The 70,665-nt window shown below is 45.4% G+C and overlaps 4 protein-coding genes across 4 annotated transcripts in view; all 4 read right to left on the reverse strand.

Moving 5' to 3' along the window:
* Positions 1-2,256: 2,256 nt before the first annotated feature.
* On the reverse strand, positions 2,257-8,183 carry LOC108640764 (phospholipase A2 inhibitor subunit gamma B-like). Its single transcript, XM_018078822.2, has 6 exons — positions 8,017-8,183; positions 7,239-7,362; positions 6,052-6,168; positions 4,668-4,817; positions 4,388-4,528; positions 2,257-2,631 (listed from the first exon to the last, which is right to left on the reverse strand). The coding sequence occupies exons 2-6, from the start codon at positions 7,285-7,287 to the stop codon at positions 2,408-2,410; spliced, it is 681 nt and encodes a 226-aa protein (XP_017934311.1). The 5' UTR covers positions 7,288-7,362; positions 8,017-8,183; the 3' UTR covers positions 2,257-2,407.
* A 5,779-nt stretch (positions 8,184-13,962) lies between these two features.
* On the reverse strand, positions 13,963-30,964 carry LOC108640765 (phospholipase A2 inhibitor subunit gamma B-like). Its single transcript, XM_029962158.1, has 6 exons — positions 30,771-30,964; positions 18,957-19,080; positions 17,770-17,886; positions 16,386-16,535; positions 16,082-16,246; positions 13,963-14,319 (listed from the first exon to the last, which is right to left on the reverse strand). The coding sequence occupies exons 2-6, from the start codon at positions 19,003-19,005 to the stop codon at positions 14,114-14,116; spliced, it is 687 nt and encodes a 228-aa protein (XP_029818018.1). The 5' UTR covers positions 19,006-19,080; positions 30,771-30,964; the 3' UTR covers positions 13,963-14,113.
* Positions 25,653-30,779, reverse strand: LOC108640757 (phospholipase A2 inhibitor subunit gamma B-like). The gene is made up of 5 exons (XM_029962157.1): positions 30,647-30,779; positions 29,460-29,576; positions 28,076-28,225; positions 27,772-27,936; positions 25,653-26,009 (listed from the first exon to the last, which is right to left on the reverse strand). Exons 1-5 carry the CDS (start codon positions 30,693-30,695, stop codon positions 25,804-25,806), a joined length of 687 nt encoding a protein of 228 aa, XP_029818017.1. The 5' UTR covers positions 30,696-30,779; the 3' UTR covers positions 25,653-25,803.
* Positions 30,965-65,063: 34,099 nt separating the features above from the next.
* LOC103767436 (aquaporin-3) overlaps positions 65,064-70,665 on the reverse strand; it is a 12,974-nt gene continuing 7,372 nt past the window's right edge. The window contains exons 2-6 of the mRNA XM_008934575.3: positions 69,272-69,398; positions 68,968-69,105; positions 68,341-68,459; positions 67,399-67,616; positions 65,064-66,690 (exon numbers count right to left, since the gene is read on the reverse strand). Coding sequence (XP_008932823.1) covers positions 66,522-66,690; positions 67,399-67,616; positions 68,341-68,459; positions 68,968-69,105; positions 69,272-69,398 — 771 coding nt within the window. The 3' untranslated portion in view covers positions 65,064-66,521. The remainder of the gene's footprint in view (positions 66,691-67,398; positions 67,617-68,340; positions 68,460-68,967; positions 69,106-69,271; positions 69,399-70,665) is intronic.

A 70,665-nucleotide genomic window follows, 5' to 3' on the forward strand; every position in this document is an offset into this window, starting at 1 on the left:
ACTGGTCACTCCTTTGCTCTAATGGTTGCAGTCTGTGCACATCGATGGTGTGGGGTTTTTCCTTTAGTTTTGCCAGGTTACTGCTGCACTCCCATGTATAAAAGAGCCTTTTAAGATTTTATCATTTCTATACAAGTGTGTTTATAGACTGTAAACAAGTCACACCTCTGTCTTCAGTAAAATCACAGGCTTTTTATTTCATGTTTTCCGTTCGTAACAGCATTTAAAAACGTGGATACTGGAACAGGACCAAGCACTAGTGTATCCATCACAAAGATGCAGGGTTGTTTCCACTTGTCATTCCATCATTTATGCAGCCACAGATTGCAACAGCTTTGTTTGCCACAACATTGAGTTAGAGGTCAAAACTGAGCTGGTTATCCTCTCTGCACCACAAACCCTTGCCACAAATATTGCTGTCTGCTCTCCTCCTTGTCCTCTCCTAAACACCTCACCAGCACCACAGCTCCCTGAATGTGTCTCACCCAAGCCTTGAACAGGCTGAACAGACCCACTCAGCTTTTCCATCCCGATAACATCACAGGTCGGAGTGGAAGGAACAGAAAGCAAAGGGTTGAGCCATCGAAGCGGATCAAGATCTGCTGTGGGGGTGCCATGGACAGTAATGTAATGTTCTGCATGAATGTACATGAGATATGTTCAGGGATAATGTACTTACATAGATAGAGAATTTTTTTAATTCCAGGGTTTTATCAGATCTGGAAAAACGCTGAATGTGTGGGTCCCTGCACTATCAGTCTACAGCTACACCAAGAAGAGGGAGCTGTATTCCTTTTCTAACATCCATGCTGAAGTCGTACAGCCTCTGCAAATAATTAACTAAGTCTAACCAGACTCTTTTCCCCACATTAAATCTGCATTATCAGTTCAATCACCACCCCAAAATTAATTTTCGCTCTTGGACCCACTCCCCTTTATTATAATAGATAATGGGAAATTCTATCCCAAATAATTTTGTGGGAATACTAGGAAGAAAGGAGTTTCAACCTGTTTGGGAAGAAAAGAAAGTCTGGGGGAGACAGAAATTACAAAAACACTCAGTCCCAATGCTGCAAGTTAGAAGCTGATCACATATATATTCATGCATACAAATATATGCATAGTCATCTCACTGCTGCCACACATTATGGTCTGGTTCCAGCAGCCAAGGCTTTCTGTAGTGCTTTTGGCCACAGCATTGAACTGGGACATAAAACTGCATTGCTTAATCCTTGTAACTCCATGCCTAAAGCACTGCACTCTTGTACTGTGAACCAAGGCTAGTAAGGACAGACACAATCATGAACTTTGCTTAATAGTCCTGTAGTCTGCTCCAAAAGAGGATCGCTCATCTGGGATCAGATGTATAGGGAAACATTAAAGTTTGCTTACACTCCTCCTTCACTCTACACCCCAGCATCTCCTAGAGCTCCTACTGCTGTATCTTTTAGCCCACAGCCCATAATCCCTCCTGGGTAAGGCCATGCTGTCTGACAAGCTGGGCTTTTTTGGAGCCTTTGTGTGAGACCAACCTGAGGGATTAGGTTGGCAGGTGTGGCTGGAGCAGAATAGCCAGGTGGTGGTGATAGAAGAGAGGAGGCTGTGCCAGCTATGGGTGTAGTTTAGCCAACAGAAGGGGAAGTGGTATTGAGCTAAAATTTGCCATTGATTGGACTCACAGCGCTCTGTCATCACATAAAACTACCTATTTTATGAAACTAAATCTTCCTGAGGTAAGCATTTATTCCAGACAAGCATGGAACTTAAGATTGAATGGGAGAGTGTCTGCTAAGGCAAGAACAACCATGAGGAGAAAACTCTCGCCAGGAGCAGTTTGCTTGTAGCAAAGGGTCACTGACTCACGTCTGAAGCAAAGATTTTTTCAGGGCTGCCCAGAGCCACAAACAGCCCTCTGTGCTGAGGGACTCCTCCTACCATGGACAAACAGGGTACAAGGGAAGGAAAAAGTGCAAGTCACCTCTCTAACCAGAGTCAACCTCTCAGGAACTCACCTCCAGTCCTTTTCAGAGCCTGGAAAAGTGGCTTTGAAAGTTGCCACTTATCCTGAGATAGTGGCTGTAAACTCTAGGGCTATCTTGAGAGTTCCCATTGCCTGTGCAGTGTTTGAGCACCTCATGCAGTCTCCCACAGTCCCAAGGTAGACAAAGCACTGAGAGAATGCAACACAAAACCAACCACAATTGAACCTATGAAGAAGCTTTACATTAGATTCAATCAATGAGGAAACAGAAGAAGTGCAAGTACTGCCTTTATTCTTTGAAAATATGAAAGCAGAGCTAATCTGAAAACAAACTCACTACACAGAGAAGCTACAGCGAACAGGACTCAGACAGAAACCACTGATGGAGTTTGTCATGGGTTTTGCTCAACCCAGCACTAGCGAGAGTCAGAAAAGCACCTTCTCCAGGATGAATCCTGATAGGAGAGGGAGGAAGACGGTGTGTTGAGGGGCAAGAGCAAAAACCACTCTGTCCATAGAAAAAGCTGGTCTGCATTGGAACCGCTTCAGCTTTATGTCCATCATCCCCAGGCTGTTTTTTCCATCTCCTGCCATATTGCATTCAGAAATGGTGGTACAACCCTTCATGGCAGCTTTCACAGTCTGTCCAGCTACACAGGAGGAAAAGTACATGCCATGTGTCAGTGGACCCAGTCCCCATAGTCATTCCCTCCCTGGCCACTGCAGTCCCCATTTCCAACCCAAGAACTGCCCATTCCTTACACCCAGTTGGCTCTAAACCCACCAACCCATTCCTGTCTCTTCCCATCCTCTGAACAAATTTGAAGAAACAGCAAGGTCACCTTGGTTGACTTGAAATACAAAGGGTTTAGGGTTTGTCTTCTTTCTTTCCCCTGAATAAAGATGATTTTTAAAACTTCTAGTAATTTAAATTTAAAAATTAAAAAGGTCTTACATAGTTATCTTTCTTACGTTTAAAGATTCTTCTGGTCAAAGTTTGTCTGGCTTCCTAAAGAAACCAGGGCTGTGTGACATACTCCAGGAATTCATTGCCTCCTTCTCTCTCGGAACCTCTCATGGCATTCAAACTGGATGACAATGTCTCAGCCATATTTGACATGGGGTTGAGAAGTCTCAAAGACAATACAGCCTGAGCCATTTATTAAGATTAATCCATCCTTGAAGGCTTTACAGGATTTTAGCCAAACCAAGAGAGAAACATGGTGACATGCCCACTGAAACCTACCCCTGTCCTTTACCACCCCTGGAGCACCTACCTGAGAAGGAGACCTGAGCAGGTGCTGGGTGCCTAACTCTCCAAACAGACATTTTTGTTCCTGTTGCTTGCTTTTGCTAACACTGCTCACATTTCTCTGCTGTGCAGGTTATGGAGGGCTGGAATACTGTGTTGGGCATTTTTGTCTTAGATACAAATAACTTGTAAAGGCACCTCACTAGTTCCTCACCTTCCTGTGCTTCCTCTGCATAGCTAATCACACCACACAGGTCTTCTCTATCTACAGTGACTGATCAATCAAGTTAAGACAAATTAGGAGCATTTTTATTTCAGTGATACACTGAAATATTTCCATTGCTGTGACTAGGAAAAGTCTTGTTTTCCTTCATGTTGTTTCTGTGAAACATGATCTAATTCAGGGTTTGGACAACACATTTTCAAAAGTCTATAGCAAAGACCTTCAGGCATCACAGGAGCACAGGTAGCATTGCCACAAAAGGTGCAAGTCCTTTACCTGCAGCATGGGAGGAAAGGAGAGTGACCAGGAAACATGCTGTCAAGTTTCCTCTCTCTAATTACACGTGTAATTACAGGTGGAAAAAAGATTTCTGAAGGAGCCATTATAAGACTGGAGTTCCTTCTCAAGGAAGATCTTTGGGTACCCCAAAGGCTCAGCTGCAGTGTTTATGTCCCTGGCTCTGTACACACAGAAGCACCACTACAACAGTGTCTTGTCCCCAGCATCACCTCATGGAAAAGCCAATGGCTCTGTGTAGTTCCACCTAAACCTCCACTGAGCTGGCAACTAGCTTAGATCCAGATTCACCCTCATACATCTTAACTAGGGCCAGCAGGTCCAGGGCCTTGGTCAGATTTGTTACATCCTGATTGCCTCAGGAACCCAGTTCTCCTCTTGACCTCAGTTGTGCTGTGCTATGAGGAACTCCAACAGTTATTCATGCATAATGGGGAAGAAAGAAGAAAAAAACACCCCTGCCCTTTGATCAGCTTTAAACTTTCAGTTTTCACTTTTCAGTTCCTTGCTTCTTCCTCTTTTTTTTTTCCCCACACTTTTTACATGTTTTTATTTCTCAGTGATGCTTCCTCTTAGGCTAGTTTCACCCATTTTACCAAAAAGATGAAAGACAGCCCAAATAAAAGGCAGTTACCAGAATTCATTAACCCAGCAAAGTCAACACATTGGGTTTCAGATCCAGTGCAGTTTACAATTTCTTGACTGCACTGGAAGGAGTCCACGCTGTAGCAGGCAGGACACTGGTACCCGTTGGGCACGTTGTCATCTGGTGGCACTGGAATGAAAGAGATGGGCTGTAACTGGTGTTAATGAGGGTATGAGAGGAACAACCAAGGTCATGGTTTAGCCTGGAAGGCCACACCTTGGGATGGGCCAGAGAGGGGATGGGCTATAAGGATAAAAAAGGAGCTTACATGAAACAGAGGTGGTTCGACACTCATCACCCGTGCAGCAAGCTATGTGGCCCTTTGCTTTTACCTTCCCATAGTTCATGGTGACAGGGCCATGGTTGCACATGTTGGATGGCACGCAGGATTTGATGGATGAAGGGATTGCCATCCCCCCTGTAACAAAGCAGAAGGCAGTGCCAAGTTGTTAAACACAAGGTAACTCCCTTCCCATTCCAATAGCTCCTGCACCAATTCCTAACCAGCTGCATATTTCCTTCTGCTTGTACAAAGTCACCCTTCATCCTTGAAGCACCTCAAGGCTCAATTTAACTGTTCTGCTCCCCTTTACACCTTTTGAGCTTGGCTGATGGTGTAGACCAGACTTGCCCATGTCAGGATGCTCGTGGCTGCGATGGACCATGTGCTCAGCAGAATGTGCATAAAGAAGCATGAGCTTCTTAGAGGCATGTGGGTTAGAGGATCGTCTGGGATGGGAAAAGCTCTCTGTTCCTCTATCTTGAGAAGCAGTTTCTTACTGGGAGGTTTTGGTTCTTAGTTGCGGAGAGGAGAACCATGAGCTACACTAGACTCACTTCTACTGTGAGGACAAGCTCAGACAATTGAAGTTGTTCAGCCTGGAGAACAGAAATCTCCTGGGTGACCTTATAGCAACATTCCAGTACCTAAAGGGGCTAAAAGAGAGCTGGAGAGGGACGTTTGACAAGTGCATGGAATGACAGGACAAGAGGGAATGGCTTCAGACTCAAAGAGGGTAAATTTAGATTAGATATTAAGAAGAAATTCTTGGCTGTGAGGGTCATTAGGCACTGTACAGGTTGCAGAGAAGCTGTGGATGGCCCATCCTGGAAGTGTTCAAGGCCAGGCTGGATGGGGGCTCTGAGCAACCTGTTCTAGTGAAAGGTGTCCCTGGCCAGGGCAGGACATTGGAACAAGATGATCTTTAAGGTCTCTTCCAACCCAAACTATTCTGTGATGTCGATTACAATGATACAGTGATAGCTCAGCCCCGGTGGTACTGCCTGGTTGCCTGGTGTCCCCTTCCCTGCTCAAGGAAGGAGGTTAGATGCAGGCCACCTTCTCTCTCCACATGTCACCACTGCACCCTCAGAGCTAGATGTCAGCAGCCTAGTGTAGCTCATGGGTCTCCCCTCCACAACTAAGAACCAAAACCTCCCAGTAAGAAACTGCTTCTCAAGATAGAGGAATAGAGAGCTTTTCCCATCCCAGACTATCCTGATCTCTGGCTCCTCTGCCAGCAAAAGAAAAATGAACAGTTTAACCAAGGGTGGATCATAAGACCAGTGACAGAAGTGGGGAGAGAGACACCTGCCCCAGTCCCACTCTGAAAGCTACAATGGCACACAGATATAGGGGATGTCTCACCTACCTATTAGGACCTCATGCAGAATGATGCCACAGGTATCTTCACCACCAGTGCAGGTTTTCATGGGGCCAGAGCAGCCTCTTCCTATGCTGTGACAAACCTCACACTGAAGACATGTCCCTGGGGAAAGAAGGACATATTCCTGAGTAAGAATCATAAGGGATCTCACTTCCCCTTTCATTACCATTTGACTTCAGTGTTTGATCAGAACTTTTCACATTCCTCTTCTCTTATTTTTCCTGTTTCATTGTGCAATTTGTGGTGGGGTTTTCCTGGAGCTGCTGATGAAAGCAATCCTACAAACCCCTTAGTCCTGGCAGGCGTTCAACTGTCCCTTGATCCACAACTCCCAAATTCTCTCTTTGCAGTAAGCAGGGGCACCCGAGTGGCTGGAGAACAAGAACTGTCAGTGGGTATTGACTGTGCTCTGTAAAAATTGGAGAATCCCTTTGTAGACATTATCTCTTTGTAAGCATTATCTCTTTGTGTATCTCTCTGTAAGCATTAGGGGAAACCACTTTACCAACTACCTGCTGGAACACCTTAAGCAGACCAGAATATCAGACTGTCAGCAGGAAACACTTAGAAAGTAATAAAGTGCTTATCAACAGAGGACAAATACGATGTCTTCCATGGCACACACCTGCAAGGGTCCAGAGCATAGATTAATAGGTCCCAGGCACGTAACAGCTCCCAAAACCCAGGTGCCAACTGAGGCACCTTGCAGTGGCTGTGACGTCTTCATGGTGTGTCAGGTATGACCCAAGACCTCCAAGACATGTGTGCTTCTCTGTAGCAGAGCTGAAGGACAGCCGAGATGACATAGAACGTCCAAAATGTCACACAACCCCGGACACGAGCAAAATAAATGGGCCCCTAAGCTTGTGATAAACAACTCCAGAGATCCACTCAGCTGACCAAAGATCTGTCTGCCTCAGAGTAACCTGGGTCACACCAACAGCTTTCCTGGTCAGACCAGCGGTGTCATGTTGTAAATGCCGACACCCTCATCTGCACTTTGGCCCACAGCACCAAAGACCCCCTGAGACTGGTCACCCCTCTGCAGCACAAATCCCCCCAGATGAGGTGTTTCTATGGCTCAGATGGCAGGAACAGCCTGTCACATGAAGCACCCATTCCCAGAACTCTTCTGTGTCCCACAGCTCAGCAGGTCCTAGCAAAAAACTCACCTGTGTCCAGGAAAGCCAGGAGGAAGCTGAGTCCAAGGGATACTTTCATGTTGATGGGATGTAAGCACAAGGAGCTGCCAAATCTTCGTGAACACAGCACCGTGTGCCACAAGGGCTTTATAAACTGGAGGAAAAGGGTGTGTTCTTAAGGAAGTGGAGATTGGGGAAGTGTTCTGAAGAATATAGATATTTCTGAGTGCTAACACCAGCATTTGTTTCTTTTTCTTTTAAAGCACAAGTTTTGCCTTCTTCTCCAGATGAATAATGCTGTTTGCCTTTCTCCTGTTTAGAGGATGCAGCCTATGAGGAAAGACTGGCTTTCTTGGTGATATCAGGTGCAGTCTCTGGTGCAGACTTTGAACACCATTTAGCCTCTGCCATCCATATGAATGATGGAGAAGAAATCACTTAGACAGCCCCGTTAGGCCCAAAGAGGCTGATATGATTTGAAGCTGGCTCCCTGCTAAGTCTCCAAACCTTACCACAGGAAGTCCACCCCCCCTCCCCCAAACCTCAGGGAGAAGAGGGAAAAAAACAACCGAGAAAACCGAAATGAGAGAGAGGTAGCTAAAGCAATATATATGAATATATTTACGCTTATATTACAGTTATATACAATTGAAATATATATATACAATTTCACAAGGAAAAGGGAAAGGGAAGGGGGAAGGGAAAAAAGGAACAAAACCAAAATAAAATATATATGTCTATATATATATGTATCCTGATCAATAGCACAAGATCTAGCAACTAAAAGAATTAGCAAAGAATATCTTACTACTCTCCTTGGGACAACAGAGAGTCACCGCTGGAGCGACTGCCGGCAACCTCCACCTCCCAAGGTCGACAAGGTCTTACCAGGCCTCGCTCTCCAACCCGACAGACTCAACAGCAGGGAAACCCGCACCTCAAAGCTGCCGGAAGGAAAGAGAGGGCGAAGGCCTCTCCTCCTTTCTTCTTATACCCTGGCTTACGTAGAAATCGTAGGGAACACTGGGTAAATCTGAGCCCTTCCTTGGTTACAAACCGGTCCCCAAGGAAGGCCTAGACTAAACTGCGACAGAGCCAAAGTATAGCAAGGACTAGCCAGAAATGCTCCTTGTGGCTGGGTTTTTGCTGGCTTGTTTCCCATCTCCTCACTCCCATCACTCAGGAGCTCTCATGCCCTGATTACAGAGGCAAAGCAGGTAGGGTCAAAGCAGTGAGCTTCCTCTCTGAGGCAGTGTACAGCTTCAGTTTGAAAACTGACTGCCCATGCACACCTTGGAGCAGGCTCAAGGAAGGGTTTCTGGAGTTGAAAACTGGTCCTCCAGCGTTTGGGGTTTGATATAAAACACTTGGAAGTTGATAAGGAAGTCTTCTGTTGTAGTTCTGGGCTTTAAATTAAACCAAGTCAGCAGGGAGAAAGCACAGGTTGTCTGTGAGGCAACCTGGTCACAACTGAGGTGATGTTACAGCAGGTTTTCATGCCCTGACATCTCATGATGGGCCAATGACAAGCAGCAATGACCAATTTGTGATTGGCCCACATGCACAGGCTTTATGTTCTGCCTCACTGAAACCATTCCCCACACTGAAGATATCCTCTTGTCCTGCACCAGATTGAGCCAGTTTATGATCCTCCAGGACTTTTTGCATTGACGTCCAGGAAGAACTGAAATGTCTCTGTGCCCGTTCTCAACTGCAGTGTCAGTCCTTGAGTGAGATATTGCTCCAGAGGGACTTTTTGGTGTGTTGCACAGGAGAATGCTGGTCTCATCTGGGCTTCAGACACAAGGGCAAACCAAACGACAAGTCCTGCACAGCAGGAGCACACAGACATACAGAGAGGAATCACAAATACAAAGTGCAAGGACATTCCAAGGCTACCTAGTCCATCCCGCTGCCCAGGACAGCTCTAGGCCAGCACAAGTGTTGCTTCTGGGGACGTAACAGGGAAATCCAGATTACTGGGAAGGTAGTCTCACCCTGAACCTGGCAGGGATGGGTGTTTGGTGAAAAGCGGGGAGAGCTTCACTACTGAAGATTCCTACTGATGTGTAAATGAGCTGAGTGCTGTTCCCAGATCTAGCAAAGTCTTCCCATAAATCCATCGAGAAAAATCACAGATCTCACTGATGTTTCCACTCACTCTTTTGCTTTCATATTCTGCCAGCAGCAGAGCTCTTCTCTGCCTCTCTCTCTCCCACCTTACTATGTGCTTTTCCATTTGAGACTAACCTCTTCAAAGGACAGTGGCCTTGTTACATCTTGCTATACATTGAGTAGTCCAGCAGGACCTCTACTTAGATAAGTCCACAGCGTTGTGATACTGAAAATCAGTGCAACCACACTGTACAAGAGCCTTGGACCCCCATTTTCCATTAAGCTGATATCTCAAGGAGGCAAGAGAAAATTATATCTTCACCTTGAAATTCTTTTTCAGCTCAGAAATTATCATAGACACGTTGAAATGAAATCAAACTTCTGACTGCAGCCTGTTCAGGACTAAAATTCACTCCTCAGTGGTCTTAAAACTCAAACTGAATAAAACCCTGTCCCCAGACAGGCTGGGGTACTCAGATTGGGGTGATCCTGCTGTTTAACTACATGTGGGACTGCAGATACAGATATGAAGATGAGAGGTTGTGACTGTCTCTGGTGATATTAATTTCATGCCCTTTCATTTAAGATGATTACTGAAGTGCCTGGGGGATTTTCCCAGAAATAGCTGCAGGGCTCCAGTAAGTCCCAAAGACCATCAGGCAGACACCACTTTCCAGAAAGTCTTAGAAAGGGGAGGGCTAAGCAGTTCTTCCTGTGCTGCAGATGGGCTGCAGGGAGAGGAACTGCCACAACCAGGGTGCCAGCATGGATGGAGGCATGGCAGAGGGCAGATATGTGTTGGGAATGAGCCTCACAGAGTCCAGTAACTTCTGATCCCGCACCAGTTCTTCCCTTTCTCCTGCTCAGGACTATCCTAAACAGGATAAGGGTCTCCCTCTGGCACAGTCTGAATCAAAATATTTGTTGTTTAACCAACCATGAAACACCAAAATAATTCTTCATGAAAAATGAGTGAGAAAGGCATATGGAAATTACACAGTTCAGGTCTGGTCTGAGCTGTTTGAGTTTTCTACAGGGACTGAGTTTCAGTCATCTAGATGCAAAACAGGAATTTCCACATCTGTCTGTCACAGCTCACCCCCCAACCTTCCCCAACAGCCAATGGGAACAGAACGCACAGGCAGGAATTTCTACTCAATACTAGAGGGAAGAGAAGCTGGAAATGGCTAATGATACTGGTTAATTACTTACTAACACTTGAATGATGTTGGTTGATGTCCAGGTCTACTTGCCATGTACAGTAGAAGTAGACATGGCATCCTGTGATATGTTTTAGTGGACATGGAGACGCTCAGTCAAAGATTGAACCTGACGGTCTTGAAGGTCTTTTCCAACCTTAACAAATCTGTGATTCTGTGATTCTGTGGCTTTTCTGTTTCCCACAGGTCGTGTCCTAAGCACCATGTACACTCAGTCTGGAGACATTCGTGACTGATGGTACTTGTTAGCAGCTTTGGCAGCTTACAGCATTAGGATCATCAGTTCTTGTAATCTGATGAATCTCTTAACATCATAATGAATTTCTTACAGCACCCCTCTTTCCATCATGCAGATATTGATGACTGCAGTTGCCTTTCTAGGAAAAAAGAGTTTCCCTTGCTTGTGTCTGCAAATTTCTTGAGTGAACAGTAGAGGTTTGAGACCGTGACGCAGATAAATAAAGTTAAAACTACAGTCTTAGACCAAGGAGACTGAGTCATATTTCTCAAAAACATCTGGCCAGCAAAATTGTGTTTCAGCCTACTGTCACGGCATGTGGGTACTCAGTCATGGACTCAGCAACACAACAAAGAAAAAAGGAGGGGGGAATTTAACCAATTAAAACATTTTAACTCATCTTTTTACTGACACATTGTATGGGAACTTAATCAGATATTAAAAGCCTGACTTCTTAAGCATACCCTGAACCTTACACTGATAGATTATCATCCTGCAACAGTTCTCAAAACAGTTCTCTAGAAGGGAATCAGCTCCTACAGCTTGAATAAGCTCCTCCACTGAATCCAACTTTCCAACCAGACTTTTTGCCTAGGCTGTGACAAGCTACTTCCCAAACTCCACCAACTTCTTTGAATCCAACAAGCCCTATGAGATGGGTCCTCATCTGAAGGCCACAAGGGGCTTTGTAGTTTCCTAGAGTAGTAACATCACAGGCCCCTTTAGCCTGCACAGGGCCCAGTGCCCACAACCAGCTCTTCCTTTGGCTATCATCTGCCAATAGTTTTCATGTTTTCTCTAGCAGGCCACACCATCCCAGGAGGTTTCCAGCAGAAACGTGCTTGGAAATCTTTTACTAGGATCTGATATTCCCTACCAGATTCTTCTGGAGCATAAAGTCGGAATCTGTCACTGCACAACAGAGTTTTCTGAGCAGGAGGCTCAGGAGTTTATTCCCTCGACATGAAATTCGACATGAGGTGTGACCATGGGAGGCAGTGAACTGCGGAAAGAAACTTTCCCTTCCTGTGTTCTGTGACATCCAAAAACCAAACAAGTGTGTCTCCAGTGGCAGAAACCAAGTATTGGATACTGACCTGCACATAAGCTCCTGTTCTAATAAGTGGTAAGTCTTAAAAGTATGGTCATTTGGAGTAATTTATTAGGTAGTTCCAGTTAGGTGCAGGGGTGAATTTTAGTTTTATTCACTCATGTACATGAGAGGACTCCATGATCCTACAGGTCTTTTCCAACTTAAATGATTCTATGATCCTGAGAGGTTCTGCCATAGTTCGGATATGTATAGGAAGAGAGATGTTCTTCTTCCATGTTGTCAGTAAGAGAGATGGGTACCAAATGCTGTTCTTCACAAATGCAATCCAGAGAAGGGACTATATGTGTGAAAATTTGTGAACAGCAGGTTTTCATCCAGTAGGGGTGTCCAAGGAGTTAGGAGATGAGACCATGCAGGCTTTGACACAAGATCAGCCTATTCCTGAATGCAGTGACCCGTGGAGCATTTGTTCTCTGTGCCCCACAGCTCTAAGGTAAAACATGTTCTCTAAGGAAAGGACAGCACCCTGGGGTTGGGATCCTTCCCACTCAATGCTGTGTGTCTAGAGTGGAGGTGCTTCTGTCAGTGCTGGGTCCATCAGCACAAACCTGATCTCCAAGAGCAGTATTGACTCGGCCACTCCAGGCATTTGAAGGCATGCTGGGTGGAGACATCTACCCTTTGCAGTAGCCCTGATTTGGTCAGAGGGGCCAAGACCCACTATCCTCTTCTGAAAGATGTGGAAAAAATTCTTATATTTCTGGTGTGAAGCGGAACACACTGTCTGCAATAAAGACTGCTTGTTCACTCACTGATTATCTTCACTTTGCCTTTGAAGAAGTGTAATCCCCAAAATACCCACTGAACCTGCTAGCCCAGGGTACTGGAAAAGCTTCCTTATAGGAAACATAGTCACAACATGAAAGAAACAACTTCACGTTCCTCTGCAAATACAACCCCAGGCATATATATTCATGCATACAAATATATATAATGTGTGGCACTGTTGCCACACATTATGGTCTGGTTCCAGCAGCCAAGGCTTTCTGTAGTGCTTTTGGCCACAGCATTGAACTGGGACATAAAATTGCGTAGCTTAATCCTTGTAACTCCATGCCTAAAGCACTGCACTCTTGCACTGTGAACCAAGGCTAGTAAGGACAGACACAATCATGAACTTTGCTTAATAGTCCTGTAGTCTGCTCCAAAAGAGGATCGCTCATCTGGGATCAGATGTATAGGGAAACATTAAAGTTTGCTTACACTCCTCCTTCACTCTACACCCCAGCATCTCCTAGAGCTCCTACTACTGTATCTTTTAGCCCACAGCCCATAATCCCTCCTGGGTAAGGCCATGCTGCCTGACAAGCTGGGCTTTTTTGGAGCCTTTGTGTGAGACCAACCTGAGGGATTAGGTTGGCAGGTGTGGCTGGAGCAGAATAGCCAGGTGGTGGTGATAGAAGAGAGGAGGCTGTGCCAGCTATGAGTGTAGTTTAGCCAACAGAAGGGGAAGTGGTATTGAGCTAAAATTTGCCATTGATTGGACTCACAGCGCTCTGTCATCACATAAAACTACCTATTTTATGAAACTAAATCTTCCTGAGGTAAGCATTTATTCCAGACAAGCATGGAACTTAAGATTGAATGGGAGAGTGTCTGCTAAGGCAAGAACAACCATGAGGAGAAAACTCTCGCCAGGAGCAGTTTGCTTGTAGCAAAGGGTCACTGACTCACATCTGAAGCAAAGATTTTTTCAGGGCTGCCCAGAGCCACAAACAGCCCTCTGTGCTGAGGGACTCCTCCTGCCATGGACAAACAGGGTACAAGGGAAGGAAAAAGTGCAAGTCACCTCTCTAACCAGAGTCAACCTCTCAGGAACTCACCTCCAGTCCTTTTCAGAGCCTGGAAAAGTGGCTTTGAAAGTTGCCACTTATCCTGAGATAGTGGCTGTAAACTCTAGGGCTATCTTGAGAGTTCCCATTGCCTGTGCAGTGTTTGAGCACCTCATGCAGTCTCCCACAGTCCCAAGGTAGACAAAGCACTGAGAGAATGCAACACAAAACCAACCACAATTGAACCTATGAAGAAGCTTTACATTAGATTCAATCAATGAGGAAACAGAAGAAGTGCAAGTACTGCCTTTATTCTTTGAAAATATGAAAGCAGAGCTAATCTGAAAACAAACTCACTACACAGAGAAGCTACAGCGAACAGGACTCAGATAGAAACCACTGATGGAGTTTGTCATGGGTTTTGCTCAACCCAGCACTAGCGAGAGTCAGAAAAGCACCTTCTCCAGGATGAATCCTGATAGGAGAGGGAGGAAGACGGTGTGTTGAGGGGCAAGATCAAAAACCACTCTGCCCATAGGAAAAGCTGGTCTGCAGTGGAATGGCTTTATGTCTATCATCCCCAGGCTGTTTTTTCCATCTCCTGCCATATTGCATCCAGAAATGGTGGTACAACCCTTCATGGCAGCTTTCACAGGAGGAACTACACAGGAGGAGAAGTACAAGCCATGTGTCAGTGGACCCAGTCCCCATAGTCATTCCCTCCCTTGCCACTGCAGTCCCCATTTCCAACCCAAGAACTGCCCATTCCTTACACCCAGTTGGCTCTAAACCCACCAACCCATTCCTGTCTCTTCCCATCCTCTGAACAAATTTGAAGAAACAGCAAGGTCACCTTGGTTGACTTGAAATACAAAGGGTTTAGGGTTTGTCTTCTTTCTTTCCCCTGAATAAAGATGATTTTTAAAACTTCTAGTAATTTAAATTTAAAAATTAAAAAGGTCTTAAATAGTTATCTTTCTTACGTTTAAAGATTCTTCTGGTCAAAGTTTGTCTGGCTTCCTAAAGAAACCAGGGCTGTGTGACATACTCCAGGAATTCATTGCCTCCTTCTCTCTCGGAACCTCTCATGGCATTCAAACTGGATGACAATGTCTCAGCCATATTTGACATGGGGTTGAGAAGTCTCAAAGACAATACAGCCTGAGCCATTTATTAAGATTAATCCATCCTTGAAGGCTTTACAGGATTTTAGCCAAACCAAGAGAGAAACATGGTGACATGCCCACTGAAACCTACCCCTGTCCTTTACCACCCCTGGAGCACCTACCTGAGAAGGAGACCTGAGCAGGTGCTGGGTGCCTAACTCTCCAAACAGACATTTTTGTTCCTGTTGCTTGCTTTTGCTAACACTGCTCACATTTCTCTGCTGTGCAGGTTATGGAGGGCTGGAATACTGTGTTGGGCATTTTGTCTTAGATACAAATAACTTGTAAAGGCACCTCACTAGTTCCTCACCTTCCTGTGCTCCCCTACACCTCTTCTTCCTCTGCATAGCTAATCACACCACACAGGTCTTCTCTATCTACAGTGACTGATCAATCAAGTTAAGACAAATTAGGAGCATTTTTATTTCAGTGATACACTGAAATATTTCCATTGCTGTGACTAGGAAAAGTCTTGTTTTCCTTCCTGTTGTCTCTGTGAAACATGATCTAATTCAGGGTTTGGACAACACATTTTCAAAAGTCTATAGCAAAGACCTTCAGGCATCACAGGAGCACAGGTAGCATTGCCACAAAAGGTGCAAGTCCTTTACCTGCAGCATGGGAGGAAAGGAGAGTGACCAGGAAACATGCTGTCAAGTTTCCTCTCTCTAATTACACGTGTAATTACAGGTGGAAAAAAGATTTCTGAAGGAGCCATTATAAGACTGGAGTTCCTTCTCAAGGAAGATCTTTGGGTACCCCAAAGGCTCAGCTGCAGTGTTTATGTCCCTGGCTCTGTACACACAGAAGCACCACTACAACAGTGTCTTGTCCCCAGCATCACCTCATGGAAAAGCCAATGGCTCTGTGTAGTTCCACCTAAACCTCCACTGAGCTGGCAACTAGCTTAGATCCAGATTCACCCTCATACGTCTTAGTTAGGGCCAGCAGGTCCAGGGCCTTGGTCAGATTTGTTACATGCCCATGTATCAGATTGCCTCAGGAACCCAGTTCTCCTCTTGACCTCAGTTGTGCTGTGCTATGAGGAACTCCAACAGTTATTCATGCATAGTGGGGAAGAAAGAAGAAAAAAACACCCCTGCCCTTTGATCAGCTTTAAACTTTCAGTTTTCACCTTTCAGTTCCTTGCTTCTTCCTCTTTTTTTTTTCCCCACACTTTTTACCTGCCTTTATTTCTCAGTGATGCTTCCTCTTAGACTAGTTTCACCCATTTTACCAAAAAGATGAAAGACAGCCCAAATAAAAGGCAGTTACCAGAATTCATTAACCCAACAAAGTCAACACATTGGGTTTCAGATCCAGTGCAGTTTACAATTTCTTTACTGCACTTGGAGTCCACGCTGTAGCAGACAGGACACTGGAACCCGTTGGGCACGTTGTCATCTGGTGGCACTGGAATGAAAGAGATGGGCTGTAACTGGTGTTAATGAGGGTTTGAGAGGAACAACCAAGGTCATGGTTTAGCCTGGAAGGCCACACCTTGGGATGGGCCAGAGAGGGGATGGGCTATAAGGATAAAAAAGGAGCTTACATGAAACAGAGGTGGTTCGACACTCATCACCCGTGCAGCAAGCTATGTGGCCCTTTGCTTTTGCCATCCCATAGTTCATGGTGACAGGGCCATGGTTGCACATGTTGGATGGCACGCAGGATTTGATGGATGAAAGGATTGCCATCTCCCCTGTAACAAAGCAGAAGGCAGTGCCAAGTTGTTAAACACAAGGTAACTCCCTTCCCATTCCAATAGCTCCTGCACCAATTCCTAAGTAGCTGCATATTTCCTTCTGCTTGTACAAAGTCACCCTTCATCCTTGAAGCACCTCAAGGCTCAATTTAACTGTTCTGCTCCCCTTTACACCTTTTGAGCTTGGCTGATGGTGTAGACCAGACTTGCCCATGTCAGGATGCTCGTGGCTGCGATGGACCACGTGCTCAGCAGAATGTGCATAAAGAAGCATGAGCTTCTTAGAGGCATGTGGGTTAGAGGATCGTCTGGGATGGGAAAAGCTCTCTATTCCTCTATCTTGAGAAGCAGTTTCTTACTGGGAGGTTTTGGTTCTTAGTTGCGGAGAGGAGAACCATGAGCTACACTAGACTCACTTCTACTGTGAGGACAAGCTCAGACAATTGAAGTTGTTCAGCCTGGAGAACAGAAATCTCCTGGGTGACCTTATAGCAACATTCCAGTACCTAAAGGGGCTAAAAGAGAGCTGGAGAGGGACGTTTGACAAGTGCATGGAATGACAGGACAAGAGGGAATGGCTTCAGACTCAAAGAGGGTAAATTTAGATTAGATATTAAGAAGAAATTCTTGGCTGTGAGGGTCATTAGGCACTGTACAGGTTGCAGAGAAGCTGTGGATGGCCCATCCTGGAAGTGTTCAAGGCCAGGCTGGATGGGGGCTCTGAGCAACCTGTTCTAGTGAAAGGTGTCCCTGGCCAGGGCAGGGCATTGGAACAAGATGATCTTTAAGGTCTCTTCCAACCCAAACTATTCTGTGATGTCGATTACAATGATACAGTGATAGCTCAGCCCCGGTGGTACTGCCTGGTTGCCTGGTGTCCCCTTCCCTGCTCAAGGAAGGGGGTTAGATGCAGGCCACCTTCTCTCTCCACATGTCACCACTGCACCCTCAGAGCTAGATGTCAGCAGCCTAGTGTAGCTCATGGTTCTCCCCTCCACAGCTAAGAACCAAAACCTCCCAGTAAGAAACTGCTTCTCAAGATAGAGGAATAGAGAGCTTTTCCCATCCCAGACTATCCTGATCTCTGGCTCCTCTGCCAGCAAAAGAAAAATGAACAGTTTAACCAAGGGTGGATCATAAGACCAGTGACAGAAGTGGGGAGAGAGACACCTGCCCCAGTCCCACTCTGAAAGCTACAATGGCACACAGATATAGGGGATGTCTCACCTACCCATTAGGATCTCGTACAGAATGATGCCACAGGTATCTTCACCACCAGTGCAGGTTTTCATGGGGCCAGAGCAGCCTCTTCCTTCGCTGTAACAAACCTCACACTGAAGACATGTCCCTGGGGAAAGAAGGACATATTCCTGAGTAAGAATCATAAGGGATCTCACTTCCCCTTTCATTACCATTTGACTTCAGTGTTTGATCAGAACTTTTCACATTCCTCTTCTCTTATTTTTCCTGTTTCATTGTGCAATTTGTGGTGGGGTTTTCCTGGAGCTGCTGATGAAAGCAATCCTACAAACCCCTTAGTCCTGGCAGGCGTTCAACTGTCCCTTGATCCACAACTCCCAAATTCTCTCTTTGCAGTAAGCAGGGGCACCCGAGTGGCTGGAGAACAAGAACTGTCAGTGGGTAATGACTGTGCTCTGTAAAAATTGGAGAATCCCTTTGTAGACATTATCTCTTTGTAAGCATTATCTCTTTGTGTATCTCTCTGTAAGCATTAGGGGAAACCACTTTACCAACTACCTGCTGGAACACCTTAAGCAGACCAGAATATCAGACTGTCAGCAGGAAACACTTAGAAAGTAATAAAGTGCTTATCAACAGAGGACAAATACGATGTCTTCCATGGCACACACCTGCAAGGGTCCAGAGCATAGATTAATAGGTCCCAGGCACGTAACAGCTCCCAAAACCCAGGTGCCAACTGAGGCACCTTGCAGTGGCTGTGACGTCTTCATGGTGTGTCAGGTATGACCCAAGACCTCCAAGACATGTGTGCTTCTCTGTAGCAGAGCTGAAGGACAGCCGAGATGACATAGAACGTCCAAAATGTCACACAACCCCGGACACGAGCAAAATAAATGGGCCCCTAAGCTTGTGATAAACAACTCCAGAGATCCACTCAGCTGACCAAAGATCTGTCTGCCTCAGAGTAACCTGGGTCACACCAACAGCTTTCCTGGCCAGACCAGCGGTGTCATGTTGTAAATGCCGACACCCTCATCTGCACTTTGGCCCACAGCACCAAAGACCCCCTGAGACTGGTCACCCCTCTGCAGCACAAATCCCCCCAGATGAGGTGTTTCTATGGCTCAGATGGCAGGAACAGCCTGTCACATGAAGCACCCATTCCCAGAACTCTTCTGTGTCCCACAGCTCAGCAGGTCCTAGCAAAAAACTCACCTGTGTCCAGGAAAGCCAGGAGGAAGCTGAGTCCAAGGGATACTTTCATGTTGATGGGATGTAAGCACAAGGAGCTGCCAAATCTTCGTGAACACAGCACCGTGTGCCACAAGGGCTTTATAAACTGGAGGAAAAGGGTACATTCTTTAGTGTTCTGAAGAATATAGATATTTCTGAGTGCTAACACCAGCATTTGTTTCTTTTTCTTTTAAAGCACAAGTTTTGCCTTCTTCTCCAGATGAATAATGCTGTTTGCCTTTCTCCTGTTTAGAGGATGCAGCCTATGAGGAAAGACTGGCTTTCTTGGTGATATCAGGTGCAGTCTCTGGTGCAGACTTTGAACACCATTTAGCCTCTGCCATCCATATGAATGATGGAGAAGAAATCACTTAGACAGCCCCGTTAGGCCCAAAGAGGCTGATATGATTTGAAGCTGGCTCCCTGCTGTCTCCAAACCTTACCACAAGAAGTCCCCCCCACCCCCCAAACCTCAGGGAGAAGAGGGAAAAAAACAACCGAGAAAACCGAAATGAGAGAGAGGTAGCTAAAGCAATATATATGAATATATTTACGCTTATATTACAGTTATATACAATTGAAATATATATATACAATTTCACAAGGAAAAGGGAAAGGGAAGGGGGAAGGGAAAAAAGGAACAAAACCAAAATAAAATATATATGTCTATATATATATGTATCCTGATCAATAGCACAAGATCTAGCAACTAAAAGAATTAGCAAAGAATATCTTACTACTCTCCTTGGGACAACAGAGAGTCACCGCTGGAGCGACTGCCGGCAACCTCCACCTCCCAAGGTCGACAAGGTCTTACCAGACCTCGCTCTCCAACCCGACAGACTCAACAGCAGGGAAACCCGCACCTCAAAGCTGCCGGAAGGAAAGAGAGGGCGAAGGCCTCTCCTCCTTTCTTCTTATACCCTGGCTTACATAAAAATCGTAGGGAACACTGGGTAAATCTGGACCCTTCCTTGGTTACAAATTGGTCCCCAAGGAAGGCCTAGACTAAACTGCGACAGAGCCAAAGTATAGCAAGGACTAGCCAGAAATGCTCCTTGTGGCTGGGTTTTTGCTGGCTTGTTTCCCATCTCCTCACTCCCATCACTCAGGAGCTCTCATGTCCTGATTACAGAGGCAAAGCAGGTAGGGTCAAAGCAGTGAGCTTCCTCTCTGAGGCAGTGTACAGCTTCAGTTTGAAAACTGACTGCCCATGCACACCTTGGAGCAGGCTCAAGGAAGGGTTTCTGGAGTTGAAAACTGGTCCTCCAGCGTTTGGGGTTTGATATAAAACACTTGGAAGTTGATAAGGAAGTCTTCTGTTGTAGTTCTGGGCTTTAAATTAAACCAAGTCAGCAGGGAGAAAGCACAGGTTGTCTGTGAGGCAACCTGGTCACAACTGAGGTGATGTTACAGCAGGTTTTCATGCCCTGACATCTCATGATGGGCCAATGACAAGCAGCAATGACCAATTTGTGATTGGCCCACATGCACAGGCTTTATGTTCTGCCTCACTGAAACCATTCCCCACACTGAAGATATCCTCTTGTCCTGCACCAGATTGAGCCAGTTTATGATCCTCCAGGACTTTTTGCATTGACGTCCAGGAAGAACTGAAATGTCTCTGTGCCCGTTCTCAACTGCAGTGTCAGTCCTTGAGTGAGATATTGCTCCAGAGGGACTTTTTGGTGTGTTGCACAGGAGAATGCTGGTCTCATCTGGGCTTCAGACACAAGGGCAAACCAAACGACAAGTCCTTCACAGCAGGAGCACACAGACATACAGAGAGGAATCACAAATACAAAGTGCAAGGACATTCCAAGGCTACCTAGTCCATCCCGTTGCCCAGGACAGCTCTAGGCCAGCACAAGTGTTGCTTCTGGGGACGTAACAGGGAAATCCAGATTACTGGGAAGGTAGTCTCACCCTGAACCTGGCAGGGATGGGTGTTTGGTGAAAAGCAGGGAGAGCTTCACTACTGAAGATTCCTACTGATGTGCAAATGAGCTGAGTGCTGTTCCCAGATCTAGCAAAGTCTTCCCATAAATCCATCGAGAAAAATCACAGATCTCACTGATGTTTCCACTCACTCTTTTGCTTTCATATTCTGCCAGCAGCAGAGCTCTTCTCTGCCTCTCTCTCTCCCACCTTACTATGTGCTTTTCCATTTGAGACTAACCTCTTCAAAGGACAGTGGCCTTGTTACATCTTGCTATACATTGAGTAGTCCAGCAGGACCTCTACTTAGATAAGTCCACAGCGTTGTGATACTGAAAATCAGTGCAACCACACTGTACAAGAGCCTTGGACCCCCATTTTCCATTAAGCTGATATCTCAAGGAGGCAAGAGAAAATTATATCTTCACCTTGAAATTCTTTTTCAGCTCAGAAATTATCATAGACACGTTGAAATGAAATCAAACTTCTGACTGCAGCCTGTTCAGGACTAAAATTCACTCCTCAGTGGTCTTAAAACTCAAACTGAATAAAACCCTGTCCCCAGACAGGCTGGGGTACTCAGATTGGGGTGATCCTGCTGTTTAACTACATGTGGGACTGCAGATACAGATATGAAGATGAGAGGTTGTGACTGTCTCTGGTGATATTAATTTCATGCCCTTTCATTTAAGATGATTACTGAAGTGCCTGGGGGATTTTCCCAGAAATAGCTGCAGGGCTCCAGTAAGTCCCAAAGACCATCAGGCAGACACCACTTTCCAGAAAGTCTTAGAAAGGGGAGGGCTAAGCAGTTCTTCCTGTGCTGCAGATGGGCTGCAGGGAGAGGAACTGCCACAACCAGGGTACCAGCATGGATGGAGGCATGGCAGAGGGCAGATATGTGTTGGGAATGAGCCTCACAGAGTCCAGTAACTTCTGATCCCGCACCAGTTCTTCCCTTTCTCCTGCTCAGGACTATCCTAAACAGGATAAGGGTCTCCCTCTGGCACAGTCTGAATCAAAATATTTGTTGTTTAACCAACCATGAAACACCAAAATAATTCTTCATGAAAAATGAGTGAGAAAGGCATATGGAAATTACACAGTTCAGGTCTGGTCTGAGCTGTTTGAGTTTTCTACAGGGACTGAGTTTCAGTCATCTAGATGCAAAACAGGAATTTCCACATCTGTCTGTCACAGCTCACCCCCCAACCTTCCCCAACAGCCAATGGGAACAGAACGCACAGGCAGGAATTTCTACTCAAAACTAGAGGGAAGAGAAGCTGGAAATGGCTAATGATACTGGTTAATTACTTACTAACACTTAAATGATGTTGGTTATGTCCAGGTCTACTTGCCATGTACAGTAGAAGTAGACATGGCATCCTGTGATATGTTTTAGTGGACATGGAGACGCTCAGTCAAAGATTGAACCTGGTGGTCTTGAAGGTCTTTTCCAACCTTAACAAATCTGTGATTCTGTGATTCTGTGGCTTTTCTGTTTCCCACAGGTCGTGTCCTAAGCATCATGTACACTCAGTCTGGAGACATTCGTGACTGATGGTACTTGTTAGCAGCTTTGGCAGCTTACAGCATTAGGATCATCAGTTCCTGTAATCTGATGAATCTCTTAACATCATAATGAATTTCTTACAGCACCCCTCTTTCCATCATGCAGATATTGATGACTGCAGTTGCCTTTCTAGGAAAATAGAGTTTCCCTTGCTTGTGTCTGCAAATTTCTTGAGTGAACAGTAGAGGTTTGAGACCGTGACGCAGATAAATAAAGTTAAAACTACAGTCTTAGACCAAGGAGACTGAGTCATATTTCTCAAAAACATCTGGCCAGCAAAATTGTGTTTCAGCCTACTGTCACTGCATGTGGGTACTCAGTCATGGACTCAGCAACACAACAAAGAAAAAAGGAGGGGGGAATTTAACCAATTAAAACATTTTAACTCATCTTTTTACTGACACATTGTATGGGAACTTAATCAGATATTAAAAGCCTGACTTCTTAAGCATACCCTGAACCTTACACTGATAGATTATCATCCTGCAACAGTTCTCAACACAGTTCTCTAGAAGGGAATCAGCTCCTACAGCTTGAATAAGCTCCTCCACTGAATCCAACTTTCCAACCAGACTTTTTGCCTAGGCTGTGACAAGCTACTTCCCAAACTCCACCAACTTCTTTGAATCCAACAAGCCCTATGAGATGGGTCCTCATCTGAAGGCCACAAGGGGCTTTGTAGTTTCCTAGAGTAGTAACATCACAGGCCCCTTTAGCCTGCACAGGGCCCAGTGCCCACAACCAGCTCTTCCTTTGGCTATCATCTGCCAATAGTTTTCATGTTTTCTCTAGAAGGCCACACCATCCCAGGAGGTTTCCAGCAGAAACGTGCTTGGAAATCTTTTACTAGGATCTGATATTCCCTACCAGATTCTTCTGGAGCATAAAGTCTGAATCTGTCACTGCACAACAGAGTTTTCTGAGCAGGAGGCTCAGGAGTTTATTCCCTCGACATGAAATTCGACATGAGGTGTGACCATGGGAGGCAGTGAACTGCGGAAAGAAACTTTCCCTTCCTGTGTTCTGTGACATCCAAAAACCAAACAAGTGTGTCTCCAGTGGCAGAAACCAAGTATTGGATACTGACCTGCACATAAGCTCCTGTTCTAATAAGTGGTAAGTCTTAAAAGTATGGTCATTTGGAGTAATTAGGTAGTTCCAGTTAGGTGCAGGGGTGAATTTTAGTTTTATTCACTCATGTACATGAGAGGACTCCATGATCCTAAAGGTCTTTTCCAACTTAAATGATTCTATGATCCTGAGATGTTCTGCCATAGTTCGGATATGTATAGGAAGAGAGATGTTCTTCTTCCATGTTGTCAGCAAGAGAGATGGGTACCAAATGCTGTTCTTCACAAATGCAATCCAGAGAAGGGACTATATGTGTGAAAATTTGTGAACAGCAGGTTTTCATCCAGTAGGGGTGTCCAAGGAGTTAGGAGATGAGACCATGCAGGCTTTGACACAAGATCAGCCTATTCCTGAATGCAGTGACCCGTGGAGCATTTGTTCTCTGTGCCCCACAGCTCTAAGGTAAAACATGTTCTCTAAGGAAAGGACAGCACCCTGGGGTTGGGATCCTTCCCACTCAATGCTGTGTGTCTAGAGCGGAGGTGCTTCTGTCAGTGCTGGGTCCATCAGCACAAACCTGATCTCCAAGAGCAGTATTGACTCGGCCACTCCAGGCATTTGAAGGCATGCTGGGTGGAGACATCCACCCTTTGCAGTAGCCCTGATTTGGTCAGATGGGCCAAGACCCACTATCCTCTTCTGAAAGATGTGGAAAAAATTGTTATATTTCTGGTGTGAAGCGGAACACACTGTCTGCAATAAAGACTGCTTGTTCACTCACTGATTATCTTCACTTTGCCTTTGAAGAAGTGTAATCCCCAAAATACCCACTGAACCTGCTAGCCCAGGGTACTGGAAAAGCTTCCTTATAGGAAACATAGTCACAACATGAAAGAAACAACTTCACGTTCCTCTGCAAATACAACCCCAGGCATATATATTCATGCATACAAATATATATAATGTGTGGCACTGTTGCCACACATTATGGTCTGGTTCCAGCAGCCAAGGCTTTCTGTAGTGCTTTTGGCCACAGCATTGAACTGGGACATAAAATTGCGTAGCTTAATCCTTGTAACTCCATGCCTAAAGCACTGCACTCTTGCACTGTGAACCAAGGCTAGTAAGGACAGACACAATCATGAACTTTGCTTAATAGTCCTGTAGTCTGCTCCAAAAGAGGATCGCTCATCTGGGATCAGATGTATAGGGAAACATTAAAGTTTGCTTACACTCCTCCTTCACTCTACACCCCAGCATCTCCTAGAGCTCCTACTGCTGTATCTTTTAGCCCACAGCCCATAATCCCTCCTGGGTAAGGCCATGCTGCCTGACAAGCTGGGCTTTTTTGGAGCCTTTGTGTGAGACCAACCTGAGGGATTAGGTTGGCAGGTGTGGCTGGAGCAGAATAGCCAGGTGGTGGTGATAGAAGAGAGGAGGCTGTGCCAGCTATGGGTGTAGTTTAGCCAACAGAAGGGGAAGTGGTATTGAGCTAAAATTTGCCATTGATTGGACTCACAGCGCTCTGTCATCACATAAAACTACCTATTTTATGAAACTAAATCTTCCTGAGGTAAGCATTTATTCCAGACAAGCATGGAACTTAAGATTGAATGGGAGAGTGTCTGCTAAGGCAAGAACAACCATGAGGAGAAAACTCTCGCCAGGAGCAGTTTGCTTGTAGCAAAGGGTCACTGACTCACATCTGAAGCAAAGATTTTTTCAGGGCTGCCCAGAGCCACAAACAGCCCTCTGTGCTGAGGGACTCCTCCTGCCATGGACAAACAGGGTACAAGGGAAGGAAAAAGTGCAAGTCACCTCTCTAACCAGAGTCAACCTCTCAGGAACTCACCTCCAGTCCTTTTCAGAGCCTGGAAAAGTGGCTTTGAAAGTTGCCACTTATCCTGAGATAGTGGCTGTAAACTCTAGGGCTATCTTGAGAGTTCCCATTGCCTGTGCAGTGTTTGAGCACCTCATGCAGTCTCCCACAGTCCCAAGGTAGACAAAGCACTGAGAGAATGCAACACAAAACCAACCACAATTGAACCTATGAAGAAGCTTTACATTAGATTCAATCAATGAGGAAACAGAAGAAGTGCAAGTACTGCCTTTATTCTTTGAAAATAGGAAAGCAGAGCTAATCTGAAAACAAACTCACTACACAGAGAAGCTACAGCGAACAGGACTCAGACAGAAACCACTGATGGAGTTTGTCATGGGTTTTGCTCAACCCAGCACTAGCGAGAGTCAGAAAAGCACCTTCTCCAGGATGAATCCTGATAGGAGAGGGAGGAAGACGGTGTGTTGAGGGGCAAGATCAAAAACCACTCTGCCCATAGGAAAAGCTGGTCTGCAGTGGAATGGCTTTATGTCTATCATCCCCAGGCTGTTTTTTCCATCTCCTGCCATATTGCATCCAGAAATGGTGGTACAACCCTTCATGGCAGCTTTCACAGGAGGAACTACACAGGAGGAGAAGTACAAGCCATGTGTCAGTGGACCCAGTCCCCATAGTCATTCCCTCCCTTGCCACTGCAGTCCCCATTTCCAACCCAAGAACTGCCCATTCCTTACACCCAGTTGGCTCTAAACCCACCAACCCATTCCTGTCTCTTCCCATCCTCTGAACAAATTTGAAGAAACAGCAAGGTCACCTTGGTTGACTTGAAATACAAAGGGTTTAGGGTTTGTCTTCTTTCTTTCCCCTGAATAAAGATGATTTTTAAAACTTCTAGTAATTTAAATTTAAAAATTAAAAAGGTCTTACATAGTTATCTTTCTTACGTTTAAAGATTCTTCTGGTCAAAGTTTGTCTGGCTTCCTAAAGAAACCAGGGCTGTGTGACATACTCCAGGAATTCATTGCCTCCTTCTCTCTCGGAACCTCTCATGGCATTCAAACTGGATGACAATGTCTCAGCCATATTTGACATGGGGTTGAGAAGTCTCAAAGACAATACAGCCTGAGCCATTTATTAAGATTAATCCATCCTTGAAGGCTTTACAGGATTTTAGCCAAACCAAGAGAGAAACATGGTGACATGCCCACTGAAACCTACCCCTGTCCTTTACCACCCCTGGAGCACCTACCTGAGAAGGAGACCTGAGCAGGTGCTGGGTGCCTAACTCTCCAAACAGACATTTTTGTTCCTGTTGCTTGCTTTTGCTAACACTGCTCACATTTCTCTGCTGTGCAGGTTATGGAGGGCTGGAATACTGTGTTGGGCATTTTGTCTTAGATACAAATAACTTGTAAAGGCACCTCACTAGTTCCTCACCTTCCTGTGCTCCCCTACACCTCTTCTTCCTCTGCATAGCTAATCACACCACACAGGTCTTCTCTATCTACAGTGACTGATCAATCAAGTTAAGACAAATTAGGAGCATTTTTATTTCAGTGATACACTGAAATATTTCCATTGCTGTGACTAGGAAAAGTCTTGTTTTCCTTCCTGTTGTCTCTGTGAAACATGATCTAATTCAGGGTTTGGACAACACATTTTCAAAAGTCTATAGCAAAGACCTTCAGGCATCACAGGAGCACAGGTAGCATTGCCACAAAAGGTGCAAGTCCTTTACCTGCAGCATGGGAGGAAAGGAGAGTGACCAGGAAACATGCTGTCAAGTTTCCTCTCTCTAATTACACGTGTAATTACAGGTGGAAAAAAGATTTCTGAAGGAGCCATTATAAGACTGGAGTTCCTTCTCAAGGAAGATCTTTGGGTACCCCAAAGGCTCAGCTGCAGTGTTTATGTCCCTGGCTCTGTACACACAGAAGCACCACTACAACAGTGTCTTGTCCCCAGCATCACCTCATGGAAAAGCCAATGGCTCTGTGTAGTTCCACCTAAACCTCCACTGAGCTGGCAACTAGCTTAGATCCAGATTCACCCTCATACGTCTTAGTTAGGGCCAGCAGGTCCAGGGCCTTGGTCAGATTTGTTACATGCCCATGTATCAGATTGCCTCAGGAACCCAGTTCTCCTCTTGACCTCAGTTGTGCTGTGCTATGAGGAACTCCAACAGTTATTCATGCATAGTGGGGAAGAAAGAAGAAAAAAACACCCCTGCCCTTTGATCAGCTTTAAACTTTCAGTTTTCACCTTTCAGTTCCTTGCTTCTTCCTCTTTTTTTTTTCCCCACACTTTTTACCTGCCTTTATTTCTCAGTGATGCTTCCTCTTAGACTAGTTTCACCCATTTTACCAAAAAGATGAAAGACAGCCCAAATAAAAGGCAGTTACCAGAATTCATTAACCCAACAAAGTCAACACATTGGGTTTCAGATCCAGTGCAGTTTACAATTTCTTTACTGCACTTGGAGTCCACGCTGTAGCAGACAGGACACTGGAACCCGTTGGGCACGTTGTCATCTGGTGGCACTGGAATGAAAGAGATGGGCTGTAACTGGTGTTAATGAGGGTTTGAGAGGAACAACCAAGGTCATGGTTTAGCCTGGAAGGCCACACCTTGGGATGGGCCAGAGAGGGGATGGGCTATAAGGATAAAAAAGGAGCTTACATGAAACAGAGGTGGTTCGACACTCATCACCCGTGCAGCAAGCTATGTGGCCCTTTGCTTTTGCCATCCCATAGTTCATGGTGACAGGGCCATGGTTGCACATGTTGGATGGCACGCAGGATTTGATGGATGAAAGGATTGCCATCTCCCCTGTAACAAAGCAGAAGGCAGTGCCAAGTTGTTAAACACAAGGTAACTCCCTTCCCATTCCAATAGCTCCTGCACCAATTCCTAAGTAGCTGCATATTTCCTTCTGCTTGTACAAAGTCACCCTTCATCCTTGAAGCACCTCAAGGCTCAATTTAACTGTTCTGCTCCCCTTTACACCTTTTGAGCTTGGCTGATGGTGTAGACCAGACTTGCCCATGTCAGGATGCTCGTGGCTGCGATGGACCATGTGCTCAGCAGAATGTGCATAAAGAAGCATGAGCTTCTTAGAGGCATGTGGGTTAGAGGATCGTCTGGGATGGGAAAAGCTCTCTGTTCCTCTATCTTGAGAAGCAGTTTCTTACTGGGAGGTTTTGGTTCTTAGTTGCGGAGAGGAGAACCATGAGCTACACTAGACTCACTTCTACTGTGAGGACAAGCTCAGACAATTGAAGTTGTTCAGCCTGGAGAACAGAAATCTCCTGGGTGACCTTATAGCAACATTCCAGTACCTAAAGGGGCTAAAAGAGAGCTGGAGAGGGACGTTTGACAAGTGCATGGAATGACAGGACAAGAGGGAATGGCTTCAGACTCAAAGAGGGTAAATTTAGATTAGATATTAAGAAGAAATTCTTGGCTGTGAGGGTCATTAGGCACTGTACAGGTTGCAGAGAAGCTGTGGATGGCCCATCCTGGAAGTGTTCAAGGCCAGGCTGGATGGGGGCTCTGAGCAACCTGTTCTAGTGAAAGGTGTCCCTGGCCAGGGCAGGGCATTGGAACAAGATGATCTTTAAGGTCTCTTCCAACCCAAACTATTCTGTGATGTCGATTACAATGATACAGTGATAGCTCAGCCCCGGTGGTACTGCCTGGTTGCCTGGTGTCCCCTTCCCTGCTCAAGGAAGGGGGTTAGATGCAGGCCACCTTCTCTCTCCACATGTCACCACTGCACCCTCAGAGCTAGATGTCAGCAGCCTAGTGTAGCTCATGGTTCTCCCCTCCACAGCTAAGAACCAAAACCTCCCAGTAAGAAACTGCTTCTCAAGATAGAGGAATAGAGAGCTTTTCCCATCCCAGACTATCCTGATCTCTGGCTCCTCTGCCAGCAAAAGAAAAATGAACAGTTTAACCAAGGGTGGATCATAAGACCAGTGACAGAAGTGGGGAGAGAGACACCTGCCCCAGTCCCACTCTGAAAGCTACAATGGCACACAGATATAGGGGATGTCTCACCTACCCATTAGGATCTCGTACAGAATGATGCCACAGGTATCTTCACCACCAGTGCAGGTTTTCATGGGGCCAGAGCAGCCTCTTCCTTCGCTGTAACAAACCTCACACTGAAGACATGTCCCTGGGGAAAGAAGGACATATTCCTGAGTAAGAATCATAAGGGATCTCACTTCCCCTTTCATTACCATTTGACTTCAGTGTTTGATCAGAACTTTTCACATTCCTCTTCTCTTATTTTTCCTGTTTCATTGTGCAATTTGTGGTGGGGTTTTCCTGGAGCTGCTGATGAAAGCAATCCTACAAACCCCTTAGTCCTGGCAGGCGTTCAACTGTCCCTTGATCCACAACTCCCAAATTCTCTCTTTGCAGTAAGCAGGGGCACCCGAGTGGCTGGAGAACAAGAACTGTCAGTGGGTAATGACTGTGCTCTGTAAAAATTGGAGAATCCCTTTGTAGACATTATCTCTTTGTAAGCATTATCTCTTTGTGTATCTCTCTGTAAGCATTAGGGGAAACCACTTTACCAACTACCTGCTGGAACACCTTAAGCAGACCAGAATATCAGACTGTCAGCAGGAAACACTTAGAAAGTAATAAAGTGCTTATCAACAGAGGACAAATACGATGTCTTCCATGGCACACACCTGCAAGGGTCCAGAGCATAGATTAATAGGTCCCAGGCACGTAACAGCTCCCAAAACCCAGGTGCCAACTGAGGCACCTTGCAGTGGCTGTGACGTCTTCATGGTGTGTCAGGTATGACCCAAGACCTCCAAGACATGTGTGCTTCTCTGTAGCAGAGCTGAAGGACAGCCGAGATGACATAGAACGTCCAAAATGTCACACAACCCCGGACACGAGCAAAATAAATGGGCCCCTAAGCTTGTGATAAACAACTCCAGAGATCCACTCAGCTGACCAAAGATCTGTCTGCCTCAGAGTAACCTGGGTCACACCAACAGCTTTCCTGGCCAGACCAGCGGTGTCATGTTGTAAATGCCGACACCCTCATCTGCACTTTGGCCCACAGCACCAAAGACCCCCTGAGACTGGTCACCCCTCTGCAGCACAAATCCCCCCAGATGAGGTGTTTCTATGGCTCAGATGGCAGGAACAGCCTGTCACATGAAGCACCCATTCCCAGAACTCTTCTGTGTCCCACAGCTCAGCAGGTCCTAGCAAAAAACTCACCTGTGTCCAGGAAAGCCAGGAGGAAGCTGAGTCCAAGGGATACTTTCATGTTGATGGGATGTAAGCACAAGGAGCTGCCAAATCTTCGTGAACACAGCACCGTGTGCCACAAGGGCTTTATAAACTGGAGGAAAAGGGTGTGTTCTTAAGGAAGTGGAGATTGGGGAAGTGTTCTGAAGAATATAGATATTTCTGAGTGCTAACACCAGCATTTGTTTCTTTTTCTTTTAAAGCACAAGTTTTGCCTTCTTCTCCAGATGAATAATGCTGTTTGCCTTTCTCCTGTTTAGAGGATGCAGCCTATGAGGAAAGACTGGCTTTCTTGGTGATATCAGGTGCAGTCTCTGGTGCAGACTTTGAACACCATTTAGCCTCTGCCATCCATATGAATGATGGAGAAGAAATCACTTAGACAGCCCCGTTAGGCCCAAAGAGGCTGATATGGTTTGAAGCTGGCTCCCTGCTGTCTCCAAACCTTACCACAAGAAGTCCCCCCCCTCCCCCAAACCTCAGGGAGAAGAGGGAAAAAAACAACCGAGAAAACCGAAATGAGAGAGAGGTAGCTAAAGCAATATATATGAATATATTTACGCTTATATTACAGTTATATACAATTGAAATATATATATACAATTTCACAAGGAAAAGGGAAAGGGAAGGGGGAAGGGAAAAAAGGAACAAAACCAAAATAAAATATATATGTCTATATATATATGTATCCTGATCAATAGCACAAGATCTAGCAACTAAAAGAATTAGCAAAGAATATCTTACTACTCTCCTTGGGACAACAGAGAGTCACCGCTGGAGCGACTGCCGGCAACCTCCACCTCCCAAGGTCGACAAGGTCTTACCAGACCTCGCTCTCCAACCCGACAGACTCAACAGCAGGGAAACCCGCACCTCAAAGCTGCCGGAAGGAAAGAGAGGGCGAAGGCCTCTCCTCCTTTCTTCTTATACCCTGGCTTACATAAAAATCGTAGGGAACACTGGGTAAATCTGGACCCTTCCTTGGTTACAAATTGGTCCCCAAGGAAGGCCTAGACTAAACTGCGACAGAGCCAAAGTATAGCAAGGACTAGCCAGAAATGCTTCTTGTGGCTGGGTTTTTGCTGGCTGGTTTCCCATCTCCTCATTCCCATCACTCAGGAGCTCTCATGCCCTGATTACAGAGGCAAAGCAGGTAGGGTCAAAGCAGTGAGCTTCCTCTCTGAGGCAGTGTACAGCTTCAGTTTGAAAACTGACTGCCCATGCACACCTTGGAGCAGGCTCAAGGAAGGGTTTCTGGAGTTGAAAACTGGTCCTCCAGCGTTTGGGGTTTGATATAAAACACTTGGAAGTTGATAAGGAAGTCTTCTGTTGTAGTTCTGGGCTTTAAATTAAACCAAGTCAGCAGGGAGAAAGCACAGGTTGTCTGTGAGGCAACCTGGTCACAACTGAGGTGATGTTACAGCAGGTTTTCATGCCCTGACATCTCATGATGGGCCAATGACAAGCAGCAGTGACCAACTTGTGATTGGCCCACATGGCTTCAGACACAAGGGCAAACCAAACGACAAGTCCTGCACAGCAGGAGCACACAGACATACAGAGAGGAATCACAAATACAAAGTGCAAGGACATTCCAAGGCTACCTAGTCCATCCCGCTACCCAGGACAGCTCTAGGCCAGCACAAGTGTTGCTTCTGGGGACGTAACAGGGAAATCCAGACTACTGGGAAGGTAGTCTCACCCTGAACCTGGCAGGGATGGGTGTTTGGTGAAAAGCGGGGAGAGCTTCACTACTGAAGATTCCTACTGATGTGCAAATGAGCTGAGTGCTGTTCCCAGATCTAGCAAAGTCTTCCCGTAAATCCGTAGAGAAAAATCACAGATCTCACTGATGTTTCCACTCACTCTTTTGCTTTCATATTCTGCCAGCAGCAGAGCTCTTCTCTGCCTCTCTCTCTCCCACCTTACTATGTGCTTTTCCATTTGAGACTAACCTCTTCAAAGGACAGTGGCCTTGTTACATCTTGCTATACATTGAGTAGTCCAGCAGGACCTCTTCTTAGATAAGTCCACAGCGTTGTGGTAATGAAAATCAGTGCAACCACACTGTACAAGAGCCTTGGACCCCCATTTTCCTTTAAGCTGATATCTCAAGGAGGCAAGGGAAAATTATATCTTCACCTTGAAATTCTTTTTCAGCTCAGAAATGGTCATAGACACGTTGAAATGAAATCAAACTTCTGACTGCAGCCTGTTCAGGACTAAAATTCACTCCTCAGTGGTCTTAAAACTCAAACTGAATAAAACCCTGTCCCCAGGCAGGCTGGGGTACTCAGATTGGGGTGATCCTGCTGTTTAACTACATGTGGGACTGCAGATACAGATATGAAGATGAGAGGTTGTGACTGTCTCTGGTGATTTTAATTTCATGCCCTTTCATTTAAGATGATTACTCAAGTGCCTGGGGGATTTTCCCTGAACAACATGACTACACTAGTCTCACTGAATTACACAGAACTCACCTGTTTTCCACCTCTCAAGGAGGGAGGGTGTGAAGCTGCAGCCTTTTCATGTGCTTTTTTAGAGAGGAAACCCAGCACAGCAAGGAGAAGACACAATCTACAGCAATAAGAGATCTGGAAAATAAGATCTATGAGAGAAGGTGAAAACTATTAAGGTTCTCAGTGGACACCCAGTCATATCATATATGTCTACAAAAACAAGGGCTGGATAGGAAAAACTATCACAGAGGGCTTACTTTAGGCCCTGGGGAATTTTCAAACAGTGACAATACTGAAATGTGGGAAGGTGTGGATCCTCCATCCTGGGTGGCTTGGAAAAACAGGCTAGACAATAACTGTTAGGGAATTATTTATGTTGATAGGATCCTGCTCCAGGGCTGAGAGATGGATTATTTGTTCTCTCTCAGGATTCTTTCTAAATTTGTTCTTATATTTTAATTTCATGGTGTGCATGTTCGTGTTTCTACAGCATGTCAATGTTTCTGCAGCATGTCCATGCTTCCAGAAGCAGAGGAGAATGATAATACAAGTCCCACTCTACAGGGAGGTGAGGCAGAGGCTGGGGAGGTCAGACAAATATGTCAGACAAGAAAAGTTAGAAATCCAATCCTGAAAATAGCATTGGTAGGAAGTGAAGAAGGGGGAAAGTTCAAAAGGATGATTATTCTATATTCAGCAGAAGAAAAATGCCCATCTAGGCCAGAGCATGTAAAAAAATATATACAAATTTGCCTTGCAGGTTTGTAGCAGAAAATCCCAGTGGGTTTCATAAAATCAGAATTATTTGGATTGTAAAAGACCCTTAAGATTATTGAATCCAGCCATTAACCCAGCACTACCGAGCCCACCACTAAACCATGTCCCTAAGTGGAACATCTACACGTCTTTTAGATACTTCCAAGGATTGTGACACCACAACATCTTCCAGGGATGCTGACACCACAAATTCCCTGGGCAGCCTCTTCTAGCGCTTGACAACCCTTTCCATGAAGAAATTTTCTTAATATACAGTACAAATCTCCCATGGCACAACTTAAAGCTGTTTCCTCTCATCCTAAGAACCCAAACATAAAGATATGTTGTCAAAGCACAAAATTAATATATCAGATTTACAACACAGCTGAAAAACCCAGGTCAGAAAGCTCTGAAAGAGAAAGTGGCGAAGTTGTGACAAAGATAGTAAAAGATAGAAAGGACTGGGTGTGCACAGCTTGTGTAGGAGATATTGGGGAGAAGCTTGTGCAGGCCCTGCTGGGGTTGAAATGGAAGGTTCCTAGTGGAGAATGACAATGGTGGTTTTAAGGAAGAAGACGTGAGGTTAGAGCTAAGGATAAATCCCTTGACGGTGAGGTCAGCTGAGGCCAAGAGGAGCACCCTGTTCCTGTGATGAAACCCTTGAGAAGGAACCAGGAGAACGGGGCATGCTGGGGTTGAGGGTAAATCCAGCAGAGCGCTGGAACCAGGTAGGCGCAGAGCAGGTGCCAGCCCTCTTCCCTCACAGTCAGTGTGGCTCCGAGGGATGGTGGCACTGTGACCAGGGCTCCCCTCTCAGCAGCTGGAGAGCCAGCAAAACACTTTCTGCAATGGCAGACAAACTGGCAATCAGAATGAACCCCTGTGCACAGGGTCATTGCAAGGCTTGGGTGCTCAGCTGAGTCTAAAGAGTCACCCAGGCTAGTGGCAGCCACAGCAGAGCTGTCCCTCTTGTCCCCACATTAGCAGGATGCAGCTTCAGAAAAAGACTGGAGGGACCATTTTGCGCATAGTGGCCATTTTTAACCACAATGTTCCTATTTTTTCTGTTTAAAGGACTGTCCTGACTTTTAAATGCTACCAGGGGCTTTGAGCTATGCTAACACAGGGCTGCCTGTGACAGCAGGGTATCATACATCCCCAACAGCTCCAATGCCCCAGTGAGACAACAAGTCTAACAGTGTCCCAAAAGCCCAGGAACAGCTTTTGTGGGAACAGTAGATCCTGCATCTCCCGTACTTCCTTTTACACCTGATGCAAGAGGACAGAGCCACAACATGTTGGGACATTTCAACGGTGAAGTCATCCACAGCCCATAAAAAAAGGTGTAGAAGAAGAATCAAACCCACCCATTTTCTGAGCTGATTCCTTGTTCTCCATAACAGAGATTGGCAAAACCTGCCAATCTAGTTAACCAGGCAGGGAAATGTAAGACATTGTGCCTGGCAAGGTTATGGAGCAGATCATCCTAAGTGCAATCACACAGCACCTACAGGATGGACAAGGGATCAGAGCCAGCCAGCACAGGTTTAGAAAGGGCAGGTCCTGTCTGACCAACCTGATCTCCTTTTATGATCAGGTGACCTGCCTGGTGGAGGAGGGGAAGGCTGTGGATGTGTCTACCTGGACTTCAGCAAAGCCTTTGACACTATCTCCCACAGCACACTCCTGAAAAAGCTGGCAGCCCACGGCTTGGACAGGGGCACTCTGTGCTGGATTAGGAACTGGCTGGAGGGCTGGTCCCAGAGTGGTGGTGAATGGAGCTGTATCCAGTTGGTGGTCGGTCACTAGTGGTGTCCCCCAGGGATCAGTGTTGGGCCCAGTTCTGTTTTATATCTTTATTAATGATTTAGATGAGGGCATTGAGTCCACCATCAGCAAATTTGCAGATGACATCAAGTTGGGGGGGAGTGTCAATCAGCTGGAAGGCAGGAGGGCTCTGCAGAGGGACCTCGACAAGCTGGAGAGATGGTCTGATTCCAACAGGATGAGGTTCAACCAGGCCAAGTGCCGGGTCCTGCACTTTGGCCACAACAACCCCCTGCAGCACTACAGGCTGAGCACAGAGTTGCTGGGGAAAGGGCAGAAAGGGACCTGGGAGTTTGGATTGACAGGAAGCTGAATGTGAGCCATAGTGTGCCCAGGTGGCCAAGAAGGCCAATGGCATCCTGTCCTGGATCAGGAACAGTGTGGCAGCAGAACCAAGGAAGTGATTCTTCCCCTGTACTCAGCACTGGTGAGGCCACCCCTGGAGTGCTGTGTCCAGTTCTGGGCCCCTCAGTTCAGGAAGGACATTGAGGTGCTGGAGCAGGTCCAGGGAAGAGCAACAAGGCTGGTGAAGGGACTGGAGCACAAGTCCTATGAGGAGAGGCTGAGGGAGCTGGAGTTGTTTAGCCTGGAGAAGAGAAGGCTCAGGGGAGACCTCATCACTCTCCACAACTCCCTGAAACGAGGTTGTAGCCAGGTGGGGGTTGGTCTCTTCTGTCAGGCAGCTCTCGGTAAGACAAGAGGGCATGGTCTTAAGCTGTGCCAGGGGAGGTTTAGGTTAGATATTGGGAAGAAATTCTTTACAGAGAGGGTAATCAGGCATTGGAATGGGCTGCCCAGGGAAGTGGTGGATTCTCCGTCCCTGAAGGTGTTTAAGATGAGACTGGATGTGGCATCAGTGCCATGGTCTGGTAACCACGGCAGTAGTGGATCAAAGGTTGGACTTGATGATCTCAGAGGCCCCTTCCAACCCAGCTGATTCTATGGTTCTATGATTCTAAGACAGCAACTATAACCACTCCAAGCAAGGATTAGGACACCTGTCCCAAAGGTTGAGAGCAGGAGGAGTCTCACCGTTTGCTTGCTGGCTGTAGGCTGCAGAAGCTTTCATAGAATCACAGAATGGTTTGGGTTGGAAGGGGCCTTAAAGATCATCTAGTTCCAGTCACCTGCCATGGGCAGGGATACTTTCCACTAGACCAGATCTATTTGGTGGTCATTTGTCCTAGCTGTGATTGCACAAATTAATAAACCCACCAGGTGGTAATAGGTCAGTATAATTCTAACTGCTGCTCCTGATTAAGAGATTCCCAGGACACCCCTTTAGCTGTGTTCCCCCCTGTACTTTACCAAATAACTCCAGGTCAGAGAGGAAGGCGTTTATTGCCCCTCCCCACCAACTGTTGATTTGTGTTCAGCATTTTAAATGGGATCTGGGGAGAGAGGGCTGGTGGCACCCAGATGGTTCAAGGGAGCAAAGCCTCATTGATGCCTACTTGGGAGCTAACAGAACCAAGGGTTTGCCAGCAAGGACATTACTGTGTGTCTGGAAGAGCAGCATTCCTGTAACAGGGTGCTAATTTTCACACATTAATTTCCCATGTGGACTCTTCATGGCATGGTGCCACTGCCAGCTCACAGGTGGCTGCATGAGCCCTGTCCTTGCTCCTGCCTCCAGCCAGTGCCAGATCTGTCTTAGCTGAAAATACCCTTCAGGGTCTCCTTTCCAGCCAGGTCAGCCCCTTAAGGGGAGAGTTCCTGTTGGCAATGGATTTGGGAACCAGGGAAGAGAATTCGAAGGCTAGAAATAATATGAGTTAAGTAATATAAAACTGCGGCTTAAATGTGGTTTAAAAAGATGGTATTTAACAAGTTATTGCACCTATGCAGCAACACTCTAGAAAAAATACACAGAATCAAATTACTGAATATCATCAAACCATGAAATTTCATTTTTCAAGAAGTCAAGACATTTAAACGAGTTCAAGGGATATTTTATTTCCCTTTTGATTGTACACCGCTTACGGCATTAACATTGATGCATTGTTGGTACCCTGGCCAGTAATTGCCTTTTCAATTGAAATAACTGCCAGGAAATCCAGCTGCCTTTCAAGCATCCTGAGTGAAGGCAGATTTGCATGCACGTCAGTGTGTTGAGCAAGCCTCCTGTTCCAGTGTGAATGATCAGCAATTCAAGACAAAGAATGATCAAGCATTCAAGACAAAAACCAGCATCTATTTAATCCACTGGTGTATGATGTAAAAATTACATCCTTACTAGATAATCACAGACCTTATTAGACATTCATATTTCAACCTGGTCTTCGATGAATCGCTCCAGCGTGCGACTTTGCCAGGAGCAGAGCTCGTTTGCTAAGAGAGTTCCAGGCTGGCAGCTGAGGTGAACCTAGTTTACCAGTTTTAGTTGATACATTAAGACAAAGTTAATGCTGCCATGATCTGGCGTCAAAAACCAATGAATATATAAGATGAAGTCTTTTAATATAATGGTGATATCCACACATCATATTTATTGTCCGTGGCAGTGGTTAGGACCCTCAAAATGGAATAGAAACTCAGTGTTTCGGGAATCACTTCTAAGTGGGCTCTCAAATACTTTGTGTCTGCTCCTGTCCCTTGAAAAAGTGGCCTGACCTCAAGACTCTGGCAACTTGATTTAATGTGCTTGAAAGTCTCTGTCTCTCTCTATGCCTTTATTTTTTTCCTACTTTCTGCAAAAAAAAACTCCTCTCCTCCCACATAGCTGAAGCCTGAGGCTGATGATGAAGGTCACATATCCTGGAAAGCACAGTGGCTGCCTTCTGCATCACACTGAAATTTGTGAAGGAATTAGTGAACACAGTGGGATTTTACAAACTTCTTTTAAAAGCCCAATTTTGTGGGGAAAAAAGAGGAACCATCCAAAGCCAACCTGGAGATGAGGCACTGATAGACTGCAGGTGATAAGAGGACAAAGATTCACTCAGTCCCTTACTTACTCACTCCTTCTTTCTGGCTATCCACTGGTCCCATCTGTGCATGGAAAGCCTCCTTAAAACAGGCTGCATACTTGGAAACAGGAGATGTGTAATAGGTAAAGGCATTCATCTTTGCCCTTGATTGCATTTATTCATAAAAATATCACTCTATCATTTTCTCACCCTCCCTTTCCATTCAGTCAATTACTAACCAAGTCCCACCAACAGGAAATAAGATTTTATCACGAAAAGTAGCAGTCACAGCTGAGTAAGACCTGCCTTGAAAATGGAAAGATGAAGCCAAATCAGGAAAAAGAAAAATAAATTGTTACCAATAGGCTTGAGACAAAAGTTTAGGCTGTGGTTACAAACTCTCCTCACGGTAGGAAGTATTTGCATGCAGGCATTTCTTTGAACCATCACAAAGATGCAGCCGCTCTGTTTATACTGGAGGTCTTTGAAGTTTGAAGATCCAAACAACCTCATTTACCTTTTTTTTTAAATTGAAGTGATCTGGAGCTGAGTGAACCCTCCTTACAATTTTTGGCATCCCTTCTCTGAGATGTGTCATGTCACTCCGTCGATGCCATTTTTTTCTGTTGCAGGATTTTTCCCATGTGTGTAAAGCACACGTCACTTCTGATGAGCCCAGGTGCTGTGTGCTTCTCAGTGCCAGTGTCTGCCTCCTCCTTCCAGTCCCTTATTATGAAGCATGACACACTGCATAAGGAAGAACCCGGAAAGCCATGCCCTGCAGCACCAAGAGATATGATCCCAGCTTTCCAAATGATGCTCATCTTTCCCATCGTTTTCCAACCCAACATTATTCATTGTGTGATAAGTATCATACAATAAAGGTATTCCCAAATGAGTGTGACATACAGCATGAAGAAAAGCATGTTTGCTCAAAGCCTGCATTGGTTTGGGCAGATTTTTAAATCAACAATCGCTTTCAGGTTGTTCTTTCATTTCCTTACAGACATTCATGAGGGAATGTGTCCATTGCCCAAGGTAAGGCAGGCCCCTGGGCAAAACAACTGTTTGACAAGTCATAATACTGAGGGATGTTTCAAACTGAAAGAAAGTAGGTTTAGATTAGATATTAGGAAAAAATTCTTTACTGTGAGGGTGGTGAGGTGCTGGAGCAGGTTGCCCGGAGAAGTTGTGGATGCCCCATCCCCGGAAGTGTTCAAGGCCAGGCTGGGTGGAGCTCTGAGAAACTTGGTTTAGTGAAAGGCATCCCTGCACATAGCAGGGGGGTTGGAATTAGATGATCTTTAAGGTCACTTCCAACCCAGACCATTCTGCAATCCTATGTTCAAATATTACAGCGAACTTCAGAGAAATATCCAGAAACAACAAAAAATGAATGGCAGGGGGAGAGATCCAAGGAAACCTCCACAGGTCTCAGTATGGAGACACCTGTGGTAGCTCAGCACAGCTGGTACAGCACCATGTGGAGGAATCAGATCAGGTCCCATGAGCAGGGAACCAGGTCACCTGAGTGACCTTGCAAGGGAGAATCAAACCGTTCCAGGGATGTTCCATGACTTGAGCCTTAAATCCAGTGTTCAGTTTTGGTCCTCTCATTACAAGAGAGACATTGAGGTCCTGAAGCATGTCCAGAGAAGGGCAACAGAGCTGTGGAAGGGTCTGGAGCACAAGTCTGATGAGAAGCAGCTGAGGGATCTGGGGATGTTTAACCTGGAGAAAAGGAGGCTCAAGGGTGATCTTATCACTCTCTACAACTGCCTGAAAGGAGGGTGTAGCCAGGTGGGAGTTAGTCTCTTCTCCCATGTAACAAGCAATAGCACAAGGAGAAATGGCCTCAACTTATACCAGGAGAGGTTTAGCTTGGACAGAAAGAAAAATTTCTTCACTGAAAAGGGTTGTAAAGCAGGGTGGTAAAGGCTGCCCAGGGAAGTGGTGAAGTCACCATCCCTGGAGGTCTTTAAAAAACATGTGGATGGCACCTGAGGGCATGGCTTAGTGGGGAATGTGGTGGTGGTGCTGCATTGACAATTGGATTTTATGATCTTGGAGATCTTTTCCAACCTTCGTGATCCTATAACTCTGTCATGCTCTTACCCACTCAGCCAAAAAGGACATGCACCAGGGTTTCTCACTCACTAACATCCTGGTTGTGCAGATAAAAACCATTCTGCCAGGGAGCTCTCTCCAGGATAATATATGATAATAAATACATTTACACACATAGGCCTTCACTCTGCTACACCAACCAAATAGCAACTGGTTGCAAGTAAGGAGACAAGGCTACAGACATCTTGGAGTCCTTCGCAAAATGTTTGCTTATATGAAATCAAAATTTTACAGCAAGAATATCCCCCAATAAAAAGTTGCTTAACTCATCAGTGACATAGATGGAAACAAAATTCCCCCCAAATGTGCTCTGTAATTGGTCTACTCCACTTCTTCAAACCTGGGGTATTACAAATATACCTGATAGGGATGATATACTGACAAATGGGTGGGGGTTTTGTGTGGTTTAGGCCTCAAGGAATCATCTGGGAAACCACAAAGTTTTAATGAGCCTGACCCAGAGACATTAGGTTTTATGGAAACAGATTAAAAGAGTTTTACATAACAACTTAATCATACAGTATAATGAGAAAATAAAAAATATTGCCATAAAGATAAGACATGGGAAATTCCAGTGCTAGAGATATGAAATGTATGGAAATGATAACTAGATGGATACAGAATGAAAATGAAAACAAATGTGAAAGAAGAAAGGCAGATATTTAAAAGAGGGATTATAAGATTATTAAAAGACTAGGACAGTCCCATATCAGAGCAAAATCCCTAATGTTATGTTTTTCAAGAAAGTTTTTGTCATTTTTATGTTTTACCTTTTGCATGAACATAGAGTGAAAGATTAAGGAGTACTGGATCCAGATTTCTGCATTTTCTCAAAGTATCTGTATCTCGGTATGAGGAATGCCAAAATTACATTCACTGATTGCATGGAAAACCTTAAAGTGAGGCGTCACCTCACCTTAGACTGCAGGGCAAAAGGGGTTGGAAATGATGAAAGTGGAGGTGAAGCTGGGGCTTAGGGAAAGACTGACGCACCATTCTTATCACGTATCCCAAGACCAAATGGAGAAATAACACAGGCATAGACTGCACACCCCAGCATTAGGATCTGGACTTCCAAACCCTGACAGTTTTGTGGCTGAACACCAAGAGAAGTGCTCAGTTTTGGGGCAGCGTTGTGTTTAAGAGGGTACAGGACCCCAAACAGAGCTGGTGAGATAGGGCTCCAACCTGCTGCACACTCCCTTTGAGATGCCACGCAGAGCTGCTCCTAGGGGTTCACTGCAGCTCCTGCGTCAGGCCCGGCATGAGGATTTTTCAGATACTGTGGAACATTTCAAATGGTGACTAAATGCATTTGATTGCCTGCATTGCAGTCTTAGCCAAGGGGCTTGTGCATTGCATTATCCCAACAATATTCCCCATATCGGGTGGTCCAAAGCTATAAAGCTCTCAGATTCATATGACATTCTGCTAGTGCTTTGCATTACACAATCCCTGTGGAAATATAATTGCATCAGATCCAGTTATGCCAGCACTGTATATGTGCATAGAAAGAGGCAACACACATCCTAAATGGTTCTAGTGAAGAGACCTGAACTCAGGTGAGATAAGTAACTTCCTCACAGCCTCACAGACAGCATGAGCGCCCTGCCAAAAGTGTTCCTCTAAAGTTCCTGCTGCTCGGACTTGCTTCACTCATTCCCCGTGACAATCCCATTGTGGTGATAACCCCATGTGGCACGGTTAGAGGCAGTAAGTCTCACCCACTGACAGCAAAGCTTATGTGAGGCAAGACAAACAGCATCAAGTGAGGTTTGCTCCCGCTACTCCCATCTCTTGTTATACCACCTGTGGCTAAGGGAATAGCTTTTGTGTTTCGCACAGATTTGCATCCATCAAGACCTGCTATTTATGAACTGGGGGGAAAATAGCTGTGGGAATACAGGTCTTGACCTGCCTTTTGTCTGTGCCAAGGAATAGATATTTCCTGCCATACTGGCCTGTCAGAGCAGAATTGTTCTTGAAGATGGAGCTGGGGAAGCAGAAAGGCAATGTCGTCTCCATATGCACCCAAGGGTCTCCTGGGGCCAGAAAAAGAAGCTGCAGCCATGTGAAGCAAAGCTGTGGTGCAACATAAATTGACACTGCTGACAGAAATGTATTCCAAGGATTAGCTCTGACCTGGCAGGCTTTGTTCTCGATCAGACCCAGCACAGACTGTACTGTGCTGTCTCTAGGTCAAATCAGGTGTCATCTGACTGCACTAAGCCCATATGGTATCTCACCATAGCAGTTAACCACTTCTTTCTCCCATATTGTCTTCTCTGTGTGTCCTCCTCCTTTTCCTTCTACTTCCTCCTCCTCCTTTTCCCTTGCACTACCACCAGTGCTCCCTGGAAAGGCTGCTTAGGGAGTGGATCCACCTAACACTCACCCAGCAATGAAGTGGGTGATGTGGTAAGGCCATGTGGCCATGTTAGCAGGGACAGAGAGGACAAGGTGGCAGCAGTCCACATTTGGCTTTGCTGGCACTGGCAGAGAACCCCACACCAACTCCGTCTTCAGCCTAGTGCATATGCTGGGTCAAGCATGTATAAAAACATATTTGCTGCCTAAAGTCTGTGTTACAAATCTTGGTCAACTGAGTCTAAATTTATTCAGGACTCAAACCTGTTTTGTTTCAACATGAACCAGCAACAGACAGATCTCCATCAGTCGTGCAGCCACTGCCTTTTTTTGCTGGGACCTCTTGCAGGATCTCGGGTTCATCCTTTGGGATGTGGACACACCCTCATCACGGACAAAGCAACTCTGTGGACCTCCTGCAAGAGAAGTTAAAAAATTAATTCTTCATCATATGGGGCTGAGCTGAAGTCACTCAATACTTGGAAACTCAAACTCTTATGACATCCCCATTCCAGAAATAATCTGGTAATTCCCATTTCCTAGACATTCCTCTGCCTCAGGCTGTACAGAGTTTGGCTTTCTATACATTCAAATCTAAGAACATGACACTTGAGATTGTCACCAATAACACCACGTGCCTACAGCACGGGATCCCTTCCTGTGCTGGGCTGGCTGGGCTGACATTCACACCAAGAGGAAAAAGGCTCTTCCTTCTCCTTTTGCTCTGCTCTATGGACCCATTGTGTCATGGCCAAAGAAAACTGCTTCTTCCTCTTACAGTCTGCAGACAGAGGTTCCACAGGAAGGATAAAGAAAACCTACATAAACCAAAGCCAGGATTAAAACACAGTATTTCTGGACAATAGGCCAGTGCATGATGATCCAAAATGCCTTTGGCCCCAAAGGAAATGTCTAATTAGTGCCAGCAGGAGGAAGGCTTGTGTATGGTTTGTATGTGGTCTCTGCCAAGGTTACAGTTGGCAAGAGCAGACTTTGCCAATAGCAGCCTGCTGGCAAAGCCCCGTGTTTTCCACTGCCTAGAAGCACACGTCTTTCCTCATTTCAGAGATATCTTCCACCACCTGTGGGCTGTTCCTGCCAGTTCAAAAGACCCCATCCTGGCACACTAACCCCTTCAGAGTTAGCCTCCCCATCCACTAGAAAAGGGAGCTGAGTCCCTTATGCAATATTTAACAAGCAGTCAAAACCAGAGATGTTTTCTGTCCCCTTTCAGCCTAGAGCACAGATGCAAGACCCAACTAGCCCAGAACTTTAACAAGACATCACCAAGATGAATCATTACTAGTAAGTTATGTGATTACTTAACATTCTGTATGCATAACTGGATGATGTGAGCTCTCTCCCCTCTTCTCTTTCTCCTTTTTCCAATCTCCACAATTATCTTCATCTACTGAAGCCAAGATCCTTTCAATACCTCAGCTTGCCAGGAAGAGCTGCCCCAGCTTGCTATTTGAATTATAACACACCCTCTAAAAAAGTTTCTGGCTCATAATTCAGTTATGTGAGAATATCCCTTAAGTGCATAACAAGGAAAGCACAGTTGGATGAGTAACTGATTCAGTTCACATTGAAATGGAAAAATCTAGTCGGTCCCAGTCTTAGTTTTCTCCTCCTGTACTTGCACGGGTCTGTTCCCAGGGCTCAAAGATGAATTGAGGGCTCTGGGCTAACTTCCTTGCCAAGGTTGCCTGCCTCAGAGACACCATCTGGGATTCACAAGCAGCTGTTCTCTTATTGCTAACAGAGAGCTGGGAGAGGGAATCCCAGGGCTGCACAGATGGAAAGGACGTTGGGGGTTAGAACTAGGTAATCTTTAAAGTCCCTTTCAACCTGAAAAATTCTCTGATTCTGTGATGGGAGACAGACTATTTGCAAGATCATATAGTGATGTGACAAGGGGAAATGGTTTCAAACTGGAAGAGGGCAGATTTAGATCAGATATTAAGAGAAAATTCTTTACTGTGAGGGTGGTGATACACTGGCATGGGTTCCCCAGAGAAGTTGTGGATGTCCCATCCCTAGAAGTGTTTAAGGCCAAGTTGGATGGAGCTCTGAGGAATCTGATCTAGTAAAAGGTGTCCCTGACCATGGTAGGGGGATTGGACTTTAGTCACCTTTAAGGACCCTTCAATCCAAACCTCTTCTTTGATTCTATGATTATTATTCTTGGGGTCTTATCTGAAAGGCTCTTTTGCAGTGGGATGATGCTCAGACACTCAGAACTTGACAGCAAACTGTAAGATTGGGATTAGCCCCAAGACACAGTTTAAACAGGATTTTTGAAAAGGAGAGGAGATTCCTGTCAACTGGGAAAATAGGTGACCAACTGTGAACCAGGTGCCTCCCAGAGGATGAAACTGGAGTATGTCAGCACAGCAAGGAAGTTGAGACCTCCAAATTTTTACTCAGGAAAGGAATTGTAGGGGTGCAACTTCCCAAAACAAAGGTAAGTGCAGGTAAGATGCATCCCTCTGTGCCTCCTTGCAGCACCCAGAGTAGTGAAAAGCAAACATGGATACCCAGTATAAAGCAGCTGTCACTGCCCTCTTGTCCTGCCTTGTCCTATCTGGGGCTGTAGGACCTCTGACAAATCTTTCACTAAGTGCACATACAGCACCTGCCACAAAGGAACCTGGGGCCAGCAAGGCTGTCAGAGTTCTACTGAGTAAACTAATAAACTTCACAGATATAATCTCTAAGAACACAGAGCAGAAAAAACAAGCCTCTGCCAGGGCAGGGACATTGTCTTCAGCACTTCAAGGGAGATCTTCAGCAAAACCAACCCATTTCAGTTTGCTTCATGTGTGTGGAGGAAAGATTGTACAGGATTATGCAATACAGTAACGAGTCAGCTTAGCCATGTCTAAAACCAGACAGATCTCCTTGTCCCACTGACATGCCTATCTCCAGCTATCCCAGCACTATTTCTGTTTTAACTCTGCAGATAACATGTTTAAATACTGGACACAGATAGACACAAGATGCAAATGGTGTCAGCTCTGAATGCGCAGCATACACCAATAGCCACATTGCAAAAGTCATATGCTCACAGTACTGCTGCCCTCCCACAAGTGGTGGCAAGTAGGATGCCTTCCTTTTTCCACAGGAGGGACAACAAGGACACAGAAACAAAATCCATGATCCATGTAACACCTACTAACAAGGTCTGGGGAGAACATGAGGTTTATTAAGAGTTTTGCAGAAAGAATTGTGGCATCCCTCATGGCACCATCCACAATGTAATCCTTCATGACATCACCCTTCTAGAAGAAGCACAACCCAAGGTGTCTTTTCATATGTTCAGGCAGGCATAGTTGAAACTGAGAAATTGGCTCAGGACTTCCTGGGGCAGGGGAGGAGAACTTTTCCCAAAACATTGATTCTCAATGCATTTCCATCTCTGTTTCTTAAAGTTCTTTCTTTGCTCTCTTGATTCCCAGAAGTTGTCTACCCTGGGGCATTCATTTGAGTGTTGCCACTCTATTAAATATGAATTGAATTAGGCAGGAGGCAATTATCTGTGTTGGAAATTTCCCAGGGTATCAGAGCTGAGATCCTCAGCAATATCTGATGAGATATTTACAGACCACAAGCAATACAGGCATTATTTAAAATGATGGTGCTTCCCACACTGATCCTTAATATGTTTTTAGGACACTGGGCTTTAGAATAAGTCAAAGAGAGGAGCTAAATCACGCCCCTCTTCACAAAGTAATAAGGTTTTCCTCTGAGATCTCCTTGAGTGCAGGTCTGCTGCTACAGCTTTTGTTATTCACAGGTGGCTGAAGAACAGTCCTTTGGCATAAGCCATGGTTTGTGTGCAAACTGAGCACTGATGTTACCAGGATGCTGAGTGGGGAAGGGTCCATCATCAGTGCAGGTACTGGTGACGGGTATTCCTGCCCTACTCTGACCTGACTATCATACTTTACCATATTGTTAATGCCAGACTGATAATGAGCCAATGATGTGCTCCCACAGCAAACTGGGCAAACCACATACTGGGCTACAATAGGACCATTGTGGCAGGCAGACCAAGGGAGTTACTGTCTCCACTGCTGGGCCCTCAGTTCAACATGGTTATCAAGAAAAGGAAAGAAAATAGAAAAGAAACTAAAAAATGGAGCAGAGCAGCGCTACCAAGATCAGGAGACAAGAGCACGTGTCCTACAAGCAGAGTCTAGGGAGCTGGAATTGGTTGATCTGGTGAAGAGGAGTCTGAAGGGGACATTTACCAGAAGCCAAAAACTGGTTGAATTACAGCAGCAGAGCTCTTCTCAGCAGGGGCAGGTGATATAACAAGGAACAACAAACTGAAGTTTGAGGGGTCCACAGTGGACACGAGGAAAAGTTTTTTGGCTGGTGTTGCAAAAACGTAACTAGGGGTCCAACACCAGAGGCACAAATAGTCAAGTCATGCTCAAAAATAGTCCAGTCACATTCAAAAGAGTCAGTTGGATTCACAAATAGCACGATTGAATGCAGCATGTAAGTTTGTTTTGGATTGCCAGTGATAATGCAGTAACTGCAGAGTAGCTATATATAGCACCAAAAATATGATTGCAATCACAAGCTTAACATCCTGGGTCAACACTCAGTGTAGCTGAGGATGCAAGGCTTACCAAAAGGCGTCTCTTCTGGGGAGGGTGAAGAGGATAAGCCCATCAATCTCTCCCTGTAGTTTTGCATCAAATTCTCACCCCCGGTTAGATGCAAAATTGGGGTACTTTTTATACCTTATTAACCAATATCATGTAAAGTTCAGTGGGTGGGACTGTGGTCAAATCTTCTGTCCTTTGTGGGCTTGTTGTACGGAATATTTCTTGGTAGGAGGTGTACTTGGTTTGTACAGAACATCTGTGGGTATTGGGCAGAAGAACGAGACCACATGGCCTGTGCCTCGTTCCGTGTTCCCTCCCTCAGTGTCATGGCAACACAAACCACAAAACATCCGCCCTGTTTCTGTGCTTGCACCCATGGCATATTGAGCTTTGCATTTTCTTCACTGTATCATGCTTACAACATCTGGGATGGAGGACCAGCCCTCAGAGCTTTCCAGGACACAGGTAAATCAAAGCCAAGGCCAGTGTGGTCAAATTTTGGAGATAGCCCAGCTAGTCAGAGTAGGAGATTGAAATGCAGATCTCTGAAGATGCCTTCAGACCAAAGCTCCTGGGTACAGTCCTCCCATCAGCTTTGCCAGCTGTTTGTGTGGGCACACAGGGATTCAGTGAATTGCTTTAGTGGAAAAATAAGCCAGAAAATTATGATCTGTTTCAGGCAAACACATTCTAGAAGTTCCCATGCCAGCCTGGGAACAGTTATGAGTGGTCTCTGTAACAACCCAGCGCAAGTAACTTCATGGGTAACAGACTGCCTCCTAATCAAGTCAGTAATGAAAGAGCTCGTTTGTGGGGAGAGGAGGTAAGATTTGAATCTGAACAGAACTTCACACTGAGTTTCCGCACAAAAGGAAGGTAAATACTGAAATGTGTGTTTGCTCACAGGAAGGACAATTTAAGGCTGGGGAGCTCGCATATAGAAAGCACAACAGGACAAATAGAGAAAGGGGCCCTGGACTGGCTGTGTGATGCACAGAGAGAGAGGTCACGTAGGCCAGCCGTAGAATGACTAGTACAAAATGTGGTTTTCTCTTATTCATCTCTTCTTCCAGCACATTAAGCCCTTCTGCTTGGTTTGCTGTCATATACAAACTCTTTGTTTACTTTTGTTTAGCTTGACTGGCATTGCAGTTCTTAAAGAATCAATTCCCAATGGGTGTGATAATGCTGTCTCCAGCTCATAATATTCCAATACTCGAGGGAACTAAAGAGTCGTAAACTGTATGTTACTCACCTGCATGGACCATGCTGAGGCAGGTGTTGGAGAGGGCATGTGAAAAACAAGGCTTTTCCAGGAAAGCCCTTTGCCATGCAGCAGGACAGTGGGAAGAACCTCTGAGTTCCCCCGTGAAAGCTGTACTGTGGGTCTTATTAGAGTGCCTGTGACCTGCAGTCATTCTGGTTGCCTCTGTAACATCATCAAGGTACAAAATGTGTGTTTCTGGTCTCACACTCTTCCTTAGTTTAAGCCAATTGCAGTTCTTTTTTCATCCTTTTTAATAATAGCATTGTCTATCCCAGGAATAGAGGGTCATTTTTAAGTGTTGTGAATTCATGGTTGAAGAGTTGGTGACAAATGTCTTTACAGATGGGACAGGCTGAGGACACACAGTCATTGTGGCTCACTACAAGTCACTAAGCCATAATACCTTGGTTGCTACTGTTCATGTACCCATAGTCCAGGGTGTACTGAGAGGGAAAGGAGAATCAGGAAATCCAAATTCCCATCATGTCCCATGTCTCCTACCAGACCAGAAGCATAAGCCAGCCTTGACAAGGATCAAGCCAAAGACTGAGCACAAAGCTGGAAGGATCTATCAAACATTGGGTTGATGGGGAGTTACAGGGTTGATGGGGAGCTATATCACTTCCTTCAGTTGGTCAAAGTGAGCACTTCCTTCAGTTGGTCAAATCCTATGTGGGATTCCATTAGTGGTTGCCACAAACCTGGGTAGTCATCCCAACTTGGGTAGTCCAGGCATCCTGGTCTTCAAGTATGTGACTCTATAGTGAGGAAGAAATACATAAACATTATAAGAATAATCTAGGGAAACAGGCTCTGGAAGAAGTAGAGTCAACATCTAACAGTACAGTCAGTCAGTCTTTTTATTTAAATAGCTTTTCAGCCAAACAAGGTTTTTTCAGGAAACGGTAAAATTCTGCAAAAAGCTTAATACTCCCACATCTCTGGAGCTCAGTGCAGGGGGAGCTCGCTAATGGTCTCCAAGGACAGCCACTTTAGGGAAACCATAATGTCCTGCTAGCTTGCAGGTCAGGACCACATAGTTTCCTACAAAGCTATGCTGAAAGAAGTGCTGTCTCGGACACTGACAAGGCTGGAACACACAACATGAGTCACCTCACAGCTGTCTCTAGTCAGGCTCTGTACGTTACATTCATTTTCTACAAGACACTGGAACTGGAACTGATAGATAAAACGTTCTGTGTCTGGCAGACCTATTCCTACATGAAACCTGCCCAGCCCCAAAGGCAAAGAATAAGAGGAGAGATCAGATAAGGAAAAAAAGTGAAAAAATTGAAGAAAACATTTGGTGGGCAGGTTGCTTGGTGTGTGCAGGTTGAGCTCCGGAGACAGAAGTCTGAGCCAAAGTCCCAGGCAAGAGGATGTGAACTGCCAACCCTTTGCACAACAAAGGGCACAGGGACCTGTAGCCTGACCAGGTGACTGGGCACACAGAGACACAGCAGGAGCCGATGACTCCAGACTTTCCCAATGACTCCAGACATTCTTGCCACGAGACTGTAAGGGTATAAAAGTCCAGGGGTTATTTTACTCTGGGTTCCTCCTTGGAAGCACCAGCTCAACCTGTTATTCTGTTATTGTGCCGTGATTAAAGTATTTTAAGGATCCAGAGATCTGAGACTCTGCTATGGGAAACCTGGGGTCAAGCTGGTAAGAAAACCTTGTCTGACTGTGTGAGTGTGGGGTGTGTAGCTGGGAAGGGGCCTTGGTCCCACTCAGGTGGTGAGAATGTGACTGCCAGAGTGGGTCCTGGGTGGTTGGACAGGGAACTTTCCTTAACAGTAGTTCCCACTTTACATCAGAAAACCACATTAGACTATTTCTGTTGGAAAGGACCTAGAGCTATCACCAACTTGCTCGTGGTGAATTCAGCTCCTGCATCCAGATTGTTGATAAATATATTGAACAAGACTGGCCCTAGAATTGACCCCTGAGGAAAACCACTGGTGACAGATTGCCAGACAGATGTGGCTCCACTTATTACAATCCTTTGAGTCTTGCCTTTCAGACAGTTCTTCACCCAGTGCACTTGGTTATCCTACAGCTGGACACCTGTGAGGAACACTATTAAAAGCCTTCTTAAAATCCAGAAAAACTACATCCACCACCTTTCTTTCATCTATTAGGCGAGTGAGCTTATCATAGAAGGATATTAAATTAGTTAAACAGGACTTTCCCTTTGTGAACCCATGTGGACTGTGCCTGATGACTGTATTTTTCTTTAAATAATGCAATAAAACCAGAGCTCTCCATCCTCACTGCCACAACTGTCAGGCAGTAACTAACTTTGGGCATCGTTGCGTTCCCCCTTCTAGACTGTGGATGTGTCTCGCTAAAATGGTCTTTTGCCCAAATTACTCTTTGATCTCTGGGCTGGGGGACACATGTGAGTGTATTGCAAAACCCTTTGGAGCAGGAAACCACAGGTTTCGTGCCTTGGGCAGGTAGACTGAACACCCTGGAGCTGCATCCAATAATGGGAAAAAAAGTGTGGAATAAAAAACCACCCCAAACCCCCAACAAAAGCATTTTCCTGCTATAAATGTAGCTAAGAAGTAGATGTGGCTTATGCTCCTTGGCAGCTGCAGCACTCTAACACTGACCATGCATTAGCATAAATACAAGCTAAATTACAGGTTTGCATTACACCAGCTGCACTCACACCTCTGGGACAACAAGCCAAGAAGACCAGCCCATCAACTCTGCAGCTCTCAGCCCCTCAGATGAGCATCATGGCAGGCCTTGGATGAGGAAATAGCAGCAAGAAAAGCACCTTTCTTCCAGACTCTGGGGCTTTATGTTCACTTTATCCTCCCCTGAGAGCTGGCCCCTTCCCGGCATGATCTCTGCAGCGCCCTGATGACTTGATTGTGTTTGCCTCATATCTGGAGATCATCCATGTGATTCACCCACAGTTCCTCCAGGGCCTTGAAGCTTTGATCCTTGTCCTCATTGCTCATTTTTGTTTTCTCACGAGAGAGAAAATAACAAGGAATACTGACAAACACATGATGAGGAGTCTGCTCCATGCTCACCAAGTGCCAAGGATGCAGGCTCAGGCATCCAACAGCTGGTGGGCAGGTGGGTGCAATGCTGTGCTGGGATCTTATACCACCTTCTTCCATGAGCCAGCTCTACTCCCTGGAACAGCACACATTTTCCTTCGAAACCAGAGAGACCAATATAATTGCCTTCCCAGAAATGAGTAACAACACAGAATGATAGACACTTTACGAGTTGACTTACAGCAGTGAGTCAAGGTTTAGTGTTTGTGCCTGGTTTGCCCAATGACACCCTGAAACAGCCCAGAGGCTCTAGCCCCTTTTTTCCTTTTTTCGCACACATGGGTAAAATAAGTCTAGGACATGAGCTCAGAGTCATCAGCTGATTGGAGAGGAACTTGTGTCTAACCAGGTAGGAGTCTATCAGAACAGCCTGCTTAGCCAAAATAGGCTTTGCTCTCTTAAAAGCATGGTCATCTTGCACCAATTCCTTTTAAAGCACAGTCACCTTACACTAATTCCTTTTTAAACTGTAGAGGTTTTCAAAATAAAGATTGTTTTCCAGCTAAAAGAAAATTAAAAATAATGTTATATGTATATAAGAATATAGAAATACATTAAAAAAATTATATATATATATATATATATTTTTCAACCCTGAGATACTGTTATCACAGCAGACTGCTTCCCAATACCATATTAGGAGACTTCCATGGTTTAAGCTCAGCCAGCAACTAAGTTCCACACAGCCAGCAGCTCATCCTGCTCATTCCTGGTAGGATGGGGGCTGAAACTGGAAAAAGAGGTAAAATCCATGGCTTTACGTTGCAGTTTAATAATTGAAACAAGTTTAAATATACCAACAATAATAATAACAATAATAGTAAAAATAACAACAACTATGGAGACAACAAAATGAGAGGAGTGAAGCCCAAAAATGGGCTTCATGATGAACAATACAATGATAAACAATACAGTTGCTCACCACCCACTGACCAATGCCGAGCCTGTCCCCCAGCAGCAATCAGCCCTCCCAGACAACTCCCCCCAGTTCGTGCATTGGGCAGTCTGGGTCAGCTCTCCTGACCAGGCTGCCACCCAGCTTCTCGTGCACCTGCTCGCTGACAGAGCACCAGAAACTGGAAAGTCCTTGATTTAGGGTGAGCCCTAATCTGAGCACCAACTAAAACATCAGTGTGTTATCAACGTTATTCTCATATTACATCTAATTCATAGCATTTTACCAGCTACAGCTTAACTCTATCTCAGCCAAAATCAGGACAGAGAATTGTACAAGCAGGATATGATGACTTGAACTTGCCAGCTCACCATAACTTCAGGAGTTCCACTGTCCCTGACTGAAAATAAGCTTTTCTGTGTAAGGCAGTGATGTCTTTTCTAATGGCTTCTACAAATGTGAAATCTCTGTTATGCGGTAAGGGTCATGCTCACTAACATCCCCCTCAATGGGGTCAATAATGGCATCTCAGTTCTATATCCAGCCAGAGACACTCATAAAACCACCAAGAGAATCCTCCCTGGGCCTGTGCCCCAGGGGCTTTGGTGTCCCCAGGGCTCAGCCAGGACAAGCTGTACCAGGCCAGGGTTGGTGTCCCTCAGCCCCAGCAGCCCCCCCCCGTGCCTTCCACAGGCCTGGGCAGACCATTTGGGTGGGTGAATGCCACCCTTGCCTGTGCCCCAGGGGACTCTATGTGTCTCTCGGAGCACCCCAGAGATGCTCCTGGCCCTTCCTTGCTGCCCCAGGCTCCAGGAAGAGACTTCTGGGGCAACCCAGATGCCTCCCTGTGCCTTTTGGTGCACCCTGGCACAGTGCCGACACTAATATAATAAAGCTTAATTGGAAGATGTAGACAACACAATATTGACCAACATCTTTTTTTCCAACTGATCTCAATACTCTTCAAATACTGCTGTTACACTCGGGGACTAAATTACTGGTGGTTTTGAACTCATGTGCAAAACCACAAACCCTTTTGTCTCCCTCATATGGACCAGGGAAATAACAGAGAACTTTATTCAGCTTGAACACTTTGGAAAGGCTTAACATCTGGGGAAGGGATGGGGGAGGGGAAGATTCCTAGGTACCCTGGGCCTAATAATGAAAGGCTTCAGTAACATCTGTTGTCAGCAATGTCCCAATGCCAAGGGTCAGCACTGCTCATGCATCCCCTACAATGTCCTGAATGCCCTGAGCCTGCCTGGAGCTGGGCAGCCACACTCCAGGGCACAAGTGGAGTCTCCTCCTCTTCCAGCTCTCACATCTCTTTCTTCTCTTCTTTGTGGAAAATGGCCTCTGCAGAGAGCATTGGTGCAGGCACATCCTCAGTAGGTCACAGTCAGCCTTCAGCAAATGGATCAACTCCTTGGAGCAGCAGTGTCCCTGCCAGCACGTCCCTGGAGAGGCCAAGGGTGTCTGGCCCTTCTCCTCGAAGGCACAGGACAGGGATGTCAATGAAAGGGGTAGGGGGGGCCTCAGGGGGCTGAGACGTCTCTGGCTGGGTTTGGCCTGTCTTGGAGAGACTCGAGCCTGGCTGTGCTGCCCCGGACAGAGGTAGCAAGAATAGGAGCTCATGCCAGCTCTGTCTGTAGGAATTCTTTGCTCGTGCTGTGTCTTCCATGTTTGCACTTCCATGTTTGCCTTCAATGGGCCGAGTGGTTCAAAGGCATCAGGGGAGCAGAGAGATACATGTGCTCACTCCCTCACACACCCATACTGAGAGATCACATACTCCTGATCTGCTGGGGAAACCAGACAGAAGTGGATAATCATCTCATTGTGTGTCTCCAAGCGTAAAATTACCCCCTGCAGGAGATAACACTTCTTGTGTGGGTAGATTTCCCTGCCTGCAGTGCACTCGTATCTTGAAAACAAGAGATGAAGAGTACCACGTGAACTCTGGATCCAAAGCAGAGATGAAGCTTGTTGTGTGGCTGAGAGCTTGTTTGCACACAGATCACTCCAGAAGATTTTCCCGGGGTTTCCTTTGAAGAAGCCAAACAAAACCTTATAGGAAAAAGTACTGAAAGCTGTCTGCTTATCTGCCTGGCCTACAGCTGATACTGCAGGGTATAGCCATGACCTAATCTGCAACACAAACCTTCCCCCAGAGACACCTCTCTGCATGTGACATCTATGATGCCAGAAGAGAGAGAGACTGAAGCTACTAGCAAGGGCATACATCATGAAGGAAGACACACACACACATTTTTTCAGCCATTTCCTTGTTCATGTTTCCTCCTGGCTTTGAAGTGGAGTTTCTCAGTGATGTGCTTCACGATGCTCTCAAACGTGCACAAGGGAAAGAGAGTAAGGAAGGAAAAGGAGATGACACAGGTTAAGGGAGAAGCCTCTGCCCAAGCATTCTCACACTATTCCAGGAGATGCACACACACAACCCAAGAATTTAGCTGCTGGGACTGGAGACCCTTTGCAGCAGGCCACTGCAGTGAGACATATACAGGTAAAACGTGTTAAAGATAAAAGGAAATATGCCAGTGGTTCCAACCCACACTACCTGAAATGCAGGTATATGATAAACAGCCTGGAGACAAAGCCTTAATTAAAGTATTTTTCTGAAAATCAAAATTAAACCCTAATGGGAGGGGCCATATGCTGTCTTATTATATTCTTATTTTTCTGTTAAGGTTTTAGGAAAATTGGATACACTATTCTCACATCAAACAAGCCAAGCCAGCTGATAGTTGACAGATTCTTGAAAACAAAGAATGAAATGAGATATTACACTACTCTTGATGTTGTTGACACTGCTGACAACTCCAGCATGGTTAAGTATAAAATTAAAAAAGGATAGATGATCCAAACTGGTGGAAAGATGATAAATTTGAGAGAGAAAAAAAAAATATACTAAAAGTATAAAAGATCCAATTTCCAAATTCTTGAAGATTTTAAAAAAGAGACACTTTGTCTGTTCATGCTGGAGAAGAGGAGACTGAGGGGAGACCTCACTGCAGTCACAACTTCCTCATGAGGGGAAGAGGAGGGGCAGGCACCGATCTCTTCTCTGTGTGACCAGTGACAGGACCTGAGGGAATGGCTGAAGCTGTGTCAGGGGAGGTTTAGGTTGGGTATTAGGAAAAGGTTCTTCACCCAGAGGGTGTTTGGGCACTGAACAGGCTCCCCAGGGCAGTGGTCACAGCACCAAGGCTGACAGAGCTGAAGAAGCGTTTGGATGATACTCTAAGGCACAAGGTGTGACTCTTGGGGATGGTCCTGTGCAGGGCTAAGGTTTCAACTTGATGATCCTTGTGTTTTCCTTCCAACTCAGAATATTCTGTGGAACAAGGCATATGATCGTACTGTGACAAAGGTGGTAAAAAAATTTTCATCTTACTGTTCCAATCATACTAGTTGCTGTTTAACACTTAATTTCAGGTGTTGTGTGGAAGTTAATGGCAAAGTTGGCAGAATTACAAACCACTGTATCTTGTGAAAGAATTGACTCGATACCAATTGCAGTCCTTTTACCCACCATGATGAATCCAACTTCCATTCTGATAATTAAGAGAGGAGTTGATCCCACAAATATCTGAAATTGGACTGTATGCTCTTAAACATGTAGGTACAATAGGTATTATTTAATCCCTCATGGTCACTGAAACAGGTAGAACTTACAAGACAAGTAATTTTCTACAATCAAATTGACCTGCTCCCCATTCCCATGTGGGATGGTTAGCATGGTTACAGGAACAAACCTTTGCCCCCTTGAGATGAACAAAAAGAGATGCAGCTGGTATTATACAGACAGGATTGAGAGTCATAAATAGTATAAATGTTGATATACTTGTAAACAAACTGAATGCATCAACAAGTGACTTAAGGAAATCTGAACATCCAATGGGGTCCTCACTGCTAGCATTAGGGACTTACCAGTGGTTTGTGTCTGATACACAACGTCAGAGGGAAAAATCAAGGAAAGAGACCACCAGTTAGTTGTAGATCAACTGCTCTTGCAATGGCATAGCTCTTGAAACAGTCCAAGGCAATGTTTCACTGGGCTTTAGCTGCACCAAAGCTCACGTTGTTACTGATAGTCAGTCGCCCTGCACATAAAATTACGTGGAACGATCGCACAATTTGAAAGACTTCACAAGCTTTGTCAAGCATATTAGCAGGAATGCTTAAAAAAAAAACAAGGGAGGACTGTTGTGAGATATTAGTTGTTAAGCTTAAATACTTAAGTTTCAAATAGAATGAGTCGTGGAGTGTGTGATTTAGTATGTTGTTTGCTTGGCTTTACTTGCTTAGCATGAGTAGCTGGATTTGCTTAATCCTTAGGCTGCGAGCTGTGGACTTTCACCTAATAAGCCTGTGTTAATAAGAGTTCATTTTCTTATTAATTTTCGTAGTAACAGGTACAGTTCTGTGTTTTGTCTCCAGGATAAGAAGAACATTGATAACACCATGATGTTTTGGTTGTTGCTAAGTAATGTTTATCCTAAGTCCAGGACTTTTTTAGTTTCCAATGTTCTGTCAGCAAGCAGGTACACTAGAAGCACAAACCAGGGCATCATCTGAAGGAGCTCTAGTCCCAGGCTCACACAGTGCCCCAGGCAAGACCATGACATGATACATGTATGGAGCAAAGGCTGGGACAGGTAGGCATCAGAGGATGGGAACTGACCTGCCCCGGTACCTCCATCTATCTCCACCATGGAAAAGTCCCTGGTGCACCTCTGTCCTATGAAATCCCCATTGAGGTAGGCTTCAACAGGAGAGGAAGAGGATGGAGAGAAAGATTTAGGCAGATTTTCTCAAAGCTCATCTGAAACTGCTGATTGGACTGGCTGCAAGGTGAGGAGACAGTGAGGACCCTCTCAGAGAGGAAGGTTTGGGGCACAGAAGGAGGAGAAGCCTGGACAAGGTCAGAGGGAGATGGAGGGAGAGAGGGGAGCAGGTGGAGGAACAGAACTGAAAGGGTCTGTGGGACAGCACACAGACTGTGTCCCTGATGCCCTGCCACAGCTCTTTCCTCCAATGACCACCTCCTGTCTCAGGATTCTCGAGAGCTGAGCTTGGTTCCCACATGTTTAGGGCATAGGTGACCACAAAGCTGTGTTACGTTGGCTCAGGAAATGGCTCTCATTACTCCTACTCCCTTTGTATCTTACTTTCCTCCCAGGAGCTGACAGAGCTGCAAATGTTTCCTCCTCAAAAATGAAAGGAAGAAGCCATGAAGAGACCAAGCCCTGAAGGGAAATAATAAACAAACCTATGACAGCATCACCTCTTTGATAAATGCTGGGAATATTTTATGAAAGCTCTTCAGAGAAATGTGGCTGGCTGCTAGCCTGGAGCAAGAGTGCCCAGACCCCCCGTGGCCCAAAATTCACAGCTGGTTTTATCAGGGCTGGTTCTTCCTCCACCCCACCCCGCCCCCCCCGCCTCCCTCACTCACAAGTGTAAGTGGGGCTAGAGGGCTCTTCTAGGACTGAGTGGGGAGGAGAGGGAAAAACACTGAAGAGGAGGAAGAGTGCCTTAATGAAAGAGAGGAACAGGACAAAACCTGGAAGACAAATTAGGAGATGCTGAAATGCAGAAGAGGCACATAAAAGGGCTGAGTGGAGAAGAGGTCATGGGAAGGGAAAATACTGAGCCACTTAACCAAAATGATTGAATAGCAAATGTTGTGTACAAGCTGTCTCCATCAGTGCACGACATTACCTTCAGCATACACCTTCTCCCCACCTGCCCAGGGGCAGGGTGGTGCTGCTCTCTCTCTCTCTCTCTCTCTCTCTACTTTAAAGACACTCAAAGGCTCGTGCCCAGACCAGCAAAGGGTCTCAGGCGTGGGAAAGCTCTGCGTCGCTACTCCTCACTTGCAGACACCCGGCATGCACACTGCAGGAGACACACACGAGTGCCCTATGGCACAAACAGGGAGAGCCACCCTTCCCAAAACCAGCTCCCATCTCCTGAGACCAAGTGCAGTCCCTGAGACTTTCCATCCTGTGCTATTATCCCCTTGGTTATACATACAAAACATCTTTTTTCCCCTGGTTCTGGAGTTTAGGATAGATCCGAGAGCCCTGGTTTAAATTGTTTAATTCTGACCACTCTCACTGAGAGTGGAATTCAAGGCTTTAAAGTCACTGAAATGAAATTAAGCAGAACTATTGCTGCCATCACCCCTTCAGGGTTAGAGTCTTCCTTGCTTTGCTGCTTTCTATCCCATGGATTTTCCTCCCAGTAATCCCAGTCTCAAAAGGAGGGAAGGTGAAAGACTACATTATCCAGGCTTTTCACCATAGTCCCTCACAGGACCATTTAGTTTGTGAATCTCAGCAGGGCTGGTACAAAAGCCAGCTTCTTCTGGCCAGGGATCCTGGTTGTGGAGTCTCCCTCACCACAGATATTCCAGAACCATCTGGACACAATCCTGTGCCATGTGCTCTAGGATGACTCTGCTTAAGCTGAGACGTTGGACCAGATGATCCAGCCAATGGTCCCTTCCAACCTTACTCACTCTGTGCCTCTGTGATCTTCCAGATGTGCTGAAGCAACATTGCTGCTCCAAGAATTCAGGGAGCTGCTAAGCTGGATTTATTGGATTGTGGTTCTCCTGTGGACCAGGTGCTAGTACTTCTGTCCCCCTGGCTCAGTGGGAGTTTATCAGCATGGCTTCTCCTCTCCCATCAGCTTCTTTCCTCCTGGAGGGCCAAAACAGCTGTAAATATTCTCTGAGTGAGCACAAAGTAGATGAGAAAAAAGGACTCGGACACAGAACAGTTTGGCTGAAGATTACCTAAAGCAATGCAGCAAGAAAGGGAAAGCAAAGTTAAAGGGCAACAGAAACTCTACCCTCCTGTGCTGGGTGGAGTTCAGAGGTTGCAAGAGAGCCCAGAATGTCTAAGTGAAAATGTAATTGTTTCAGGTACTGAGCTGACACCAGCCAAATCACAAAATACAGCTATTACGAGTTGTCCTGATGACTCATACCTGAGAGGTGAGTGTTACCCGTGCTCTGGGTTTGAGGTTCCTGTCCAGGAACAGGGTACAGTTTTAATAAGAGCCTGTCATGTGCAATTATATGTTTCTGTGGCTGACACCTGAGTGTGCTCAGTTCAGACAGGACAAGGAAACCACCTCTTGGACACAAACTACATCTCTTTGAGGTCACATAGCTCAGGCAGAGCCTTAGCTGCTATGTCTGGCAAGGAACATCCACCTGGGACTATTTAACAATGACAGCAGCCAGAAACCCCAGCATCTGGTGTGTTTGTTCCCTGCAAGGTTGTTCAGAAAGGTGTTACTGTACTCTCGAGTACAACTTAAAACAACTGAAGATCTACTGGGACAAGTTAAGCCTGCCTGGCAGGGAAATTGTCTCCCAGAGAGAAAATTAGAGAAAAAGAAGTGTTATTTATGAGAGAACATCAGTGTTTCTCCTTGGCACAGTGAATAGATTACCCCTCCCCATATAAACCAACAAACTCCTATTTCACTGTAGGAATGTAAATGCAGTGTTACTCCAGCTCCTCAAGAGGGCTGGTTTCACTGAAGTCTGTCACAACTCAAACCAAACCAAGAAGAGTATCTGGGAGCTCAAAAGCCACCTCATCCATGTGGCTTTCACTGCTCCCTGTTGCAGCATTCCTAAAGAGGGTAGGGAGGTGTGAGTGGCTGTTGTTGAAGACTGGGCACAGAGGCAGGCAGATCTCTCATTTGTTCCCTGTGCTATTTTTATGCCTCTATGGAAATTCTACCACAAAGGAAATGGAACTATGAAGATTTCTTGTGTTTCTGCTTCTGCCCAGGCCATAGTTTTCTGGGAGGAATTCGACTCCAGGCCGGTCATCTCCAGGGCCTGACCCAGTTGCACACACAAAGGACTCTCTTACATGGGGTTTGGAGGTGTGACATAGGGCCTGCAGGAGATCTTAGCCCCTCTGGAGTGGCAGCCAGAGCCATGCAGGATGACCTAGGACACCTCAAACAGTTCCAGACCCCTGCACTTAGACATGTGAGTTGAGCTCGTAGTCAGCACAGTCAATAAAGCAATTCAGTTCTCCTTTGCAGATGGACTCAGTGAAAGTCCATGCTGAATCATGAGCTTCCCTCAGCTGTCATTTGCCCCTCTTCCACTGTGCTTGTCTCATGTGCTGCACAGCTCAGATAGCTGCTGCACCTGTCCCCTCTGATGGTTTTTCCAACACTCTTGCTCAGTCATTCCTCCACTCTCAGGTCCCTGGAGACAGCACAAAGATCTCAGTGTTCCACCATTCATTTTTGGTGGCTGTGAGGACACCATCATCTTTGTCTTGTGTCTGGATTGACAAATATCATCCTAGTCGGGAACATTTATGTCTGTGATGTGTTTTTCAAGCTGAGCCATTCATCTGGGTAGGCACAGGGCTGGGCTGCAGCGTCTGACGTCTGCTCAGCACTTGGAGTGTGCGGACCATGAGGCAGCAGACACGGAGAGAGCTTTGGCAACGCGTCTCTCTGTATTCCTGTTGCTCAGTGATAGAGGAGAGTCTGTTATCTTGTGCTTCCACTAGGGACAGAGTGACGAATTTAAACAGTTAGTGGGGTTCCAGACACTGAGAAGTGGGTAAATGCTGATCCTCCCTAATTAGATGAAGGTAAATCCTGTCCACAGACACACAGCTACTCTGTGCACACCACTTTCGCTGGAGCAAAAGGCTTTTCTAGGATGACAACACCTCACCGGAGCCCCAGCTATCTCTCTACCCCAGTCTGTTCTTGAACATTGCATTCATTCTACGTACAGTGAGTGTTACAGGACTCAGGGACATGTTTGCACTCCTGGGGGTGGCTAGATGGGACCACACTGGCAGTTCTTGTGTCTAATGAGCTATACTTGGATCTAAAGTCTTATATCCATATTGCAGCTTTCCATCTGCCACTGGAGTAACACAAGAGGGGGACCCACTCACATCACAATACCCAAGTGACTTTTGTGGGAATTCATGGAACTGACTGCTGGGAAAGCAAGGGCAGCAGACAAGGCATCCTTAGCTGTCCCAGATGCAGGAGGAAGGTTCCACCCCAAACTCTAGGCCTCTGGGTCAGGATGGTTACCTACACACTGCCAGGTCCTGTAAGCCAACTGATCTGGGCCAGACTCACAGAGTGAGGTGCAGATGAGATGTGTCAGTGCTTTAATTAAAAGATTTTATGCAAAGAAGAAAAAGAAGTCAAAGACATTTTCACTTAAGACAAAGTGTAGAGGAGTGAGGGACATTTTAGAGAAGGTTTCTCAGATCCCAAGAGGTTTCACCTGGTTCCAGGCCAGTGGCAGAAAGCAGTAGAATGCAAGTGATATTCTTGGGAGGAGGGAGAGCAAGAGATTTGGTAGATGGAAACTGGGCAAATTATATGAAAAGAGCTAAGGTAATTGGTGGTCCTGCAACCAGTAAAACCACCATCTCAGGTAGCACATTTCTTGTTATATTTTCAGAGGTGTATCCTAGTTAGCAATCTTTAGCCTGAGAGCTTGCTCCCCTTGTTGTTCTCCTCCCATTTATTTACTTTCTCTTCTTTACCAAGGTGAAGGTTATGGGGAGAAGAGAAGACAGCAAGCAGATGATGTGTCAGTGCTTGTCTCTGTTGGGCACATGTGGAAACCTGCCCTAGTGCAGCCCCACCAGACCTGCCTGGAGGTGGTCAGCCAAACACAACCAGCCTCTGCATCCCCAGCACCCACCACGGGCAGATGGAAAGCTGGAACTCAATTTGGGATGGAAGAGCTGCACAAAGGGAGAGTATGTTATTTTCCCATCCACACTGCAGTGCCAACCACTGACAGCCCCTTGATTCACAATGCCACCTTGCTCCCACAAGGTGAAACAGAGCAGGGTCTGGAGGAGATCAGCAGTGCTGCTCCCATTTTACAGAGAGACAAAGCAAACAGACCTTTGGCATGCATGCCAAAGCACCTGCAGCAAGGAGCTTAGGCCAGCTGAGAACTAGGAGGAACTAAATACTTGGTCATTTTTGTCTTGCCTTTTAAATTTTGTAGGTTTTAAGGTCAGAAGGGACAAATCCTGTCAATTTGACCTTCTGTAATGGAGAGGTCTGGGAATTTCCTCCAGCGGGACTTGCAGTTTGCAGTTCAACTGGAAGACCTTTTTGCAAGACAGCCAGTCTTAATTTGAAAACCTCATGCAATGAAGAATCCACAACACCTTTTAACATTTTGTTCCAACAACAAATTACACTCTCTGTCAAGCACGAATAGTTTAAATTGTAGATTTATTTCTTCCTACAAAGCATATTTCAATAGCTTGACAGCTGGAGTTCATCAGACCTAAAACCTGGATGACTGTATTTGGCCAGATGAGTCTTACCTCTCCAGTGACTCCAAAAGAAAGGCATTAACTACAGGGTGATTCACTGCCTTTGAAATCTAGGTATGAAGAAAAAAGAAAAGAAAAATCTTCAGATTTGCATGGGCCTGCCAGGCAAATAATGCCCAGAAGGTCTCTCAAGGTTGCTAAATTGAAAACAAGCAGAACCACAACTTGCAGCAATTTAAGGGTGTCTCCTGCCAGGGAAAATACCTTTTCCTCCCCACACTTTAATAACTCTTCTACAGCTCTTGAAATATGGCATATCAAACTGTCCTAGCACCACCCTCCTTACATGGGTAACAAAGAGCAAAGACACAATCATGTCTCATATGAGCCAGATCCTTATGGAGGCTACATTCTCCACAGCTTCCCATCCCCTGATGACAGGGAATGGCTGCCTCTTTCCTTCTCTTAATGGATCCACTCAGCAGAGCTTGGTACTTCTTCAACAGATCCCAGCAAAGCCAAAGCTTTACACAGTTGGGATATGATTAAGACAAAAAAATTTCACCTCAAACTGGTATGACATTTTATTGCTGTTTTAAAAGGTGTAATAATACATACCATTCAGGCACAGGTAAGGCCAGGATATAGAAGAAGGCAATTACTACACACCAGGAAAAACCAGGAGGAATGTGGCAGGTAAAATAACCAAAAAAAAAGAAAAAAAAATCCAAACAAGAATCCACACTGCTCCATGCTGCACCTTGGATCAAAAGTCTTAAGATCTGCAGTAAGAATTTTAATACATTGATTAAGTCAATTGAAGATACAAAGTGGTAGAAGAGTAGAAAAAGGACTAACAGTCCTGAAGAGAATTGACCTCTGCAGCTATGTTAGTTGATCACAGTAATGTACAAGACTGCTACAGATATTCTGAGGGATGAACTTTCATGTTAGAAATGGAATAAAGCAGCATGCTGTCTGCACATAGAGCAAACCAAACAAACCTAGAAACTTTCTTGCCAAAAGCCATTTTATTTCTAGTTGGTGAATTGCAGGAAACCACATTCATCCAGACCTCACTGAATTGTTCAGTTTGGCAACATCTGGGAAGTTAGGAGTTATTTTAAGGCAGCACAATTAATACAGGAAAAATACAGCAGTACACAAATCAGCCAAAGAGCAACAAGAATTTTATTTACACAGAACACAGGCTGGAAGAAAGCTGCTTGTGTAATTCTGTGAGCACTGGACTCAGATCTGTAGTACTTTTCCTTGCATGGTGTAGCTAATAAAGACCAAAAAATGGTGACTCATGCAATGTGCTACGTGGGGTTGGACAGTACATGGAATGCAGAGTGGGATTGCACACTCAGAAGAACTGTTAAGTGAGAGAATAGCAAGAGAATTTAAATTGTACAAAGGGTGAATGACAAATACTTGCCCAATGTTTCTTTCTGCCTTAAGAATAAGATGCCTGAGAGCAGGGCACTCCCACTCCCCAGCCCACACCTTGGCCATTATATGGAGTGCAGTACCCCCTCGCTCCCCACCTGCCCCAAAAGGGAAAGGAATAAAACACAAATGGAGAATGAAGATGTACTGAAAAGGTTAATTCCCCTTTGTTCAGGCTGAAGAGGAAAAGGGCTTGGGGAAGCTATTCCTATAGATAACTTCCTTTCCGTGGTAAAGTTTGCTGACAGCTGCTAAAAAAATACAAGCAACACTAGAATTTTACAGTGCGGGTATCGACATTTTATTTTTTTAAAAAGGCAAAAAAGAAAAAAAGAATACAACTTTTTGGTGACTGGAAATGTGTACAAAGTTACGTATTTCAATGAATTCATGCATTAAAGAAACAATCTCTGAATGAGTTTCTCTAATGCACAGGACTCACAAATTCTTTCACAACCAATAATGCTTGTTTAAAATACTCTTTAGTAATATGGCATTGGGAGAGTCAGAGATCCCCTGAGATGCCAGTACTGCTAGTACAGGAGGTGCCTGACCTCAGTCCCTCAGCCATGAGCACCAGGCATACCCCAGTAATTTTACAAGGTAGAAAAGGAGGTGCTCCAAACAATGCAATGCCTTAACCTAAGACCACCCCAGGAAAATCCAACAATATCTCAAAGCTGACAGAGAATCAGCAGTTCCCACACATCTCTAAATTAACTCATCCCAACCTTGGTATTTAGTAACAGCTTTAAGGAGTATATTTATATATAAATCCACTAAAAAAAAAAAAAACACAACCCAAAAACAAAACAAACAACCAACAACAGTATCGTAAAATTTACATGAACACACGCAACTTTAGCAACACTGTGTTTCCAGTGGATCTTGGCTGTTAACTGCTTGCAGTTTATATACAAAGCTGATTAATCAGAAAGGCTGCTTCAGGGAGCCAAGCTTTCTTTCTAGGTTAGCCCCTGGCTAGAACAAGGATTTCCTACGTGTGATCCTCTAGGAGCTGGCAATATTAAAATTTGAAATTAGAACACCAGGCTGCACTTGTTTGTAAACATTTTGTCTTCATATTAAATTAAAATCCAGTGCATTCTTACTCTCTGCGCTGGTGTTATGGATCAGTTGATTGATACAATGTTCTAGGAATTCATGGGAGATATAAGAAGTTTGGCCAATAAAAAAATCTTTTAGACTCGTTAATTCCTGGTGTCAAGTTATTGACTTTAGAGCAACATCAAGCAGAATTTGATCCACAGTAGAATCACAGGCAATTTTTTTCCAGGATGTAGGAGTTTCCAATCCACGCTAGCAAAATGATTTAAGCTTTACATGATCCCCATTCTGCAGATTGGAACACAGGTTTGAAGGGAAGCAGTTTGCCAAGGTCACAGGCAGCATCAGTAACACAACCCCAAAAGAGCTGAAGATTCCTGAACACCTGACTCATGTTGGACAGCAATGCCCACTTCTCTCCTGACTCCTACAGCCCTCAATCCCCTTCTATTAGGAAAAGATTACATGATACTGCATTTGGAGGAAGGCTTACAGGGAAATGTCAAAAGCAAATGCATCAGGGACATGGAAAAAAAAAATACTAGAATATCTCAAGACAGGTAAAAAACTCTTCCTGTTGTTCTTGAAGCTCTTCTTAACTTCTCCTCCTCTTTGCCAATTGCAGTCCTGAGTAATGAATACCTGCCAGATCAGGGTGGCAGCTTCCTCAGACCCTCTCCTTGTGCTTCACGTTAGCCAGCTTGACTGTTTCCTGCTCAGAGGCAGGTGGTGAAGGCTCATCGTGACATCCAATCATCAGCTGGTAGACTATCACTCCTGCAATTGCCCCAAGGAAAGGAGCAACAACTGGAACCCACCACCAATGGTTGCAAGCCCTGGCAAATAAAAAGGAAGTGCACAAAGTGAGAACTGCAGCCTAAGCATTAGGATATTTGTGTTTGGATCTGGAGCAATGCAAGAGTCTGGTCCAGTCCAACCATCACACAGACTTGCACAACAGTACCCACGTGTCTGCAGCATTTCCAAGGCAGATATTGCCCCCCGCCCCACTCTGTAAGTCCAGGTGACAAGCAACTCAGAACACCTATTTTCAGGACTTCCAAGACTATCTCTTTACTAAGAAAAGAGAGAAGCATTTGCAGTGCCTAAACTAGGCATCTTCAATTCCCTCCCACAGCTTGCAGGAAAGCTGCCCTTGATAACAAGAATCCTCTATTGCTCACGGCTCTCTTAATTTTCTCCAGAAACAACAAAATTCGAGTATAACAAACAACCTCCATTTTCTACTGATAAAAAAACCCCAAGATATGCTCACATTAAAGGTACAACTGAAATTCTCATGGATGCTCCTAGATTTCCTCTTTGATAGCAAAGTTATGTCATTTGCTCTCACCACTGCAATCTGCCCAGCTTCTGTGCTTACTTAAGAAGTCAAAGCAGAGCAAACAGTGCCTTTTAAAAACATTTAGGCAATCCAAAGATGCCTCGTGGGTGCCAAGACTCTTTATCATGCCAGAGTGCATGTATTTGGACTCATATTTATTTTGCCTTGATCCACAAGGTTTTCACTGGCAAGAACTTACCCGAACACCTCCGTACCCCAGCCAGCGATGGCTGTGAAGAGACGAGGCCCAAAGTCCCTGGCAGGGTTGACAGCATAGCCAGAGTTGAAGCCCATGGAGGTTCCAATAACAAGGACAACAAAGCCAACTGTAAAAGCCTCCAGCCCTGTGGGGACGGGGTTGTTGAAGGGATCAACAATAGCCAAGACACAGACAATGAGGGAGGCAGTGCCAATGAACTGGAGAGGGATGGAAAAGAAGAAGAAAAATTTAATACAGGTTAGTCTTTTAACCAAGTTATTTAACTCCTCTTGGACATATTTTTCTTAACTGGAAGAGCTACACTGTCATCCCGTGACGTTATCAGACCACAGTAGACTGCACCCATGGGAACGGGAGAGTGGAACATGCTCCTCCTGACAGCCCATAGTGTCAGCCAAGCTCACACCTTTTTCCCTACCCACAGAAGAACCATGAATAACTGTTTAGGAAGCCAGGAAAGCTGAAAACATCTTCCTAAACCTGCTTCCAACATGCCATGGTTGGGTGGCAGCTGTCCCTTTTGTGGTAACCTTAAGGAGACAGTCACATTCAAAAACCACCACCATCCCACACCCAGTTGATGTCTGGATTGCGCAACAGCCACAGTAGAAGAGGGGGAGTGAGAAAGAGCCAACACTTCTCATGCTGTGGTTCTTCAGGGAAAAGAATTATATTCTTTTCACTGGTGTCTTGACCAGTGTTGTATCACTGGTTAACCCCCCCAAAACCTTCTTGCTGTGAGGTCATTTCTGGCCTTGCTCTCTCTGCCTATGGGCTATTGAGATATCCATGTCAGCTCCAAAAACCTTTCTGCTATCTTTTCTTAAAATTGCAATTCATTTTCTAACTAAAGGTGAGGCCCAGAACCACCCCAAGATATTCCTCTTCGAATGCACCTTCACACTCCCAGCACCATCTTACCTGGTCAAAGAATCCATTCACAACATTCAGATGCTCAGATGGATAGGTGGCAAAGATACCAGCAGTGCCATTCTCTCCTATTGCGTACAGCCGGTTAGAGCCAAAAGCCCAGATGGCATCTAGAGGCAGGGATAAGAAAAGAGAGAGGTAAAGAGGTCAGTCATTTTACAACATGCATGGGACAGAGGACCCTGCTTGGAAAATCACTAAAACACAGGTTCCACAGAGCCATGAAAATTGAGATAGAACTTCCTGGGCACCCCACTGCTGTATGTTGCAAACCCATTTGCTGTAGACCGAACATTCATTTGGAAATTACTTTTCTGGAAGATCTGTTTCAGTCCAGACAGCAGATAGAGGACGGGCTATTCAGTGGTCCACCAATCATTACTCAGGGGCAAAGAGTGGCACATTAACAATGTTGTTTGGCCTTCAGATTGATTTGAGGAGGCTTGAACCCATCATCATGAGAACAAGAAAGCCATCTCAGAAACACAGCAAGGAGGTTTGATGGATCTCTGCTCTGCAAGAAAGTTCTCCTTTCTGATCCGATAACCTCCCTCCCTGCAGTGAGTCACAGAGAACAGTAGTCTCACTCTAAAAAGCACACAAGGTTTCCACACTTACCGTAGTACAGTCCGAAGACTATGCCAGCTCCAAGGAAAGCCCCCAGGGTTTGTGCAAGGGCATAAATTGGCAGCTTGATCCAGGGCTCCCGGGCCAAGAAGCACATGGCAAAAGTGACAGCTGGGTTCAGGTGTCCACCTGCAGAGAGGTTGGTGGTTAGTGTGCTTTTACGGGCAGAATTTTGGTCCCAGAGTTGTGCCAAGGGTCACTGGTTTCCATGACAGCGCCTCATAGGAAAAGTACAGCCATCTAGGCCTACACAATTGACACAGGTGAAATCCAGCCTACATGAAGCCCCACATACCTGATATCTGTCCTGCAATCAGAATGCCAAGTGTCACAGCAAAGCCAAAGGCCAGGTTGACAGTCAGGAAATTTCCATGAGACCCTCTGCTGAGCACGATCTGCGCAACGGAGCCACAGCCGAAGAGCTACGAGGAGAAGAGATTGAAATTATCACCTCTTTCACATCAGGGCCAGTTGCTGACCCCATCTGCAACTGCTCCACTTAACACCTGCTTGCACCATCACAGCCTACTCATGACTCAGATCCTTTCAAAGCTTCAATCTTTGGTCAAAGTATCCAGACATCACCTCTAGGACAGGAGGGAAGGGAAAAGGGCACAGACAAACCTACCTCCTAGCAGAGGGAACCGAAACGAGGACCAAAATCAAAAGCAAGATAGATCTACAGGAGGCTGGAGTTCTTTATCCAAGTATCTAATTTTGAGGTGGTAGGTGAGACGGATCAGCCAGACAGCATCCTGGTCTGAGGTATTCACAGTGCAAGTATTCTGATGAGGGATATGGGTACCTTTTAGTTAAAGGCTAATAATTGTTTAACACAGTAGCGCAAAGATTGGTAGGAAACAACTTTTTAATGCCTGGAAATACAGTCATGACTGAAGAAGGCCACATTCAGCCTGACATTCATGGAGTTCTCTTTCAAGCTCCATCAATTTCTTTGGAATATGGACTTTTCAGTCCATATTCCAGAGAGCTTGCCATCAGCACAGTGAGAGTCTTGGACTCCTGTCCAAGATGAGGGGTGCACTAAGCACTTTGGTGGACAAAAGTCGTTTATTTTGAGTGATGAAAGTGTTTCATAATAGCTAAGGAAAGCATGTGTTCTTCCTTAGAGTTGTTTGCTCAAATCATGATCCTTCTCTTCCCAACTGCATGCAAAAGCCATCATTCCTATGCTCACCCTTAACAACTCAAACCAGTTTTTCCTGAGAATTCTGTTCAGCAGTCATCCAGCTGGAGGATTTCTGTCTTGTCAAGTCTTTCCACTACTCACCATATAATTTAAAGAGCCCTAATTGTGATCATCTGTATGTTTCTATCTTCCACTGACTCCACCTGAACTGATCCTTGGTGTATACCAGGGAATATCACATCAGCAGGTACTGAGAGCATTCTTAAACTAGAATAGAGATTATAGTTTGCTCATGAGATGCTCAAATCTAGGAATCAAGGCTTGACTTATTTCTTCTGACCACATTCCCATAACTACATCCCCACCAAGACTTTCTGCTTCCATGGACTCCATTATACCAGAACGACTCACTCAATTGCCACAGAGGCGCTATCCACTCCTAGAGGATAAGCCACCAGATAGGCACCAAGGTAGCAGAGTCAGCTGTCTTCACCTCTCCAGCCAGTACTGGACATGCCCATTGAACAACACACAATCCA

The sequence above is a fragment of the Manacus vitellinus genome, unplaced genomic scaffold, assembly GCF_001715985.3.
Source record: "Manacus vitellinus isolate BGI_N305 unplaced genomic scaffold, ASM171598v3 scaffold_42_pilon, whole genome shotgun sequence".
NCBI classification, from domain to species: domain Eukaryota; kingdom Metazoa; phylum Chordata; class Aves; order Passeriformes; family Pipridae; genus Manacus; species Manacus vitellinus.

Excerpts from the sequence above, each read along its gene's own strand:
- LOC108640764 (XM_018078822.2), bottom strand. The coding sequence starts at position 7,287 with ATGAAAGTATCCCTTGGACTCAGCTTCCTCCTGGCTTTCCTGGACACA. Across the intron at positions 4,818-6,051 it reads TCTGCATGAGGTCCTAATAG|GGGGGATGGCAATCCCTTCA; the intron begins GTAGGTGAGACA and ends GCTTTGTTACAG. Across the intron at positions 2,632-4,387 it reads TGCTGGGTTAATGAATTCTG|CTGGACAGACTGTGAAAGCT; the intron begins GTAACTGCCTTT and ends CCTCCTGTGTAG.
- LOC108640765 (XM_029962158.1), bottom strand. The coding sequence starts at position 19,005 with ATGAAAGTATCCCTTGGACTCAGCTTCCTCCTGGCTTTCCTGGACACA. Across the intron at positions 16,536-17,769 it reads TCTGTACGAGATCCTAATGG|GGGAGATGGCAATCCTTTCA; the intron begins GTAGGTGAGACA and ends GCTTTGTTACAG. Across the intron at positions 14,320-16,081 it reads CCTTTTATTTGGGCTGTCTT|TGAAAGCTGCCATGAAGGGT; the intron begins TCATCTTTTTGG and ends TAGTTCCTCCTG.
- LOC108640757 (XM_029962157.1), bottom strand. The coding sequence starts at position 30,695 with ATGAAAGTATCCCTTGGACTCAGCTTCCTCCTGGCTTTCCTGGACACA. Across the intron at positions 29,577-30,646 it reads CCTGGCTTTCCTGGACACAG|GGACATGTCTTCAGTGTGAG; the intron begins GTGAGTTTTTTG and ends TTCTTTCCCCAG. Across the intron at positions 26,010-27,771 it reads CCTTTTATTTGGGCTGTCTT|TGAAAGCTGCCATGAAGGGT; the intron begins TCATCTTTTTGG and ends TAGTTCCTCCTG.